At 38.8% G+C, this 72,089-nt stretch overlaps 1 protein-coding gene and 1 pseudogene across 1 annotated transcript; both read right to left on the reverse strand.

Annotated features, from left to right (window-relative positions):
- Positions 1–18,898: 18,898 nt before the first annotated feature.
- On the reverse strand, positions 18,899–49,379 carry LOC131241024 (SCY1-like protein 2 B). The gene is made up of 14 exons (XM_058239640.1): positions 48,683–49,379; positions 46,247–46,351; positions 45,222–45,332; positions 42,893–43,075; positions 29,676–29,802; positions 27,303–27,364; positions 27,095–27,181; positions 26,274–26,360; positions 24,859–24,972; positions 24,554–24,682; positions 21,779–21,841; positions 20,567–20,728; positions 20,087–20,205; positions 18,899–19,992 (listed from the first exon to the last, which is right to left on the reverse strand). Exons 1-14 carry the CDS (start codon positions 49,169–49,171, stop codon positions 18,981–18,983), a joined length of 2,850 nt encoding a protein of 949 aa, XP_058095623.1. The 5' UTR covers positions 49,172–49,379; the 3' UTR covers positions 18,899–18,980.
- Positions 26,464–26,583, reverse strand: LOC131241548 (5S ribosomal RNA; annotated as a pseudogene).
- Positions 49,380–72,089: the final 22,710 nt, after the last annotated feature.

The raw sequence follows: 72,089 nt of genomic DNA on the forward strand, positions 1-72,089 counted from the left end.
AAATATTAGCACGTAATGGATTGGCATGTAATTGAAATAACAAACTAATGTAATAACAAAAATATTAGCACGTAATTGAAATATAATAAACAATGTAATAAGTCCTATATTGAAATATAATAAAAATGAAGTTCTTTCTAGTTTTCCCCGCTCAATTTCATGTTTGCCTTGCTCAATTTCATGTTTGCCCCGGTGAATTTCTAGTTTGACCACGAAGTGATTCAAATTGACCATGAACTGAATGAAATGGATTTTCAACCAATGACCCGATGGAATCTTGGAAAATAACTAGGTTGATTGGCTAAATTAGCTTCTCCTATCCCAAAATCATATGTAGTAAGTTAAGTAAATCATTCTAGTTTAGAAGATATGCTTGTTAAATGAATAGACAAAGAAATGAATTAAAAGATAGAAAAATATTTTTATATACTTATATATACATATTTACATAATTATGTATTATAGAAAAATGTAAGGGGGAAAACGTTCTCAATGTAAAACATAAAAATAATCAAAAAATGAAAGAAGTGCATAGCATTACAGTTATGGCTACGGTTATAATACGTAGCCATAGGCCCCGCTGTGACCCGGTCGACCCCAACTCGCTGGTTCCTTTTTTTTCTTTTTTTCTTTTCTTTCTTTCTTCCCTGTTGTGATCCCCACCAATTTTTGTGGGTCCCATTATGAGGTATGTGTTATATCCAAACTGTCCATCTATTTGGCGAACTCGTATTAAGGCTTGAGATGAAAAATAAGATAGATCTAGCAATCAACTGGACCACACTGGAAAAGGCAGTGGGGAATTGAACGTCTACCATTGCAACCCTTTTAGGGGTTACACAAGTTTTGGATCATTATGAAATTTGTTTTTCCTATTCATTCAGGTCTTTGTGACCTTATGAATGAACTTAGACGGGGTGGATTTCTCACAAACATCACAGTGGGCTCCACCTGAGTTTCTAATGGTTGACGCTCATTCAAAATTGTTTCCTGTAATGTGGTACAATTGAGATTTGGATATACCTAATTTTGGTCTCATCCCATAAAATGATCTGGAAAAATATATGGACGGCATGGATGAAAAGTATACAATATGGTGGGGTCCACGGACCAGCGACCGTCCGCATTAGCTGGTGGCAGGGGGAGTACCGAATCCGTTTCCGTCAAAATGAGGGGTATTTTCGTTCTGAAATTCCGACTCCGTACGAGGAGGTCCAAGTGCGTATTCTAAGTTTGTATTGCTTCGTAAAAACCGCTGGATAAAAGGTGGGGTCCACAGTCGTAAATTTCTCCTTTGCTACTCACCTGCATAAATCTTCACTTGGAGCCCAAGAAACAGAAGGGTGTGAGGCCCACCATAATTTCTATATCACATCCAATCTAGCCTTTTATTGGGGTAGCTAATTTTAGGACATGATTTTAAGTACGATGTAAATCTAGGCTACATGGCCTTAAAAAAATTAGTAATTTTCTCTTTCTTACTCTGCACGTAGTTATAACTTTTTTACATTAAGTGCAATTACATCAATAGCTTTTACACTGTGCTGGCGTGTCTAACAGGCTTAGTGCTGTTTTTGTGGGCTGGGGGCTGATAATCCATCTAGGGGTGATTCAACGGCTGTGCCATTTTGATGACTAAGCGCATCCACCCTTCATCGGACGGTTGATATGGCTCCACCAATTTTCGTATTTATAGTTTATTTATACGTTGTCAAATGCGATCTATGCTGCACGTGCCAACCTTATATTTGTTTTCATAATCAGATCCATTCATTAGGTGGGGTCCACTTTGAACATTGTCTGCCCGAAAAGTCAGGAAAATCAACTTAACAAGTGAGCCACAAGCATCTGACGAAATGGACTGCTGCAGAAGCAAAAGAACCGACGGATCTAGTTTCAACGAACACACGTGTGCCAACCAACTTTCTCACCCTACCATGTTCGCAGCAAGCCCCACCTGCCTAACAGCCCTGATCTCACGCACGCATGCCACGTCACCCCATGTCCCACAAATGACTGCTTGAACCTAGTCATGACCGAATAGTACATTGCATGATTTTGATCATGAGCGGTTGATAACGGTCATATATTGGCAGGCACCGTAGATCATGGTACAGCACGATATTCCCCACTAACACGTAGCTTTGTAGAAAATCAGTACCATTAAAACTGTAGGTCCCACCATGAATTTCATCTGGGAGAAATATCAGTCCCTTAATCTCATCAAGTGGACCACATGCTTGGAATCAATGGAAAACCGAAAGTCTGACTCGACGTACGTGTGGCCCACATAAGAAGGTTAGGATCAAGCTAATTTTCTATAGAGTAATTTAGATAGTGGGGCCTACCGTTTTCATGGTTCTTATGTCCTACACATACTGCATTTTGTCAGGAAAGTCGGCACCTTACGACAAGTTGCAATACGGTTACATGTATGAATCTACTTTGAATAGATGATGAGTTACCCAAAAGGGAGGGTGGTAGAGAAAGGAATGGCGGAGCGTGGGAGTACTGAGATGGAATATAACTGAAATGAGATACCTTGATTTTTTAGGTTTGGATAAGAGTATCGTCTTTTCTATTGAGGTATACCCTACCTACGCTGCAACCGCACATGATTCCCATAATAGGAACTACATGAGGTGTCTTTTTTTCTTTTTGGTAAACTCATCTCACACGTAAGATTGATGGGTACATGTGCAATATCGTAGCCTTTCATCTGGCATTCCCCACTAAGTGGATGCCATGCCTCATTGTCCCGAAGTATGGATTTTGGACGCTGATTTCAATAATCATGTTTGGCACCCAAACTCTGTATTTCAAATCCATTAACAATTGAAAACCCTCTAGCTTGTTTGGCCGCAGCAGGATTAAATGGTATGGAATTACATTAGATGGAATTAGCGCCATTATTGCACAATTATTATATGTCTAGAATAACATGGTACTTTGATCACTCAATTCTAGATTTGGGGTCAAATTCTTCCTCTTGATAAAACATTGTATTAAGCAAAAATCACATTTGGTGAACCATCAATGGAGCAAAATCACAACTAACGCGAGTCACTTACACATATATAACTTGACTATCATGTATAAAAGGGCACATATGGATGAACGACGTGAATATAACGCATGCATTAATGTGAGGCCCACCGATGCAATAGATTCTGAAATTCACCAAAAATTTCACAGAAGATCAAATATAATTTCATCTTATATAATCTCATTCCTTCCTGACATCTCCAAATGCATTTAGTCCCATGCAAAATCCATCTGACATTTAGAAATGACTAAAGTGATTGAATCAATTCATATATCATATCATCCAAACCCAATAGTAGATAATGGAGGATTTCTGATGGATTTTCTACATATCTCATATTGTTGATGCATGTGTTTATTTATGTGCCCTTTACACGTGATATTCAAATTGCATGTGTATTGGGATCGTGATTAGCACTAGTAAAATCTGATTCATTATTATTACTCCATGGTCTCAAAATACCATGGTACTTCTAGATGTAGAATTATTGTGCAACAATAGTGTTAATTCTATTTAATGCAATTCCATACCATTTAATCCGACGTTTCAAACAAGTTTACCGCTTTAGAATCCAAGGAAATTTTTATGAAGCATATTTTTACATTTTTAGTCATCTTCACTTCTATAATTGTTCTCTTTCTTTATTTTATAATGACAAATCCAATTCTTAGCATAAAAACTTCTTGGGAGTTTTTCCGATATTCATGTTTTTTTTTCAACAATATTATCAAAAGATTTTCATAGAAAATAAAGTATAAAAATATATTTATTATAAACTAATAAATAATTTTCAAGATATATAATTATAAAATGAAATATTTAAACGTTTAAGCATTTTTAATTAAAAATGAAATAATTTTGCAATTAAATAGTTGAAAACTGCCGAGATTTACAAGTTTTATAAATCTTGATATTACTATCATGAAATTTAGATTTGAAAAGTCTTAGTCTTGGGACCCGGCAATAGCTAAGCATATGTCACAATGCTCTCCTTTTAAGTCAAAATCAAAGTACATCAGGCTGCCCGACACAAATGAGAAAAATGCAAAATCTAATTTTGAAGATCCAAATCTATGCTACCAAACGACCACTTAGGTGGGCCAAACTTGTATAAAAGATATGACCACTTTAAAGAAATTGGCAAATGGTCCAAATTCTCTATACGTCCACCGTGAACCTGATGTGGGGTCCCCCTGATCCATGAGATATAGCAACTAAATGGTGGAGATCGGGTGATGAGTGGTTAGATCTGGTTAGATCTTGTATATGAGCTCCATTCCACGGGTGTATGCGATCTATACACATTCAAGAGCTTTAAGAACGGGCTTTGGTGGGTCCTCGGATCTAGAGGTTGGTGAATCCCTTACCATGGAACCCATGGTGATGTATGCATGTGTCTTATATCCATGCCATCCGTCCATGGAGCCGAACGTGATATATGTGTCCTATATTAATCTGTTTTGTTGTATATATCATTTTAACATATGAGCCCACAAATGCAGTAAATTCAAATGTAAGGTGGACCATGCTAAGGCAAACGGTAATCATTGATCATTAAAAACTTACTGGGCACCAAAGTTTTGGATCGAGCTGAAATTTATGAGGTCCTTTTAGCCCGGTATTTGTGACTTTGTCAATAAGTTAGATGGAAAATAAACATTACAGTATCTCCCGTTAAGTTTTTAATAGAGGGCATTCGCCCTTCGATCACCATTGTTTCCTGTAATGGGTCTACTTGCCAGTTGAATCGTTGCATTTTCTGGGATCATACCCTAAATTGATATGGCAAAACAGATAGATGCCATTGGTACAACGTATAAGACACAAACATCATGATGGGCACCACAGCCAGGATCCACCGAAGCCGGCTGCGAGTTATTAGCTCTCTCTCTCTCTCTCTCTCTCTCTCTCTCTCTCTCTCTCTCTATATATATATATATATATATATATATATATATATAAAGCTAGGGGCAAAAAGTAAGGATTAAGGGCCCTCCTCTCTTATCTCACATCCTTTTCTGTTACTGTCCTTGGGCCTTTTGAGGTGCATGATTGAGTTACTTACATTTACACCCATTAATTTTAATTACGTCACCTCAAATGACTTTTCATTTGGGAACTGAAATAGTACACTCTACTTCAGTGCTTGTTTTTTTCTTTTCTTTTCTTTTTTTAATGATGGTTTTAACATAAAGTACTGTCCAATGGTAGGGCTCAATGTTTGTACCTCCTGATTTCGGTGGGTGCGGATTGGGCACCTAGGTAGAGACGGACGGTCCTGTTAGGGGATCTTTAGGGCCCACCGTGATGTATATATTTTATCCATGCCGTCCATCCATTTCGAGAGATCATTTTAGAGCACGAGCCTAAAAAGAAGGTAGATTGAAGGCTCAAGTAGACCACACCACAGGAAGAAGTGAGAATTGAACTCCTACCGTTGGAAACTTCCTAGGGCCTACCATTATGTTTATTTGTTATCCAACCTGTTAATAAGGTCACATGGACCTGTATGAAGGGAAACATAAACATCAACCTGATCCAAAACTTCTGTGCCCCTCAAGAAGTTTTCAATGGAAAGCTTTCAATCCCACTTCTTCCTGTGGTGTGGTCCTTATCAGCCGTCAATCTACATCAATTTGGATCCCGTGACATAAAGTAATCTTTTAAAATGGATAGACGGCGTAGATGAAACATATACATCACGGTGGTCCCACAGATCCCCTTATAGGACCGTGCGTCTCTAGCTAGGCCATGGTGGGGGTAGTACCCAATCCGCGCCCGTCCGTTATGGGTATGTGCAAGTGGGGCCTCTTGGTTCAGTGATATAGGGTGGTGGTGGTGTGATGGGTCCTACCGTGGATGGTTTATGCACCAAAAATATCTATAATTCGAATTTTTATTTTTATTTATAAAAAAAAAAAAAAAAAAGACACTTCGGTGCTCTTGCAGAATGTGATGGATGATAGGCAGGTACTTAGAAATTGCACAAGTGGCATACAAGCAGTCAAATCAGACCATCCAAATTATGTTACCCAAAGCAGACGTATCATTAACCAAACATTATGCTTATTTGATTATCTATTTTGATGATTGGTGGAAATTTATTGGATCGTTAGAAAAGAAAACTATCAACGGTCCTATTTCCACAAACAAGTGCCCATGAATCAGAGGTTTGGATTTTTCAACTGATCTGATCTTGGGTCTGTGGCTTAGAAACAGTGGGTTGCACAATCTAGTCGGTTCAATTGAGTTAATATATGCCAAGTGTATAATTTCTAAGTGCCCGTATATCAACTATTATGCAGAGCCTGAGTATCATATAACTCCTAAATTGGAATATATCATCCATCCGGTCTTGGGCATTGTTTTGGTTGAATGTGGACCGTTGCTGTACTTATAAGTCACTGAATCCAGGGGCCCAACTTGCACAAAGCAAAACTCTCATTCTAGCACGATGCACTACCCTATGAATTTGTAAGGGTTGATGCTTGCATATACGTTTGAGCAGAGAAAAAAGAATTATATATATATATATATATATACCTCCCTCCCCTATTGCTAAATGCTAAGAACCCCCTCTGTTCAGCGTTGCCAAATATTTTACTTTTTCCCTTTGCACTTTTGGACAGTCTTTTTACATGTACCACCCTCACTTTTTGCTATATGTCAGCAACCTCCTCGATCTTCATGGCATTTGAATGGTTTTGACCCACTATTTGGATGGTTTTGATCAAATGCAATGGATGGTCCACCATTGATGGTCTAGATCATGTGGCCCTGTTGGTACCCATATAACAAGTAGTTTAGATCTCACCCAAATTGAAATTTTCTCTTACCTTTCTAAGGTCGACAACGAAAATATCATTTCATGTGATCAACTATCCAATCATAGTCATTAACAGTCAACTCTCATAGGAGTTAAACACAAGGTTTTTTATACCTATATGAGAAAAGAAAATATTTATTTGACAATATTGGAATGGAGGATTTTTCAGCCCCATAGCTTTGATACGAATCATGGATGTGGCACTAATAAATGGCCTTTACACTCACACTATAGAGATGATGACATGTATAATCCATTGCAAAAATAGACTAGTGTTGGATTTCTTACTAATATACATTATGAATATAAATGGGACATAAATGATAAAGATGATGCTTAGAACAATACCCACCATCCAGCATGTATTTGTCGTTGTCGTCATCATCATCTTAACCTCATCCCAACAACATGGGGTCAGCTGCACCATCTAATTCTGTCATTCTATTCCATCAAGAACTACATCCTTAATTACATTACAGGTCATTAAGTCTTTTTGTACTACTCCACGATGTCATTTTGGGTCTTTCCCTTACCTTCAGATTGAATCAATTTGTTTTTTACTAACATAGTTCTTGGTTTTCATTGGACATGATCAAACCATCTAAGTCTATTTTCCCTCATGTTATTATCATTGGTGTTACACCAAATGTTTTCCTAAGTGCATCAAGATCTAATTCCATCATTCTCTTGTCACCAATCATATTAGCATCTTCATTTCAACTACACTCATCTTATAAATATTTTGTTCTCTAACTATTGGTATTTTGTCTTGTAAAGCATAGCTAGTATTATAGTTATTACATAAAATTTCCCTCATTTTTATCAACATGCAGTGATAGCATAACAATCCTAAGGCACATCTCCATTTTTCCACACCGATTGAATTCTATGAGTAACGTCATTCTCAATCTATCCATTCTCGTGAATTATCAGCCTAAGATATTGAAAATGGTCATTTCAAGGTATTTTTGCTCAACAATTGAAATAATTCCCCCACAGTTCCAGTCCTATTGTGCTAAATTGCATTCCAGACCGTGCAACATGTACTAAAATGGTGATTTTTCAGACGAGTAATCATTACACTGATACAAGTAGACCATCATCCACATGTGGAGAACATGAGGCAACAAACAAAAAACATTAAAACAATGTACATGTGCACGAAAGGATGCTACAGCGAAGTTAGGCAACAAAGAACTCAAAAGCTCTGGAGAAAAAAAGGGTTTTTTTATTCAACTCAAAAGCACCGGAAAAAAAAAAAAAAAAAATTTATTTAAAATGGACCATGTCGTCCGAATAATGTCTTCTGACAAATGGCCCATGTTACATGAGAATAGCAATTTTGGATCAATTCACCTAATAGAATACTAGACACCATTTATAATGTAAAAGCCCTTAAAGAGTCTATTTGCGAGCTCCTAAAACACCAAACGATACCATTTATTATGTAAAGAGGGTTTTCTTTCAACATAAAAGTTGTATTGTTTGAATTACAAAAAAGAAGGCAAATTCCACAATAATTTACTTTTCTATAACTAGGTTTCTAGCACAAGAAAATAGGTACTCTTGCAAGAGGAATATGAGATTTTCACTTGCAATCTAAATATGATTCAAATTGTAATATGTACTTCAATAATTCTCATGGAAATTGTTCTGCTAAAATAGCTTCCATTTTCATAGAATATGCCTTGCAATGAGCGGACCCCCTTAAGGTGAGGTTTCACCCTTCAAGCTTTCCTCCATTTCAATGATTAGATTAGTTTGCTTTCATGTATCTTCCATATTTGACTTATTATTTATGTTTAGTTTATATGAATGATTGAGCTTCATTTAATTATATAAGTGTATTAGAATGATCGTAGAATGAGATTCAAATTATTTTCTACATGGTAAGATTGAGATACTTTTTAGAGTAGAAATTGACTCTCTGATTTAGTTAAGCAAACAATCTTATTCGTGTATTGTTGATACATTTGTGAATTGATGTAAATGATAATTGTTTGTAATTAGAAAATTGAATTAATTGTGATTTAGTCTATCATTTATTTGTGTTAATGGATTGTACTAAAAATTTACTATTATCTGTTGATGAATATTATAATAGGGATTCTTCTAACTAGCGGCCGATTGTGAATAAAATAAATGTTACGTGGTTGTAGACTTACCATATCGTAGATTATTTGTACCAATGTGGTTTGTGGATTGTATTATTTTGTTGTATCCTTGAAGGACTTGGTGCCAATGTGGCTTATTGAGAGGACTCTTGTTGTTGGAAGTATATCTAGACTTGTGACGGTAATGTCTACATGTCGAATCATGAATAACCACTAGTTATAGAGATTCTTGTAAATGAAATGCCTTGCATTCTTTATCTTATAATCACTATTTATAATTATTTGAGTGTTTTAAAATCTTACTTGTTTACGTCTCATGAGCCAAGGAAGGTGGAATTGGATACTATACCCGAGTTGTTGGCCTATGCTGAGTCACGCGCGCCCCCCATAGTGACCTTTGAGCTTCTCTAATATTCTGTTTATAAATTTGACTAATAATAGTTGGGTTAATAATGCATACATGCATGCGGGCGTTATCGGGCGCTTGGTCGACTGTTTGAAAGACTAATGTATTGTTCGAATAACCCTTTTTGCATTTTGAATTAGTCGACTATTTGAAAGACCCGATATCATGTATGAATGAACTTCTCTGATAGTGACCAATGAGACTATTTATTCAGCTGGATGTGCATCCTCAGGCTGATTGCATTCATGCATCCAATATATATTTGTGGAGAATTGATTGTATCTCATCATGTTATACTTTGATTTCTAGATGGATATGTAGTTGGTGTTGTACTTGCGAGTGGTGATTATAATTTAGATATTATATTTTTTAAAATTGTTACTTGAAAATGTGAGTTGTATCTTCTTCTGAATTACATGTGCTATCCTCCTATATGTCACTTGTGAAACATAAATTGTTTATTCTTGTATTTTACTTATGAAGTTTACGTCGGATAATGTATTCTCCTGAGTATATTGAGTTATTAGTTTATATAAATCTTATGGGCAGCCGTTTGTATATGTTGAGATATATTTTAGCCATTCCCTTAGCGTGTGGTTTGTTTTGCTTCCATTGCGATTGCTCACTTACATTTATTAAACAATAAAATAAAATAATAAAATAAAATGAAATTACTGTGAAATGTGGGCTATCCTTGTAAGTTAACTCTCAGAATTTTAGAAAACGAGTACGAAACTCAGGTTACGAAATCCGGGGCGTTACATTGGTACTGAGTAAACTCTGTGGGGCCCACAGTGATTTGTGTATTTTATCCACTCCGTCCATCCATTTTATTAGATAATTTTATATCTTTAGCCCAAAAATGAAGTATGTCCAAAGCTCAAGTGAACCACACCACAGGAAATAATGTGAATTGAACTTTTACCATTAAAAAATTCTTGTGGGCCACAAAAGTTTTTGATCAAACTAATATTTGTATTTTCCCTTAATCCATATCCATGTGATCTTATGTACATGTTGGATGACAAATAAACATCACTATGTGCCCTAGGAAGGTTTCAACGGTGGAAATTATTATTCCCATTGTTTCCTGCTTTATGATCCACTTGAGCTTTGGATATGCTCCTATTTTGCCCTCCACCCGTAAAATGATAATGAAAAATGGATGGATGACGTGCTAAAGTATATACATTCGCAGTAGGCCTAACAGAGTTTACTAAGTACAATGAAAGCATACTAACTGATTGATTATAATCAATATATGTAATAGACTATTAAATAATGCTTGACTGTAACATGACTTGATGACATATCTTATAAGCTAAGGTTGAATTGCATAATACGATTCATGTAACTAACCTAAATTAATTGAAATAAAGCTTTGATATTGACAATGTAAATTTAAATGCCTCCCCATATTATTATATTATTATGAGTGTACTTATGTCATTTATTTTTTACCTAACTCAATGCACCCTTTGCTGCTCACCTGCATAAATCTTCACTTGGAGCCCAAGAAACAAAAGGGTGTGAGGCCCACCACAATGTCTATATCACATCCAATCTAGCCTTTCATTGGGGTAGCTAATTTTAGGACATGATTTTAAGTACGATGTAAATCTAGGCTACATGGCCTTAAAAAAATTAATAATTAAGATGTTTGTATTAAAATATTTTCTCTTTCTTACTCTGCACGTAGTTATAACTTTTTTACATTAAGTGCAATTACATCAATAGCTTTTACACTGTGCTGGCGTGTCTAACAGGCTTAGTGCTGTTTTTGTGGGCTGGGGGCTGATAATCCATCTAGGGGTGATTGAACGGCTGTGCCATTTTGATGACTAAGCGCATCCACCCTTCATCGGACGGTAGATATGGCTCCACCAATTTTCGTATTTATAGTTTATTTATACGTCGTCAAATGCGATCTATGCTGCACGTGCCAACCTTATATTTGTTTTCATAATCAGATCCATTCATTAGGTGGGGTCCCCTTTGAACATTGTCTGCCCGAAAAGTCAGGGAAATCAACTTAACAAGTGAGCTACAAGCATCTGACGAAATGGACTGCTGCAGAAGCAAAAGAACCGACGGATCTAGTTTCAACGAACGCACGTGTGCCAACCAACTTTCTCACCCTACCATGTTCGCAGCAAGCCCCACCTGCCTAACAGCCCTGATCTCACGCACGCATGCCACGTCACCCCATGTCCCACAAATGACTGCTTGAACCTAGTCATGACCGAATAGTACATTGCATGATTTTGATCATGAGCGGTTGATAACGGTCATATACTGGCAAGGCACCGTAGCTTATGGTACAGCACGATATTCCCCACTAACACGTAGCTTTGTAGAAAATCAGTGCCATTAAAACTGTAGGTCCCACCATGAATTTCATCTGGGAGAAACATCAGTCCCTTAATCTCATCAAGTGGGCCACAATCAATGGACAACCGAAAGTCTGACTCGACTTACGTGTGGCCCACATAAGAAGGTTAGGATCAAGCTAATTTTCTAAAGAGTAATTTAGATAGAGGGGCCTACCGTTTTCATGGTTCTTATGTCCTACACATACTGCATTTTGTCAGGAAAGTCGGCACCTTACGACAAGTTGCGATACGGTTACATGTATGAATCTACTTTGAATAGATGATGAGTTACCCAGAAGAGACGGTGGTAGGGAAAGGAATGACGGAGCGAGGTTGGAGTACTGAGATGGAATATAACTGAAATGAGATACCTTGATTTTTTAGGTTTGGATAAGAGTATTGTCTTTTCTATTGAGGTATACCCTACCTACGCTGCAACCGCACATGATTCCCATAATAGGAACTACATGAGGTGTCTTTTTTTCTTTTTGGTAAACTCATCTCACACGTAAGATTGATGGGTACATGTGCAATATCGTAGCCTTTCATCTGGCATTCCCCACTAAGTGGATGCCATGCCCTGAACAATAAGATCAGTATAAGAATATTAGGGGTTGTCCCGAAGTATGGATTTTGGATGGCTAGGAATTGAAATTCAAGATTTTTAAAATCATGTTTGGCACCCAAACTCTGTATTTCAAATCCATTAACAATTGAAAACCCTCTAAGTTGTTTGGTCACGGGATTAAATGGTATGGAATTACATTAGATGAAATTAGCGCCAGTATTGCACAATTATTATATGTCTAGAATACCATGGTACTTTTGACAACACAATTCTAAATTTGGGATCAAATTCTTCCTCTTGATAAAACATTGTATTAAGTGAAAATTGCATTTGGTGAACCATCAATGGACCAAATTCACAAGTAACACGAGTCGCTTATACATGTATATAACTCGAATGTCAGTATATAACTCGAATGTCATGGGTAAAGGGCACATATAAATAAATGGTGTGAATAAAACACATGCATTAATGTGAGGCCCACAAATGTAGTAGATTTCGAAATTCACCAAAAATTTCAAATTAGATCAAATGCAATTCCAATATATATAATCTTATTCCTTCCTGACAACTCCAAATACATTTAGTCCCATGCAAATTCCATCTGACGTTTAGAAATGACTAAAGTGATTGAATCAATTCCTGTATCATATTATCCAAACCCAATAGTAGATAATGGAGGATTTCTAATGGATTTTCTACATATCCCATATTGTTGATGCATGTGTTTATTTATGTGCCATTTACACGTGATATTCAAGTTGCATGTGTATGGGACCGTGATTGGCACTATTAGTAAAATCCGATTCATTATTATAACTTTATGGTCTCAAAATACCATGGTATTTCTAGATCTGGAATTATTGTGCAATAATAGTGTTAATTCCATTTAATGCAATTCCATACCATTTAATCCGACATTTCAAACAGGCTTACCGCTTTAGAATCCAAGGAAATTTTTATGAAGCATATTTTTTCATTTTTAGTCATCTTCACTTCTATAATTGTTCTCTTTCTTTATTTTACAATGACAAATCCAATTCTTAGCATAAAAACTTCTTGGGAGTTTTTACGTTATTCATGTTTTTTTTTTCAACAATATTATCAAAAGATTTTCATAGAAAATAAAGTATAAAAATATATTTATTATAAACTAATAAATAATTTTCAAGATATATAATTATAAAATGAAATATTTAAACTTTTAAGCATTTTTTAAAATTAAGAATGAAATAATTTTGCAATTAAATAGTTGAAAACTACCGAGATTTACAAGTTTTATAAATCTTGATATTACTATCATGAAATTTAGATTTGAAAAGTCCTCGTCTTGGGACCCGGCAATATCTAAGCATATGTCACAATGCTCTCCATAAGGCCCCTTTAAGTCAAAATCAAAGTACATCAGGCTGCTCAACTCAAATGAGAAAAATGCAAAATCTAATTTTGAAGATCCAAATCTATGCTGCCAAACGACCACTTAGGTGGGCCAAACTTGTATAAAAGAAATGACCACTTTAAAGAAATTGGCAAATGGTCCAAATTCTCTGTACGTCCACCGTGAACGTGTGATGTGGGGTCCCCCTGATCCATGAGATATAGCAACTAAATGGTGGAGACCGTGTGATGAGTGGTTAGATCTGGTTAGATCTTGTATATGAGCTCCATTCCCCGTGTGTATGCGATCTATACACATTCAAGAGCTTTAAGAACGGGCTTTGGTGGGTCCTCGGATCTAGAGGTTGGTGAATCCCTTACCATGGAACCCATAGTGATGCATGTGTCTTATATCCATGCCATCCGTCCATGGAGCCGACCGTGATATATGTGTCCTATATTCATGCTATTAATCTGTTTTGTTGTATATATCATTTTAATATATGAGCCCACAAATGCAGTAAATTCAAATGTAAGGTGGACCAAGCTAAGGCAAACGGTAATCATTGATCATTAAAAAACTTATTGGGCACCAAAGTTTTGGATCGAGCAGAAATTCATGAGGTCCCTTTAGCCTGGTATTTGTGACTTTTTCAACAAGTTAGATGGAAAATAAACATTACGGTGTCTCCCATTAAGTTTTTAATAGAGGGCATTTGCCCTTCGATCACCATTGTTTCCTATAATGTGGTCTACTTGCCATTTGAATCGTTGCATTATCTGGGATCATACCCTAAATTGATATGGCAAAACAGATAGATGCCATTGGTATAACGTATAAGACACCTACATCATGATAGGCACCACAGCCAGGATCCAACGAAGCCGGCTGCGAGTTATTAGCGCGCTCTCTCACTCTCTCTCTCTATATATATAGGGGCAAAAAGTAAGGATTAAGGGCCCTCCTCTCTTATCTCACATCCTTTTCTGTTACTGTCCTTGGGCCTTTTGAGGTGCATGATTGAGTTACTTACATTTACACCCATTAATTTTAATTACGTCACCTCAAATGACTTTTCATTTGGGAACTGAAATAGTACACTCTACTTCAGAGCTCTGTTTTTTACTTTTCTCTACTTTATTATTATTATTTTTTTATTTTTTAATGATGGTTTTAACATAAAGGACTGTCCAATGGTAGGGCTCAATGTTTGTACAGTACCCTCCTGATTTCGGTGGGTGCGGATTGGGCACCTAGGTAGAGACGGACGGTCCTGTTATGGGATCTTTAGGGCCCACCGTGATGTATATATTTTATCCATGCTGTCCATCCATTTCCAGAGATCATTTTAGAGCATGAGCTAAAAAGGAGGCAGATTGAAGCTCAAGTAGACCACACCACAGGCAGTGAGAATTGAACTCCTACCGTTGGAAACTTCCTAGGGCCTGCCATTATGTTTATTTGTCATCCAACCCGTTCATAAGCTCACATGGACGTGTATGAAGGGAAACATAAATATCAACTTGATCCAAAACTTCTGTGCCCCTCAAGAAGTTTTCAACGGAAAGCTTTCAATCCCACTGCTTCCTGTGGTGTGGTCCTTATGAGCCTTCAATCTGCATCATTTTGAAGCCTTAACATAAAATAATCTTTTAAAATGGATAGACGGCGTAGATGAAACATATACATCACGGTGGGCCCACAGATCCCCTTACAGGACCGTGCGTCTCTAGCTAGGCCATGGTGGGGGTAGTACCCAATCCGCGCCCGTCCGTTTTGGGTATGTGCAAGTGGGGCCTCTTGGTTCACTGATCTAGGGTGGTGGTGGTGTGATGGGTCCTACCGTAGATGGTTTATGCACCAAAAATACCTATAATTCGAATTTTTTTATTTTTTTTAAAAAAAGACACTTCGGTGCTCTTGCAGAATGTGATGGATGATAGGCAGGTACTTAGAAATTGCACAAGTGGCATACAAGCAGTCAAATCAGACCATCCAAATTATGATACCCAAAGCAGACGTATCATCAACCAAACATTATGCTTATTTGATTATCTATTTTGATGATTGGTGGAAATTTATTGCATGGTTAGAAAAGAAAACTATCAACGGTCCTATTTCCACAAACAAGTGCCCATGAATCAGAGGTTTGGATTTTTCAACTGACCTGATCTTGGGTTTGTGGCTTAGAAACAGTGGGTTGCACAGTCTAGTCGGTTCATTTGAGTAAATATATGCCAAGTGTATAATTTCTGAGTGCCCGTATATCAACTATCATGCAGAGTCTGAGTATCATATAACTCCTAAATTGGAATATATCATCCATCAGGTCTCGGGCTTTGTTTTGGTTGAATGTGGACCGTTGCTGTACTTACAAGTCACTGAATCCAGGGGCCCAACTTGCACAAAGCAAAACTCTCATTCTAGCATGATGCACTACCGTCTATGAATTTGTTAGGGTTGATGCTTGCATATACGTTTGAGCAGAGAAAAAAGAATTATTTTATATATATATATATATATATATATATGCACCTCCCTCCCCTATTGCTAAATGCTAAGAACCTCTGTTCAGCGTTGCCAAATATTTTACTTTTTCCCTTCGCACGTTTGGTCAGTCTTTTTACATGTACCACCCTCACTTTTTGCTATATGTCAGCAACCTCCTCGATCTTCATGGTATTTGAATGGTTTTGACCCACTATTTGGACGGTTTTGATCAAATGCAATGGATGGTCCACCACTGATGGTCTAGATCATGTGGCCCTGTTGGTACCCATATAACAAGTAGTTTAGATCTCACCCAAATTGAAAATTTCTCCTATCTTTCTAAGGTTGACGACGAAAATATCATATCATGTGATCAACTATCCAATCATAGTCATTAACAGTCAACTCTCATAGGAGTTAAACACAAGGGTTTTTATACCTATATGGAGAAAAGAAAATATTTATTTGACAATATTGGAATGGAGGATTTTTCAGCCCCATAGCTTTGATATGAATCATGGATGAGGCACTAATAAATGGCCTTTACACTCACACTATAGAGATGATACGATAGGATATGTATAATCCATTGCAAAAATAGACAAGTGTTGGATTTCTTACTAATATACATTATGAATATAAATGGGACATAAATGATAAAGATGATGCTTAGAACAATACCCACCATCCAGCATGTATTTGTCGTTGTCGTCATCATCATCTTAACCTTATCCCAACAACATGGGGTCAGCTGCACCATCTAATTCTGTCATTCTATTCCATCAAGAACTACATCCTTAATTACATTACAGGTCATTAAGTCTTTTTGTACTACTCCCTGATGTCATTTTGGGTCTTTCCCTTACCTTCAGATTGAATCAATTTGTTTTTTACTAACATAGTTCTTGGTTTTCATTGGACATGATCAAACCATCTAAGTCTATTTTCCCTCGTGTTATTATCATTGGTGTTACACCAAAAGTTTCCCTAAGTGCATCAAGATCTAATTCCATCATTCTCTTGTCACCAATCGTATTAGCATCTTCATTTCAACTACACTCATCTTATAAATATTTTGTTCTTTAACCATTGGTATTTTGTCTTGTAAAGCATAGCTAGTATTATAGTTATTACATAAAATTTCCCTCATTTTTATCAACATGCAGTGATAGCATAAAAATCCTAGGGCACATCTCCATTTTTCCATGCTGATTGAATTGTATGAGTAACATCATTCTCAATCTATCCATTCTCATGAATTATCAGCCGAAGATATTGAAAATGGTCATTTCAAGGTATTTTTGCTCAACAATTGAACTAATTCCCCCACAGTTCCAGTCCTATTGTACTAAATTGCATTCCAGACCGTGCAACATGTACTAAAATGGTGATTTTGTAGACGAGTAATCATTACAATGATACAAGTAGACCATCATCCACATGTGGAGAACATGAGGCAACAAACAAAAAACATTAAAACAATGTACATGTGCACGAAAGGATGCTACAGCAAAGTTAGGCAACAAAGAACTCGAAAGCTCTGGAGAAAAAAGGGTTTTTTTATTCAACTCAAAAGCACTGGAAAAAAAAAAATTTATTTAAAATGGACCATGTCGCGGAATAATGTCCTCTGACAAATGGCCCATGTACCATGAGAATAGCAATTTTGGATCAAATCACCTAATAGAATACTAGACACCATTTTTAATGTAAAAGCCCTTAAAAAGTCTATTCACGAGCTCCTAAAACATCAAGACGATACCATTTATTATGTAAAAGAGGGTTTTCTTTCAACATAAAAGTTGTATTGTTTGAATTACATAAAAGATGGCAAATTCCACAATAATTTACTTTTCTATAACTAGGTTTCTAGCACAAGAAAATAGATACTCTTGCAAGAGGAATATGAGATTTTCACTTGCAATCTAAATATGACTCAAATTGTAATATGTATTTCAATAATTCTCATGGAAATTGTTTTGCTAAAATAGCTTCCATTTTCATAGAATATGCCTTGCAATGGGCGGACCCCCTACTGTTTTTTTTTTTTTTTTAAATCATAAAATTTTCCATACACATCCCTTCGTTTCCTCTTCAATCTAAACATAAGCCCATAATTCCATGGAATTTGTTTCCCATCGCAGAGATAAAGAGAATCACTTTCTGGATATTTTCTTTCCACCCTGCACTTGACCAATAACAAAACCAAGACAGAAACGAAAATGCTTGCATCGTTCACAGGCCAGGCCTAGGTCGGCATGGACCAGATGTTTAACCGGGGAACTAGGTCTGTCGGGCAGCCTATTCAATTCCAGGCATCTCCAGCATGGCATTTTCGTAGAACATCTCCACCTACAGATCTCATCTTTTCAGCATTTGCTCCGCCAATGGAGAAGAGAAATGGACATTTCATACACAAGTCGAAAATTTCTTTATTGCATCCAGACTCACTTCAGGAGCTGGAACTGCTCTCAAAAGAATACACTAACCTGATGAAAGTATTCAAAGATTTGACGGAAAAAAGAAAAAGAAAAAGAAAAAGAAAAAAGAGAAAAGGAGGGGGGGGGGGGGGGGGTGTGATTGTGGTCAAGGTGCTCAAAATAGCTACAACAAGCAATCTGCACTCGATAAACTATCATATTTATCAAACAGTCCTGGAGAGCAGTGGATCTTCCCGGAGAATGAAATCAGTCAATAATTTCTCCACAATGCCGGTTTGCCTATATAATCTACAGGGGTTGATCTGGTACCGTTTTTCAACCAGAACAAGCAGCTACCCACTACAGCAAATCCAAAATGGGCGGCTGCCCAGATGGCGCTTTCGCATTACCAGAACGCAATGTTCCTTGACTTCTACCCCGTCCTCTCCCTGCAGCAGTTTGCGGAGGTGGGGCAAGTTTCGGCATGGTATGCCCGCTCTTGGAAGATGCAAATATGGATCCAATGTCGGTTGCTCTTGCCTCGGTGTTGCTCGGGGCCGCCAAGTTCCTGATACCCAACGCAGCATTCATCTGATTTTGTTTAGCACGCCCAATAGAACTGGCATTGGAGCCCATGCCATTCGGATTGCTAATACTTGACATAGAGGTCCCCTGATACTGTTTGGATACTCCAATAGGATTGTTGGTCGTTGCGAAACCTAGGCTGGACTGGTTACTCATCATGTTCAAACCTGAGTTTCCATAGTTTTGCATGGAGAGCCCGATCGGCTTGTTGTTCATTGCATGGCCTATGCTGTCCTGGCTATTCTTGTTTGGCCCTGAGTTCGTGATACCGCTGTTCGTAGTGGACCCCAAAACGCCGACTGAGTTACTCTGTCGTGGAGGCCAATCAGCAAAAGGATCTATCTCATCAAAAGTAGCACCGGAAGACCCTTGAGAGCCATCCATCAGCTTCTCATTACCACCCACTTGAGGGACCAAACCAGAGGATGAGGTTGGAGGAGGCCACTCTATATCAACAGCAGGACATGACAACGCAGTTTGTTGGCTGGGCACAGATACAGAGGACTGGAACTGCAAGGGTGCATCTTGGGTGGGCTGTGAAATCGGTGCCATTGCCTGCATGGACAACAAGTTTGGCTCCGAAGATCGGATGTTGGTTGTGGGTGGTCCCCTCCTTGTCGGACCCCAATCTTCATCCCATGATGAGCTGCTCTTTGTCGAAGAAGATACAGTTCCGCCTGCTTTCTGTAAGGGTTCAGTCTGAAGCCCATTAGCCATTGAATGTGTGATTTTAACTTCTGGGGTTCCAGACTCACTAACAGTCACACCTCGTTTCTCTTCTATCTTCCTGCAAGATTGGAAGAAGACGACCAAAAACAGAACTGCTTTTGTTAAAAGCATAAAAAGAAAAAGACTGTCTGAAAAAGATTAGTGTGTAGTACCTAAGGATGTCTTTCACAAAAAGCATGTATTTGGCAAACTGCTGAACATTCAGTTGCTGTGCAATAAGCAGCGGCATAAGTAGAGGAAGGCAATGCTCAGCTGTGAATTCTACGCCATACTGGAAGCATGGACATGGAAATGGTATTAGTTATTATTCAAGGTTATATCAAAATGTTTGGCAAAAAGATTTAGGGAGAGTTTGGAGGCACTATAAAATTGAATTGCAATAACATTAGTCTTACGAAGTGGAAGTGAGCAAATTGCAATTTCCATAGCAATATTTGAGGGATCGGGCTCCAAATTGCAATTTCTTACCTTCAAGTTGGACTTGAAAGGGATGTGACTGCAATTTGAGTGCTCTTATTGAATACTCAGAAACAGCATAATAAATCGGTCATTTTCCCCTCTTGCTAAAACAGAATTTTCACTTATCCAGTTCAGCTATGCATCCAAGCAGAATGTTAGTGAGGAACAGTTACCTGCTTGAGGATTGAGTTTGCAACCCCGAGAGTACACATTAACGTAGGTGCAGAACGGTCCACGGCAGTGCAACGTTGCAGTGTTTGCAAGATTTCCAGAACAGCAAGCTTATCAAGTGAGTGAACCAAATCACTCAGACAAAGCAGTGCATTCACTCGTACCTGTCAAGGACTCAAATGGTGCATGAATAGATAAAACAAATCAGATAAATGTACCTGGCGCATGCCAACATGCACTACCATAGCAAAAAATAAATAAAATTGTATCCATCTAAAGAAAGTTGGAACCAAAACCAAATGGAGAAATACTAGTTGTGATATACAGATATGGACATGGGTCCAGGCACACTGAACAAAAACAGATATAGAAAGAGAGCTGTTGTACTTGTAAAGCGGATTCTATAGCATGGACATCGGCCTAGATGAGGCTACATTGGAAGAAAAGAAACATGCTGACCAAAGTGTTGATTGTGTTCATATATAACCTCAAAATACAAATCTATCTGAACCTAAAATAGAAATTCACAGCATCTTCTCCTCTTCTTTTCTTCTTTTTTTTTTTTTTTTTTGTGAATATTATTTCACCCCCTAAAAGTTATACTTCCATCCCTACAGATTGCTCATGATAAGTTTCATCTATGTGTGGTGTGTGCCTTGAACAATACCTCCAATGGCCATATTATACTTCTGGGGGTTGGGAATTACCAACTTCAGGAGTGAAAATATCAACTCCCTTTTATAAGTATCAAGTAGTAGAGTCAAAATGCCTCAATCGGAGAATATGCTGAATTCTAGTGGTGCCTCTGTGGAAGTTAATGGTGAAGCAAAAACAACTTGTTACTAATGGACAGGCCTCAAAGCAAAGACTACATGATCTTCTGTTTAAGCAATTGGAGCAGCACTGTACATAGTACCCAGAAAAGGATTCAAGCAGCCAACCCCAATTAGTTGGGATAAAGCATAGATGATGATGATGATGATGATGGTGATGACAACAACCCAGGAAAGTAGCCAGTAGATACACCACACACAACTTTTCGTTCAATTGCTATTCAGCTTTTCCCACCATTGATAACAACAAACAACCAGCTCCCTACTCATGATGTTTATCTTGTCTTCTATCACTGAACTAATATCACCGGAAAGAGAATATTACGAGTACACACAATATATGAAGATAAAACCAGAGTATAACAAATATCTTCTACGTACTGCTGCAATTGTAGTTTTAAGAGCCAGCCCATGAACTCGAGGCAAAATAGCTTGCTTCACTAGCTGCAAAAGAAGAAGAAGATGAAGAAGAGAAGTTAAGATCTCTTATATCATGATCTAATTAAGCCTATATAACATACAAATTTAAAGATCCAGCGTCATAACAAAACCAACAGTGGGAATCAACAAGAAGAAACTAGAAATGCAAATTTTGAAACTGCTAACAAGATAGTTTCAGGGTCACAATTATCACTCGTATATCTAACATTAGATAAGAATTCCAGAAGGACGGACCAGGAGAAGGGTTTCTAAGAAAAGATCTCAAAAAGAAAAGACGCTGAGGTTGCTATAAATGCTTTCATTTGTAGGTGAGGGCCTTCATGATGGCTTTGACATGTGGCCTCAATCAACACTGTTCAGATATCATCTATAAAGGCGTATATTTGTAGGCAAAGGCCTTCATGATGACTTTGACATGTAACTCTAATGCCGTCCAGATATCCCATCATGCGGCCAATGCCACCTTCATTGCCACATCAAAATCAGCCATTAGATTAACCGATTTTCTCAACCCAGCACTAAATGTTGCGTGCTTGTCACCATAAATATCCGCATGTTGGAGGTGTTGTCAAGCATGTAGCCACTATGCTTTCGCATGATGGTCCTTGTGTGGAGATGGGTCTTGGAGCAAGGACATGTTGCCCACACCTCCGGGTGGCACCCATATGACGCTGCGAATGATCCTGCACATACGCAGAGGCACAGATGACCCCTGGCTAGTTGCGCAACATGTTGCTCTGTCAAAAACTATTACTAGGTAATACACTAATATGTATCAGATGTTGGATTAATTATTAACATTAATCATCATAGATCAATGCTATTCATCATCATATATTACCATACATTCAAGAAAAATCACAGCAAGTTGAGAGAAATAAATGGTGACCAATTCATTATTTCCAGGAAGTGCAGGACAATTAACCACTTGCTCTAAAAGCTCGAACTGTTAGAGTATGGCGAATTAATCCCTTTATCTCATAGCCCAGGCCCCACATCGCATGGGTTAGGACCTCGGCCGAACCCCCCTCGTGAGCCCCCAAATCACATGAGTACCGCCTCACATGGGCCGCCCACCCCGAGTGTGTCCCCACATCCCATAGACTACCCCACTCGAGCCCGGTGTGAGATGCGCATTAATTACCCCCGATGAGGAGTCTCGAACACAAGACCTCCCCCATGGGCCCCAAATCACATGGATCACCCACCCCGAGTGTATCCTCGCATATTACAAGCTACCCTACTCGAACCCGGTGTGAAAATGCCCCTACATTAGGGATACTACAAATCAATGTTGACTTAGGTCACTTAGGTCTCCTTTTTTAACCAATATCTAATTGAAATCATCAAAGAGATGTTATCTTTATGGAATAGAATAATAACAAAGGGAGACTGCCCCCAAACACTGGGATAGTCTAATAAAACCTTCCCACCCTCCACCACAGGGCCCAAAAGAAATCATAGCAACTTTCTAATCTTAACTTCATGGAGTCCACGCACGCACGCACGCACACACACCCACCCATAGTATCACACTAAGTTATCTCTCAAATGAGCGCAAGAATATGTGAGCACGATATCATTAAGCGAGTTACGGTCATTTATAGTTATGACAGGATTAAGTGATATTTTGATCTTTTTTATGTTTTAGTGAAAAGAGATGGTTAAGATTAGATTGTTAGGATTATATTAAAGTTTCCTTTTCTTTAAATTATGTTTTAGTGAAAGAGATTGTTAGGATTACATTAGTCTCTGTTTCTTTAAGAATAAGTATACAAGCATGTAAAGACTCTTTTATAAACAGCCATTGTGGAATAAAAATGTTATTTTCTTGGGTTATAACATGAATTGCTTCCCTTTTGGCATGTATTGCCTACAGTAGAAAAGGAGCAGGGAATATTGTGATTACTACCTTAGCAGCTACCAGCTAATAGGCTGTTGGATATCAATCCATGGTCCTTAATTTTTACTTTTGTTGCATTGTGAATTTTTATTTTATTTTATTTTTTATTTAAATTTTATTTTTAAAAAATACATATCCAAGTCAAGATTCTTCTTTTTTTAAATTTGGTTGCATCACATTCAAATGTGCAGCATGTCATATTGGGCGTTCATCGAGTAGGATCTTTAAGAATGGTTACCTGGACCGCTGGACCTCATCAGTTCCAGGCTCAATACCTCAATTTTGGTACACAGATCCAAACCCAACCGCCCTAGGCAAGTCAGTATATAGCCTGACCCAAACATGACCAATTGGCAACCCTTACGCCATAAACGATGGCCTGATTTGTGATCAGATGGAAGCAAGAATATGATGGACCCAGTTTGGAGGATAAAATTCCTCAATCACCTAACTTTCCTAGTCCGCAACCAAAGCATCCTCTTAAGTGAATTATCCTGCCAAGCCAAGGCAAATTCCATGAATGCTAACACCAAACTACCATTGTCCAAGTGATTCTTAATATCAATGCTTGTCCTACCTATCCACTTATGCTGATCAATTGGTTGTACTAACTCCTCTTTCTTAATAATATTCTCATAAATTATATAAAAAAAAATGATTTGATAATATCTCAAACAGTCAAACAAAGATACCTCATTCAGTGTTTGGTAATTGTGGTAAACATAACTATTCCAAACTTTGGAGAATCACTGCTTGAAAGTAATGAATTACTATTGCAAGTTACGATCACAACCAGTGGGAGAATGGATGACCTGCGTGTCAAGTTGCTTCACAAAGGGGACGGTTCTTCGCAAAACCTCTTCTTGGATACGAGGATCAACATCATCATAAGCCCGAACAAGCAACGGAAGGGCATGTGCAATCAAGTGTTCCTGACTGGTCTACAATAATTGAAAAGCACAAGATTGTGACCCAGCATTTATTAAAAAGATAATAAAAGTAAAAAGATCAATTCCAGCATTGAAAATAAGGATGGGAAGCATTTGCTGTCCTAGAGACAAACAAATAAACTACCATTGCAAACAAACACTGGTTCAAGCTATGAGATTCCAGTCACCTTATTAATAATCAAATCTGCATGCTTCACTAGCAGCAATAGTGTCTCGCCTGCTGCAGAATTCAATACAGGAATCAATGCCGGCATTGTTGAAAGCTCAAAATCATTTTTATCCTGCAATAAACCATGACACGTTAAATGCACTAGTCCAGGATGTCTAACCTCATTTCCCATTGATGCACGAGACATCAGGCGTCATCAAGCATAAGGATCAACACTCTCTATTCAGCAAGTCAAGGAATAAAGGTAGAGAAAATTTTAGATAAAGCTTATACATAGTTTATGCCTTTTAAGTGTGCCTAGATGCATATATAACCCCATCTAATCCAGACCTTTTGATTTTATTTTTCTTTTGAAAGATGAGATTATATTAATCAGAAAAAGTAAAAAAATATATACAGAAACATAAGAACAAAACAGAAAGAGAAGAAAACCCAACAAGACTCGAACAGGAGAGTTCCCAGAAAACCCAACAATCCAGTCCTGATAACTTATTAATTCCCCTAATTTCTTATCTATCCTTTCTTCTACCTATTTATATATTATTTTAAATGTCAAATATTGGTGAACAAAATGTTGGTTCAAGTTGGGCAGTTAAGAATGTCAGTATGTCAAGAATGTCGGTACCTACAAGACCAGCCCTGCTTTATGGGACAGAATGCTGGGCAGTTATGGAACAAAATGTCTTCTCACCCCCAAAGTGCTCTCTCTCTCTCTCTCTCTCTCTGAACCCAATATACATTGTTTAATTATATCACTCAAATGTATTTAAAATATGTAAAATTAGTTTTCTATTAACTTGAGAAAGTTTCCATTTCTTTATTTTTTTATAATTTTTTCCTATTTTTCTGTTTTTTTTTTTTTTTTTTTGAAAAAAGAAAATTTTAAAACAAGTATGCGGCCGCATATGCAATTGTGCGATTGCACATGTGCACAGGCATATGCGATTTGACAGCATTGGAAAAGCCCAAAAGGACACGGGTGAAGGTAGCAAGGTTGATGGTCTAACTGAAGTTATGGCCCTTGATAGTGGAATGGTGGAAAAGGATTCATGTATCCGATCCTATTTAGTTGCGATTAGGCATAGATGATGATGAAATATTGGTGTGCAGGTTTACTAGCAAACCAGGATTCTCAGGGACAGTTATGTTCAAGATTGTCCATTTCCAGCATGGCACACCGGCACCCCCATCTACCTCCAAATGTGCCAATCAAATAATTCACATCATGCTGATTGCGTAGCAATTTCCTGTTGCAGGACGAATTAATATATTCCAGCTTTCATATGATAATGTGTCAACTTAGAATTAAAGCAACCATAAAAATAATCCATAGCAGTACACAAGGATTTCTACTGCCAAATTCTACACTTTTCTGTTTCCTAAGTGCACACAAGGATTGAAACATAAACTAACCTGGGATTCTGCAATAGTAAGAACCATGGGTAAAATCATTGGCTGCATAACCACATTCCGGAGCTCTGCACAAAGAGGTGGAAGTACCTGCATAGAAAAATAAGATTTAAAAGAAGAAGAAGAAGCTGAGACAGCAACTAATATACCATCTCTGACCACAGACATTTTTCCCCTTTTGAAGATTAAGGGAGGACTGCAACACAAGGACCTCCAAGGGGATCACCCATCTTAGTGCTACTCTCACCCAAGCATGCTTTAACTGCGGAGTTCTGATGGGACCAGTTGCATTCATGCTGGTATGAATGCACCCTCTGACCAACGACATTATATCAAGTAAACAGCAGTAGGTCCAGATGAGAGATGCAGTTAGGGTACTCTCGAGTAATAAACAGCTCTGTATGGAAACCAAGATACTCCAAGATCCATCTGTTTTAGTGAGAACTGTGCCAGAATTTTTAGAAGAAATACAATTGTCTTTATCAGCTGAGAGATGTGGTAGGGAAGCAAAGCTCTATGGAAACCAAGATACTCTATTTATTACTGGAGAATACCCTAACCATTTCCAAAGAATAATGCTCCACTGATGAATGAAAAACACCAAAAGCACCAGCAAGAGTGAACAATATCTTTTTCTTTTTCTTTTTCTTTCTTTCTTTCTTTTCTTTCTTTTCTTTCCTTTTCTTCTTTTTTCCCCTGATCAATGAATCAGCTATTCTTCTTTCTTCTTCTTCTTCTTCTTCTTCTTCTTCTTCTTTTTTATTATTATTATCAATACATGACTAAATCTTTGATAATAGAAGACAGCAAAAAAAAAACCTTACCTTATAACGCAGTACACGAGCATCAAAGTCTTTCCACATATCTGATAATGCTTTTAGAAACTCAGATTTCTGCATATTATCCCGTTCCTGCATACAGATACAATAATTTCCTTAAGAATTTCTAATTACACCATCTTTGCTGTCAACTTACCATTCTTCAGACATGTCTAGCATGTAAATATGGAAGTAAGCGAAAATGTACACATACAAGCATATGGTCCAGGAAGCGAAGAGCACGCAACCTAGTATCATCCCTAAAAAATGGAGAACCTGAAAAGCAAATGACATAATTTAGAGACATAAGAATCTCTTTGAGAAATTGAGTCAATTGACTATGCAGAAGGTAATCCTAATCATGAACAATTAAGCAGAAAATCTGTCTATATATCTACACCTGAAAACCTTATTACTAAGGTATCACAAAGTTCAACGAACTGCACTGATATATTGCCAAGGTATCACAAAGTTCAACGAACTGCACTGATATATTGTCACAGTTGCACTTACAATGGAATCGAAAATTCACAACAAAGCATGTGCACAGAAACTGGAAAATAGACGCATGGAACAGAATTATGTAAGCCTGTGATGACCAAAAATGCAGTTTCAGATACAAGAGTCAATGCAAGAAGCATATGACCAGTTGTAACTCACTCATAAATCAGTGCCCAGACTACACCAAGAAACAAAGCATCAAGCATGTCTTCCTGGGCTCTTAGTACAGGGATCGTTTTTGCTGCCTCAGTGCTCCACACTGAAGAAGATGAACCACCATTTGCTCCCTGGGGTTATTGAATGAAATGCAACCCATGTCAAGGAGGCAAATAGCCACTGACAACTCATATGTTGCAACCTTAGTTACACTGGTGTTAGAGCCCGTCCGTTAGCTATATCTGATTAGTATATGCCATCTTCCACCTCTTCCTTCATCATAATCTAATGTAGGTTTTCCTCGTCATTCAATAAATGCATTCAAACATATTCCCTATATCAGAATGCCTCATATGGCTACCTTTTGTGATGGCGATGGTTCCTCTGAAAAAGATGCATCATCTCTTTAAGGGCAATGGTTTTGGTGTCTCTTGAGTCTTGACTATATGAAACCGATCAAGGCGTGGGTTTTGGTGTCTCCATGTGAATGCAATGATGAGCACCCTCATGATATAGAGCTGGAACTGATAGTCCCAATGGGACAGATCAGTCCATTAAAGGATTTGAAAGTAGCTAATATGAAATCATTAATCACTTGGGAAGAAGGACAAGAATGTGATGGGGACATCATGCGCACGCACACGCCCCCCACCCTACGCACGTACTGAAGGAGGAGGAAGGATCTTGATCGACGACGACATTTATGGAGGACTTCTTACTTAGGGGGCCGTGCTATAGAGCATTGGAGTGGACCTGATCCTCATAGGAATTCCACCATTGGATCTCATGATCATAGCCCACTACCCTAGATAATCTAGGATTTTGAGTTTTGGTTATTATCGTTATTATAAACATCATGAACGATTTTGATTGTGTTGATTAGTTGTTATTTTTGTTACTTCATTTCTAAATAATAATGTGCGCACATGGCACGGCTTTTAGGGTTTAGGGTTTTCTTATAAATAGGCAACACCATGTAGGTTTCTTTTCATTGAAGTTTATGAATAAAATTCTGCGTTTTTTCTTCTCTATTCTTCGGAGTTGAAGAGGCTAATTGGGTGCGAAACTCTCCCTACCTCGAACGGCTAACTACCGTGGTGCGAAGCCACAACCATCCCAAATCGTCCCCACCTCCTACACCCCACATCCATCATCTCCCACAGCTTTTCCATTTTCATGTTTATCTTTTCTTTGCACCCAAATTCTCCTTCACAGCAGATTTTTAGATTCTAGCCCACTAGGGGGCTGAAACTTCGGCGAAGCACCACGCACACACCGGACCGCGGATCGACGTGAAATTTGACGTGAGGGTGGACCTCCCCTGGCAGACCAACCCCTAGCTGGCCATTTCCAGTTTCGTGGGCCCCACACACGTGCGTCTGGGCTGGGCTGCTATCCACATGTGTGAACTGTCTCAGGTTATTCTCTCTCCCCTATTTCACTTATCTCTCGCCTTAAATCCCTAACTACCCTAGATAATCCTAAATTCCAAGTTCTTTCCCACTTTTGCAAACCCTAGACTTTCCCCGAATTGAAACATGGTGAATCTCTTGAATTGGGGAACAATCCTTTGCAAGAGTGGATGAATCTACACTCCTTCGGGCATTGTTTGGTTTATAATTTTATTTGATCCAGCCCTAACGTGTGTAGGCTTGGACCCCTGTAGATTCCCTTAGTTGAATGTTTGATCGTATATGGGACGTAGAATTTTGTGATTGTTTAAAATTGGTGTGATCTAAAGCTTGAAATCTTGTATGTCATATTTAATTTCATGTCCTGCATCAGAATGAGTATGGTTCCACACCTCTAATAGCAATATCATAAACACTACAAATGGTAAGAAAAACAAGAACAAGGATATCTCACACCTCATTAGCAGCAAAGTTACACGCACAAGCGCGCGCGCATTAAACCTGCATTTTGTTTTTACCTGTGAAATCCAATGCAGTTGGTCTGGAAGTTTCATCCACAGATAGCATCCGTTGCAAGTCAGAAACTAAGTCTGATGGAATGCTTGAGAAGGCCTCGTGTGTCAAGTATGTCAAACTATTCATGTACTGCGATAAATCATAAAAGAGCAAAATCTTGTCAAGAGAAAACCATAAACGAAGGTAACAAATCCATGCTGCATCACTGGAAAGGCACAAGAACCCAAGATCAGAAAGAATTCAGTCCTTTCTGTCTACTTCCTTACATAACATACAGACACAATGCACGCATGCATGCCCTCAAACATAAACAACCATGCTCCAACAAAAATTGGTAGATGGTCATAGTAGTCAAAATGTGAAACTGAACAAGAAATGCAGCGTTACAACAAAAAAGAAGGGGTGAAAAATAAAAGAAATGAGAAAGCTAGCAATGCAGCCCATATAAATCCACCTGGTTTTCCTGTGTTGGGAAAACCAGAAAACAAAGTGTAATGATAAACTATATACACCTGATCCATGACTCAACAACTGTCCAATACACCATTCCTGAAGCTCTCCGTCCAATTAGTATGTTCTTCGGAGCAAAATACTGAGCACATTTTATAAACAATTTCTTCAAACAGGCTCCTCAAGCTTGGTTTAAAGTCCAGTTCATTTGTGATTGCCATCAGGTTCAATCACTGAGAGCATGACTCAACAATGTTTCTTTTTTTTCTTTTTTTCCACAGCCCTTGTCAGTTTATTCTGTTGTCATATGTGGATTTTGCTTGTCAGTAGGGAGTGAGGACATCCCGCTCATCTTCAGTACATCAAGAAGCAACTTCATCTGTAGTCTGAGAAGGGAAAGATCTTGACCTTCCATGCTACTTTCTAGGCCTTGAGGTTGTTTGCCCATGGATATGCTCAACATCAGTTATGCTTTGGAAATCAACTTTCTAGCTCAATTGATTGAAAATTGGACCCTTAAGTCTTTGACACACCTAGAGCATAAAATTAAGCTTAATCCGACCACAGAGGAGCTATTACTAGATCAAACTGTCACCACCAGCTTGCTGCAGCCTAGTGTATTTTACAATATCCCGTCACAGCATTATGTGAGGCCAGCAATCAATTCATTTCGTCACTCAATCAATTTACCACATTATTTCTCTTTGCATCATTTGATACCTGTAAGGCACATTTCACCGTGCTTTACTGCATTACAACTTCAGTCGTGAGCCTTTGTCATTGCCAATTAGTTTGGCAAAGCCATTGATGATCCCTTGACTGTCTTTCTTTCTTTCTTTCTTTTATTTTTTGAAGATTATCCATTGACTTTCTTGACTTGTTGAAAAATTCTGATCTTTTCGTTCTTTCTTTTTTATCTTTTGTGCGTGCGTGCGTGCGTGCGTGCGTGTGAGAGAGAGAGAGAGAGAGCTCCCCTTGGCAGTGTTCTTCTGCCAGAGGGAGTTCTCTTGGGTCGACAATTCATGAGAGGAGAGATTGAGAAGGATGTTGCTCATAGAACTAAAGCAGGGTGGATGAAGTAGAGATGTTGATCTGAATACCAATCTAATTGAAGGGAAATTTTTATAGGATAGCTATAAGACCAGCCATATGGGTGGCGACCCAGCAGTAGCAACCCAGGCCTTAAGGGCTAAAGTCTTGGGCCCCTAAACTTGGCCCAAATGCCGGGCCTGAGCTAAAAATCTAGGCCCATTGTCCAGGCTAGGCTGGGCCAGGGCCAATAACAAATAGCCTGGCCATTAGGCTATAGTAGGTAGTTGATGTGGCGTAGTGAAGAGACTAGTATTGATACTTTGGCATATTGCTATGGATAATATATAAGCACTTCTAAATTATTTAGATTCTATTTATGATTTTAACAAGATTCCATAATGGGCCATTGAGGGTAGGTGTTTGATAAGTGGCCCAATTGGCCACAGTGGTAACAAGTGCTCGGCCTTGTCCGACCAATGGGTGCTACATGTTGAGGTATAGATGGACAGCTCCCCATATCACGGTTTGCAATTGCATGAGGTTGAGGACATCCTCCTACTGGTTTTTTCTTATTGTGCCAGCACTAAATCCTGCATGGGACCCATCATGGGGAGCTGAGTTGAAGGATAAGGCCAAGTACGGACTCTTGCAAGTTGCATTTCCGCCCCACCTGCCAACTTAACCACTTCATCCACGATCCCAACCGTGTGCATCTGAACTCGGTCATGAATCGTCGATGTAACTCACCTATAAATTGTGCTACCTTCTGCGATTCGGTTTCTGACAGGTCATTCCTGGTGGAAAGCTTCCATTCTTTCCAAAAGATAATGAATCCCTGGATCACCGTCCACAGGACTTTGGTCCATTCCTTCGTTATTTGTCATCGGTCCGAGAGGAGTCCTCGCTCTGATACCAATTGACGCAGGGATGGACGTGATGAGATCGATCACCGTCTTCCTCAAGGGGATATTTACTCTGAATCCACGGAGCTTCTCTAGACTCCTCACAGAGATTCCTCGAATCCAAGAGGGAAAATAGGAAAATAGAAATAAATTCTAAGAAATTCAAATTTTAATTGATTGATAATAAAAACGAATTTACAACCCTTTAAATAGTGATACCAAACCTAGGAAGAAGTTTCAAAATCCACTACAACTCCCTAAAATTCGTGACTTACCATAAATAGTGAACTTACTATTTATAGACGGTCATGATTTCTACTAGAGTTGATGGTTTTCGGCCAAAAATAGTAAGTGTCCAATTTGGCCCGACTCCTAAAGCTCAAAGGATGAAGAGTTATGATCAAACTAAAACTTACTCTAAATAGTAAAAACGAAGTTAAAAAGGATTTTCAACTGTCGATCTGATGGAATATCACAAATTCGGCATGCGCAACCCAGCGTAGCAGGGTTGGGTGGTTAAAGTAGCTTCTCCTAACCCAAAATCATATATGGTACGTCGAATAACTCATTCCGATTTGCGAGATATGCCTATTTTAGGGTTCTCACAGTCTTGATCACTTCCGCCTCAGATCGGGCCTTCTCTGGTCCATCTTGGACATGAAAGTGTCAGCGACCGGCTCTACATCAGTTATGGCATGAGTTTGACATGGCTGCCAACCTAACGCAACCTCCTCCTTCATCTGGGTTGGGGACCAACAATGAGACTGCAATACTCCCACAAGTGCAATGTAATAGACTATACTGTGGGTTAATTACAATCAAACGACATCTAATAGTCTATTACATAGGTTGATTACAATCAATGAGTTCATCTTAGAATCAGCCATAACTCACTCATGTTAGAATTACACAACCTTGGGCTCCTCAATGGGTTTTTGAAGTGATCAATCTCATGTCATTCTCACAAATGTTTGGTACTGAAAGGTAGTCAACAAAACAATTGAAAGAAATACTACCTGCTACTATGGGGGAACTTAATCAACAAGTCACTAACCCTAACAACGAATTAAATGATAAACTAACAAAAATAAAGACTCAGGGGATGTTTGGCACCTCTACAAGATCTTATTTACTTACTTCTAAAGACCCGGGGGGGTGTGTGTTCAAATCCCCTGGTATGTTTGGCACCATAAAGTAACTGGGGGTCAAATCCGGGGGGTTTCAAACGTTTGAAATTCAAGGTGAAAGCTTGGATTACATCTAAAATCATTCCAAGAGTTGCATGTGTAACATGTGTGTCACTGGACTATTAATCTATTTGGCACATGGCCCACTGATGATATCCCAAAACAATTAGATTATCAAGTGCATCAATCTAATTGCTTTAATACGATGATATGCGCCATCCAAATATTGTCCATGTAAATCAAAGGTTAAAAATCGTTGGTTAGTCACTCGGATGTGATCTTGTGCTTGTGGCCCATCCGAGACTTGGAATTTCATCATTTTCGAGCAAAAGTATATATTTCAGCGGGCTTATTACAACCATTGTGCCAAGCATTACATACGCACACTAATTAGAGATATTAAAGTTGATTTAATAATTAAATTCAAACCCCTATAAATATACTATGCATAGCTACCTCTAGATTACAAGGGATTCTGAATCCAAGGTGCCAAACACAATAGGAGGATTTCAAATCCAGAGGGTTCCAAATCCACGCTCCCAAACAGGCCCTAAGCTTTTTATCGAAATTAAATTGTTTGGTAATGGTCTAATTTAACATCTACTATTTTCGAGATAAAAGCTTTTACCTCTTACCTCTCTAGGGAAGGAAAGTTTACTTATTCATCAAAAGTTTATTATACTAAAGCGAGTTCTCTTTCTCATCTCTTCGCATGATGGATGGTCCATATCAAAGGTCGCCCCACATAATGGACGGCCCATATCAAAAGTGGGGCACACACAATGGATGGTCCACTCAAACATGGGCTCCACGTGATGGGTTGCGGGCATTGAAGGTGGGGCCCATGTGATGGACAATTAACATTGATGGTGGTCCCGCATTATGGATGGCCCACCACCCACAGCAAGGTGGGCCCCACATAATGGACGGTCCACATTAAAGGTCAGCCCTTAACAATGAATGACCCACATCCTAGGCAGAACTCGCATGTGGAAAGCCAACTTTGAATGGCCCACTTCAAAGTTGGGCCCCACATAATGGACAGTGCACATTAAAGGCCGACCCCTAACAATGAATGACTCACATCCAAGGTGGGTCCTACGTGATGGATGGCCCGCTACAAAGTTGGGCTCCGCATGATTGATGGTCCACCTTAAAGGCGTCCCACATGATTGACTACCCTTAAAAAAAAGCTCTTATTTGAATGTTTTACCAAACGTACTTATTTCAAATAAGAACTCTTTTCGGTTCTAAAAAAGTGATTTCGCCAACCGAGCTTAGGACTTGTTTGTTTCGTCAATTAACCCGGAATGTAAGGTAAAAGTATCATCATTATGATTTTACAACTGTCAAAACAAACATGGGAATTGTCGGTCAAATGCAGATATATTCAAGAGACAAGGAATTTGTAATCAATGCACTTTTACATGGCATTATTGTGAAAATCTCAAATCCAAACATCAAAATTGGCGTATTTTGGTAATTGATTTGACATTAATATAATGCAAAAAATGTCATCATTACGATTTTACTGCCAATAAACCAAAAACGGGATCCACGATCAAATGGAGATGTTGTCAGGAGACGATTAATTGTAATAACTGCACATTTCCTTTATAATACTCTGGTAATTAGTGAAACAAACAGGCCCTTATTGTAAACAAGAGCTAGAACAAAAGCTCCTAATTCTTTAGCTCTTATTAGGGTAGCTTTTATTGGATTAGATAAGAGTTTCCAAATGAATCCTAAAAGCCTAAAACCTTTTGGACTTGTTATGCGGACCCACAGAATGACATCTCTGTGTGAGGGTTCACTAGTTGATCAGACCCTCTGTGGGCCCCAATAGATGTATCAAACCATCATCAGGAGCCCACAAATCTAACCAGACAGATTGTGGGGCCAAGACAACAGATCAATCAGATTGTTGGGACTGGTTCTTTGATTGGACAGATCACGGGGCCCATTCCTAGTCTGCTACGCTTTCATGTGGGACCACCTCTTGGGCTGTATCACAAGGACACAAATTAACAAGAGTCTGCTACGCTTTCATGGGACCTACTCTTGGGCTGCATCACGAGGACATAAATTAACAAGACACATGCACTTGTCTTAGGATTAGTTCAGTCATTGTCAGAGATATTCATGCACATCTACAGGCAATTTAGCCATTGTTCTTTTCTAATAATACATCCAGATCATTTTAAGGGCAGTTAGTCATTGTTTCATTGGGAGTGGCCTCACTCCTGTTCTGATCAGACAACTAGTCATCTATTTTCTCTTTGGCTCCTTGAGCACTCTTGTTCTTTCCTTTTCACTTGATAAAAACATTGTTGCTTTTCAAAACAATATCGCATGTTCAGATATTGCTTAGACCAAATGTCAAACAAAATAAATTAATTCCCTCTGCTCACTTCAGAGAAGATGGCAAACTGATATCCATGATTAATCAATTTGATTTACTGCTCAAAAAAAATAAAAATAAAAAATTGTCAATTTGATTTGCATAATAAAAAGCATAAAGAACTCTTGGATTTAGTACTTGCATATAAAACGACTGGTTCACAAAAGGTCAAAATTTGATTTCAATTCCACCAAACATGAGGTGGAAATGCTGAGAGCCAATGGATTTTATTTTTTTTTTTAAAAGAACAGAATTGCCATACATCGTTATGATTATAAAGGAGCCAATGCACTCAAACCAATGTTTCTTTGATCAATGAGGTGAAATAAGAAATAGAAGTTTTTCTTTTCCTTTTTGGAAGAGCAACAGAAATTTATTAGGAAGCCGGCAGAAAAGAAAACAGGCAAAGCCTGCTACAACCCGAAAAACGCAATACAAAATACAGGAAAAATAGGATATTTTGTAACTAAATAAAGAAAAATAGGATGTTTTGTAACTAAATAAAGAAAAGAATAGAGAAGAAAAGAACAGAGAAAAATAGGATGTTTTGTAACTAAATAAAAGAATAGAATAGAATAGAATGTCAACTTGGAAAACTAGGTCCATAGCATAATGAAAAGCAAAAAGCAAAATGCTTGTGGCATAAGAAAAGGAAGTAAACTGAATCCATGGAATGCCAAAATGGTTATGTAACAGTAACAGTGATAACCATTACACGTCCTTACAGGGCCGAAACCACCAGCCATTACAGAAAAAAATGGCCTGTCACTGGCCAGTAACCGCCCCATAACAGAGCCGAAATAGTTTTTTTTTTTTTTTTTTCAAAGAAAAAAGAAAAAAGGCCATAACAGCCCTTATGGCCCATATTGTAACGGTAACAGCAGTGGCCGTTATGGCTACTATTACCATTATGGAACACCTTGACTGCAGCATTCGTCTACAGTAATGAACATGCAAAAGATTTTTTAGAGAGCAATTGAAAACCAAGTGAATATTCTTCATAAAGAAAAAGAAAAAATAAAAATATAAAAATCATCCAACTCAAAAACTGTTGTCCAATCAAAAATCCCCCAAGTGGAGATCGTGCAACACTTAGCTCCATGCCCCTTTTGTGGACAAGTCAGCCTACCACCCAAGTCTAGCCCTACTAGGAAAGTTGGAATAGATGAGATAGCAAGAGAGACCTAGAGACAGGAAAACTCGTATTGCACTAGAGAACTAAAGAGCTTATAACTTCTGAGGTGAAGAGCCCTCCTTATGTCTAGAAACCTTCTAACTACTTTACATCAATGACTAGGACAAATCTATGTAGCGATCACCCAACAGCTAGGAACATAACCCTTCCACATGATTCTATAATACAGCTGCTACAAGAACCCCTAGGAACATAACCCTTCCACATGATTCTATAATACAACTTCTACAAGAACCCAAAAGAGAACTCTACAACATTTTGGAGATCTTTACACTGCTTTACATATTTCTAGCATACACTGTAGGTCACCACCCACTAATTACAGCCTCTGTGTACAAGAAGAGACAAGGTTAGATAGTCCCTGGAATAGCTTCTCGCAAATGCCTAGTCCATGACTAGCTCCCCCGCCTACTCCATTAATGCCCTCGTCGCCCTCCTAGTGATGCATTGTCCTTAAGGCCGCTACCTTCATGGTCGTTGTAAATCAACCGCAATGCTAAGATTGTCCCAAGCTTGGTAAACCCCATGCGCACAATGCTCACCACCCTAAGGAAGGGAATTGGAATTGCCATTACTCCCTTAGGAATTCCACGTTTAACATGACATTGAAGTTATCCAGTGGAATAATGGATAACTCATTCGTCGACCCACCAAGACCTAGCCCCAAATCCTTTACCACGCCTAGAATGGGTTTGGCATTGAGAAGAGGCAGTATTGGGCTAGGCAGGGTGACCCTATAGGACAAGGGCATAAGCCCTTAAAGTGGGCCTGAGCATCGGTCCCTGCATAGATATGAAAGTTGGTATCGTAATGGCTGATATGACCATATTGGCCGGATACGATACGCAATACAGCACTAGATATGAAAATCGGTATCGTATCGGCCAATATGGCCATATTGTATCCATATTGGCCAGATACGATACGCAATACAGCACTGTATCAGCCCGTTATGAAAAATTTTTCCCATGTCGGGCCATATCGGTACTGATATTTCTATGTCGTATTGGTTCAACCTATATAGCTATAAAAAGTCTTCAACTGGTTCTTTTTTCTTTTTTCCTTTTCTTTTTTTTTTCTCATTTCTTCTCGCTCCGATTTTTTCCGTTGAGGGAGTGTTTCAAAGCCATTTTCAACCAGATTTAGGTCAGATTCAAAGATCAAAAACAGTTTTTTTTGCATCAAATTGAAGGATCAAAGCTCCCAAGCCTGATTTTGCAAAAATAAAAAATAATTATTTATTTATTTATTTTTGTTGTTCTTTCGAACTAGAATCCCATTGTATAAACCATTTCGATCAAATCGTGGTTGATTTTATCTCGATTTGGGGATTTTTCTTTTTTTCTTTAATTTTTAATTTTCGCAAGAATTTTCTGAAATTTTCAGAAAAAAAAAAATTTTAATTAGTGTTTTTGTCGATTCTTGTTATGATGCTTGAGTATTAAAAGACTATGGATTGATTGATTTGGACTCGACTGAGGAGAGGGAGGGGGGGGTTCTTTTTTATTTTTTATTTACGCATGAATTTTATATATATATATATATATTGAAGTTCTTTTTTGTACTAGTTGTTGTTATAATGCTTGAGTCTTCTAATACTATGGATCTAATGATTTCACACATGCTTTAATTAAAAAAATTATTTTCTGCATTTTTTTCTATTTCCTGGTTGATTTTTTGGGCATTTTCTAATTTTTCTGAAAATAATTTTAGAGAAATCATATGATTATAAATTATAGATATAGGTTAATATATATTTGTTTTGAACATAGTCTACCATTAACAACTAGATTTAAATTGTTTTCTTATATTCGAGTCATTTTATCCATTTTTAGGCATTTTATTGAATTTTTTTCTTCCAAAATTTCTATGGGGGAATAGATTTATGTTATTTAAACATATATCTAAGTTCTTTTAAAAAACACTTACATTAACGGCCGTCACAGCCTCCATAACGGCCGTCACGGTCTCTTTTTTATTGAATTAAAAAATAATAATAAATGAAAAACCTTTATATGCCTTGTAACGAACCGTTACAGGCTTTACGAGGGGCGTAATGGGCCATTACGGGGCATTTACGGATCATTTTTCCGTAACAGCCATTACAGTCGTTACAACCCCGTAACATATAACGGTTGACACCATTACCTTTGCGTAACGGCCGTTACGGCACACCATACATTTAAGGTAAGTATTTCTACATGTGTGAGTTCTCCAAGCACACACTTGACATTGCCAAACTTGTACTTAAAATAACTACCCTGACAGTTAATACTTCAATAGTTGTTAGATAATTGTATTGGCAATATATGATATCAATTTATAACATATATCTAGAATTTATACCCTAGAAAATCAGCACCACACTTTACAATATAGGTCAACTCGTCATAACAGTATTCTTACATAAGAATGGTCTGATACACCGTTGAATACATGGTCAAAACACATTTAAAAAAGATAGATTCTTGGAATCTCATTTTTTTTCCTATTTTTCTAATATTCTTTCATACTTTTTTACTTTTAAAAAAAATTTGACCAATACGGGCCAATACGGTCTCGATACTAATACATGACGTTGTATCATTTTTTTCGGGGCCAATAAGCATGTCAATATTGACATTCAAAACCATGGGGCCTAGGCATGAAATCTAGGCTTGGTGTCCAAGCTAGACCAAGCCCAGTCCAATCATAAAGTGGGCCAGCGTTATACAAAAAGAATGGACAGTTTAAAGGCACTTCTGAGTGTTTCCTATTCAATGTACATGTGTAGCTAAAAGCAATCGATCTTAGATTTGGATTATCTCTCAATGAGTCAATGATCAAAACCATTTCTATGATGGGACTCGTCATGGATGGAGGGGAGAGCCTCGAAAATTATTTTATATTTGACTATTTTAGGCCTTTGATCATTTCACTCATTTCATGGCCCGTCCTGGACTCAGGCCAGGACCTTCTTAGTGGCTAGGTCAAAGGCTTAGGGGACTACAGTGGAGCCCAACTCCGGCCTAGCCCTAGCCCAGCTTATTTTCAACCCGACTTGTGAGTTAAACACCTTAAAACTACTTGAATCCTTCACCACCGTCAAACCTAGTCATTTTAACTATTCACTTGCAACAAAGTTATTAGTCAGGCTCTCGCGTTCACCATGGCTGATCTATATGTTGGCTTGGTCGCCTTTTCCACTTTACCCTTCAACACATTTAGCAACCGATTACCCCCATCCTTGGCTCCTCGTATTCCTCACTAAGACTGAGTTCATGGGCTTCCTCTACAAACAATCCCCCACCCTATGACACCATCACAAATGAAGCAACTCAAGCTCTTGTCCTGGCTCTTACGCTTGTCCTTCGTGGCATTAAGTGCTTAAATCGACCTAATTTATAACTCATTGCCTTCGTCCACCTTTCTCTCATATTCACTAAAAGGGCAATAAGGCCCTACCTCTTCAAGCACTCCCTAGCTAGATAAGGCTCATCACAAGTCACAATTGATCTCTCGTGGGTTGAACATGTCCCATTTGACATACCACTCTTTGCATTCTTGTCATCCTATCCTTGCTGGATCCCTCCTTGTGGCTAAAGCCCTTTAATTCTCCCCCATCATTGCCTTGACCATCCTTAGGGGTTTTTGGCTTGGAAGAGTTGCACTGTGGGAACTCCATTAGTTGTCTTATACTACTAGCATAGTTGAAGCAAAGGTTTTACAGTTGTCCATCCCGACAGTTGACGGGTAGTTCCTTATCAGGCATGTCAGGAATCTCTAGCATATGCATCGAGAATTCCTTAACATGAATGTAAATACATCAGTATGCTTTAACCGCTTCAAGTTTGGTCATTCCAGGTACTTGCATTCTTGGGATAGAAGTACTTCTTAATCTCCCACTTAAAGCGTTCCCAAGTATCGATAATGCTTGTTACCATGCTCCATGTCCACATGTCACCACCACCACCAAAGAGTCATTGTGCTTGTAAGGTACATCTAGGGGTAGCAATAGGTCATACTAGAGCCTTCGTTAGGGTTAGCTATGGCCCGAACCTAGCCATCTATGCCTCAATCGTGGCCCTTGCCCTTGCCCTAGCCCTACAATGTCTGGCTAAGCCAAGGCTAGCCTATAATGAAATGAGTAAAATGATCAAGGGTTTAAAATAGTCCAATCTAAGAATTTTAGGGGTATCCCATCCATCCACGACCAGTCCCATCATATAAATGGTTTTAATCATTGAAACATATTTTTTTTATGCAAGAGTGCCTTTAAACTACACGTTCATTGAATCCAAACCGCTCACATCCTTAACCATCTATTCCTATTGAATAATAGTTGCCTACTTGATTGTTAGAATTCAAACCGAGCCAAAGGACCAAGCCAGGCCATTCATTATTAACCTAGGCCCAGCCTAGCCCTCAGGGCAAGTTCAAGGACAAAGGCCCTAACCCTACTGGGCTGCCCACCCCACTGCCACCTTAGGTACATCACAACAGTCCGCACTTTGACCTTCTCGTCATCATGAGAGACATCCTTGAAGTATTCCTCCAATTGCACAGAAAATTATCTAGCTCCCTAGCAACCTTTAATTGATTGGAAGTACTAAAGTTTGGTGTTTGCACCTTGGATACTCCCCCTAGTACCCATACTCCCATCATCCATGGCGCTTTTCCTTAAGGCCTAATCTCCCCCAATTTCTTCAACTTGCTCCTGCAGCATGATGAGCACCTTTGGCACCTTAGCCTAGAAGGCCTCCCTCTCCCGATGTTGAGTGTTAGCCAATTTATTAACGGCACCCAGAATCTCCTCATTGAGTTCCTCAACTCCATCATCAAAGACCTTCATGTTGTTGCCCATCGATCCAAACCAACCCTACTCATCAAAGATGATAAAGCCAGCTGTGCAAGCTATGCCTTTGTTACTAACATCATGTAAGGGACTTCTCACTCCTGAGCATGGTGTGCCGTAATGGCCATAAAGGCCGTTACGTAAAGGTAATGATGGCAACCATTACACATTACGGGGTTATAACAGCTGTTATGGAAGAAAAAAATGACCCATAACAGCCCGTTATGCCCCTCGTAGCAGTCCATTACAGGGTAATACAGGTTTTTCAGGTTCTTTTTTTTTTTTTTTTTTTTTTTTTTGAGAGAGAGAGAGAGACCATAACAGCTGTTACAGCCCATATCGTAAAGGTAACAGTGGTGGCTGTTACGGTTATCGTTACGGAATACCTTGCTCCTAGGCCTACTTGGACCACCATCATTCTCACATACTTGGTCAGTTTTTTTATCGCCTCCAAAGGCATGGTGTCCTTCTTAGCCTTCAAGTGTTTCAAATCCCTAGATGACCTTGATGTGATACTAGTTCTTACAGCCCATTTGCTTCCCTGCATGTAGAATTCATCGGTTCCACGTGTGGGCAGTAAATTGGGACCTCTTTTAAGATGCCTCTTCTGGCCGTGTGGCACTCAACACACAATCCCTATTGAGGACAAGTCAACCTGCCACCCAAGTGTAGCCAGGCTTATTGAAAGAGAAGAACAGGAGAGAAATTTCAAAGCAAGAGAACTTGTAGAGAACTAAAGAACTCAGGAGCTTTCAACTTCTGAGATGTCTCCAAAATGAGAAGCCGTCCTTATATAGAAGTAAGAACATTCTAGTTGGGTCCTTACTCATGCCTCGGTGGTAGACTGACAAGAGTTTCAACATGAGGTCATGGGTTCGAGTACCGATTGTGGTGAAATCCCACTGTGCTGTGAGTGCGTGTGTAAACAAAAAAAAAAAAAGTCAGGAACATGTTAAAAGCCTTCTAGATAATTCTGCACAACTCTTGCTACAAAAACCCAGTGAAGAACTCTAAACCATTCCAGATATCTCTCCACTACTCTGCATACTTTCTGTACAGAAAGAGCCGAAATTGGCCAATTCCCTAGAATAGCCTTGTCCAAATGTCCATCTGTGACAAGCTGCCCAAATTGCCAATGCAATCCCTAGATACTAAAAGCAAAGGTATTAATAAATGCCATCTTTGGCAAAAGATGCACTTTCGAGTAATAGAACATACCATTTTGACATTGTTGTGACAATCCAAGAGAGGTTTGCGTGCGGTAAGATGATAAGCAAGACATCCAAAACTGAACATGTCTGAAGAACATCCAGCTGCATATGGTTTACTCCGAACCAATTCAGGGGCAGTGTAATTTAGAGAAGGTTGAAGAGGCAGCACAGAATCCTCAACATCATACTCCTGCAATATTCAAATCCAAACAGGAAAGTATTGATCAAATTAGATCCACTACTTGCAGTCATTTTCATTTAGCAATAGAAATTGACAAAATGCGGGTTTGTGCATACAAATAAAGTGATCCGGTTCCAAGCAGTAAAGTATTAGTCAAATCAGATCCATTGATTGCTTTCATTTGCATTCATGCACACCTGTCTGTGAGTGCAAAATGAAGTGACTCAGTTTTCCCTGGGAGCAGACCAATTTCCCCAGGGTGGGAGCACTGAACCACTTAATATGAGCAAGTATTCCAAATTATAATTATATATAATAGAAGGAATCAAGCGCAACCGGATGGACCACAAGTTAACATCCACCCAGCAAATAACTTCCAACCTTTCATGTGTGCCGCATCCAACATGTCCAACAGGTTGGCCCCATCATGAGGATCACCTTGTGCAAAAATCAGCGACAACCACTAATCAGGTGGATCACAAACACATGACAGGTTGCAAGTTCTTCGTAGGGTGGATGGTAACTTGTGATCCAACCAGTTGAACTTGAGACCTCTATATAGATATAGATACAAATACACACATGCGTGTACGCACGTGCACGCACGGAGAGTTTTAACTACCATAATATATCAATTTCAACATCAATGAGATATTTACAATTATGATGGCAGAGATGGTGTTAGATCTATTTTTTATTCAAATCCTATATCTATTTCCAAATATGCACCCAGTAAGTATACAAATACTTGATATCTACAAGTGCAATGTTGGAAAATAAAATGTTGAACACATTTTCATCACAGGATAAAAAAATAATAATTGAGATGCTAAGAATTCTCAGACCCGCATCCAAGAGACCACTTCCTACCTGCATTGAAAATGATCATGTTTGTAAGTAGCTACTGAGTCCTACTCTAAAGTATCGACTCTCTCTCTCACCCTTCAATGGCTACTTGCTAGGTTGTGACCATAGGGCTTAAAATCCTACTCTCTCCATGCCTTTTTTAGTCTTTTGACCTCTAAATTTGGTGTTAAAGCACAGAGATTTAAAAATTCTTCAGTTGATCATCAATTCTTACTGTAACAGTTTCGTTACATATTTTAAGTATTTTTACTGAACATCATGGAAATAATCATATTCACCACAAATTGTCCAGAATTAAAATATCTATTATTATAAGCACAAATAGTATGAATGTAATATAATAAACAACATACTATTGTGAGTAAATTAAATGCAAATTGTAATTGTTGAGGAATTGGCAAACAATGGTTAAACACATGAAAATTTTGAGGAAAGAAATAACTAAATAGGCCCCAATGGAATACAAATCAAGCATGATTTGGTGGATTAGGACCCATTCTGTATAAATATAACAAAAGGTAAAAGTAAAAAATGAAACACAAATGTGATGGTTTAACCCCTTTACTAATTTCCCCCAAAATGGTCCACTCTGCTTGAGTTAGTTGAACCACTCAAACCTTGTGTATTGATCTCCAATATAGGCCAAGATCTAGTCAAAAAACAGGTTTCTACTTCTAGGCTTTGTCTATGCTTGGAATGAAGAATAGGCAAAAAGGAGAAAATATGGACAAAAATTGAAAAAGGACATTTTATACATATTGGCAAAACAGGGACATATCAGTACGTGTACACCGCATCTAGGCTGATATGGCCACCAATTTTTGAGGTAGCTCGCCCCCATGTCGAGTGTGCCACAAACCGTTACGGATACAATACACCCATATTGGCCAATACAACATGGATATTTGGAACCTTGGACACAATGCTTTTCATATGCCAATGAGATGAAGGAAAATATAAATTTGCCAAGAAAAATGGTTCACATGGACAAAACCATACAAAAGAATCTGAATACAGTTATCATCAAATCAATGAGGCTAACTCGTTTATGAATGGGAAGGAAAACATGGAGTTGCCAAATAAATGGGGCCCAAAATAGATGAAACCATACGAAATGAATCTGAGTCCAGTTATCATCAAATCAAAGGGGCCAACTTATTGTTTTGCTGGTCACTTAATTGATCCAAAAATTTACTGCGTAGAAAGCGAATGCTTAAAAATCAAATTCACTCACCAAATAATGAAAAGGCGCGTAGAAAGCAAATGCTTAAAAATAAAATTCACTCACCGAATAATGAAAAGGCTGCACAGTATTCAAATCACTTGTGGCCTGACCTGCAGAAATTGCAAAACCAAACCCACCAAGCTTCCAAGCTCCGCTAGAAGTAATGTAGACTGTCTGGAACAGCAAGATCTGGTCAGTGATACAGTAGTCCTTGAAATTTTGATAAAAGAGTTTTGCTAACATCCCCACCTTTATGCGGACATTAGCAACATCCCCAAACAATTTGAATGACAAATGGGACACCCAATGATTGATCGGGACGGTTCATTCAATAGTACCAATTGGATCAAGCCATGGTGCAAAAATCACACTAATCGGATGATCCATTCCTGACCCTTTGAATGGGGCCAATTTCTTACAACCATTCATTGTTTATGAACCATAGATCACATGGTTACAATCATCAAACCAAAGTGCCACCTTGGAATCATAAGCAATACAAAATGGATCTAGTAGATGTTTCAAGATGATGACTGGAGCTATTTTGTTTCTCCACTCAATCTCGGTTGTCCGTTTTCCATTCTATCGATCGGATGCTTAGGATCATCTGATTGGCGTGATTTTTACACCGTAGCTTGCTCATGGTTGTATGAATGAATAAACAATACAGATCAATGATGGGCCACCCCATGTGCCATTTAAAAGCTTTGAGGATGTAGCTAATGTCCCCATTATGGTGGGAACACTAGCAAAACACATGATAAAAATAATCAGTACATCAACTTTAAACAAATGGAAGAACTAATCACCAACTAATTGGGTTAAAATGCATTTCAGGCTATTCTTTTCTGTCCCATATCATTGAAATGCATGCCCATCATTGGAATTCTCTTACTACTACATTTAAGAGAAATAGCATGCAATCAAATTTAACCAGAAACAACTATGAAAGAATCAAAACTAGGAGACGATTATTAAAATTTAAATTCCTTCAAACACCTATAAAAGAATATGAGCACTAACTTCAATTTATTATACATCATCAAGATAAGTCCAACATAAACATGATGTAAGATGAGAATGATTACCTCAGGTGATATTGCCCGGTGAATAAGATGCGCATTGTTATGGAGAAAATCTAAAGTTTCTGCAACCTGGAGCAAACCATGTTTGACCTCCAATAACCCCATTTCCTGAGGGGGGGAAAAAAGGTAAGAAATCTTTCAAAAGGTGATTTAGAAACATGGATCATAGTTCCTCTTCCAAAAATGTCAAACATATTCAGAAGCTAAAACAAAGATGAGTTTAACTGGTAGAAGGGCATCAATGCATAATAATTTGTGCAAGTAATTAAACAACCACAAGACCAACTCATATTCAATAAAGAAATCTATTTTACAGCATCACGGGAATTCAAAACAAAAGATTTAATCAGAAAAAGGCAGGTTCTATGTTGCAACAAAAGTGTGAGATACTGAAAGTCTAACATTCATGTTGCAATACGTGTATGCAATAAATATTAATAATTGCAAATAAATGCAAGCTCGGCTGGTAAATTTTTGCTACGTTCTTTCTTTCCATCTTCTCCCAACTATCAATTTTTCTCTTCCCATTCTCATATTGCACACTGTACCCAGCACAGGAAGTTGCATGACCCTAATTTTTTTGCCATGAACTTGACTTCCTCGTGGCCAAGTAACTCTTTCCAAAGAACCGCACAGCATATACAAGCCAATCACCCATAAAACTCTTCCAGATGCATAGATTCATAGAATAAAGACCTTCCAACCCTGATAGAATGGTCATGTTCATGATTGTAAGGCAGAGATGACCCTTTCTTCAAACCTACGGGGTTGTTATTCCTCAATCTGTGGTTAGGATTTTCATTATTTCATTATTCTCGATAGTTGTGAAATTTCCAAATTCCAAACAGCTCTCACTAACTGTTTGATCCTGCAGATTGCAGATGATATTTCCTGAGATCTCCTAGTTCTTTCTTGCATCAACATGGTTATTTTCTTTTTTGCAGTTATAATCTTTGACTCAGAATTCCACAGGTAGAACTTGCTCTGATGCCCATTTGATGCAGGTGATAGAAATTGCATTGCTGGATCAAGTAATATGCACAAGGGATCCATAAAATATCCAACAGTCCAATGTACTGTTACAGATAACAGATATTATAACAATGTCACCATAAAATAGCAGCTGCATAGAAAGAACTGCCGAAGCAAACACCAAATGCACACAAACACTTCCAATAATCATATGGAGAGTAGAATAACCAATTCATCAGTAAGTTAGTATTCTCAAAACACTCCAAGAAAGAGCTCCAAAGCTCAGTCTTCAACAACAACAACAACAAAAGAAAAGAAAAAAAAAACAATGGGAAAAAAAAATCTTAACAAAGTGATGTATGATAAACCCTGAACCCTAAGCAATCTCAACCATACATCCAATCTAATCATAATAATTCATTACAATAAAAAAATACAAAAAAAAAAAGTTTTTTTTTTAGAGAACAATAACATAAAAGTTGAACCTTATTTCTTCTAATTGTGACAAAAATACCCCTAAACAAGACAGCTTTTCACAATTGTTTTCACGGCAGCAAATCATATCCATAATTTCCTCATGCAGTGCTCACTTCTTCATGGAAATCGTACGGTCATCCAGTAGGCTTTACAACACTACCAAACTAATAATGTTCTGGTACTGTTTACCGCCAAAATAGTCAAAATATTGAGTGATGAATATGATTATCTTGTGTTTGATTTTTCTTAAATTCATTCTCCCTGGCTTCCCATTGGATCCACAGTGGACCAATTGTCGACAATCACATGTTTGACTCTCTCAAGACCTTAGTTGATTCCATTCTCAAAAGTCAAGGCGATTACATGAGTCATTACTCATTAGTCGATTCATCTTCATTTACAATTTATCACACCAATTTGGTCCAATTCTCCAAGGCTGTGTTTGGATACTCAAGTGAATTGAATTGCAATACTTTCAGTTCAATAAAGTGGAAATTGAAATTAGAATAGTTTCTGGTCCAACTGGAAACACATGGACTTGCAATCAGGAGTTTAAGTAATCCAGTTATCAATTATAAATTGGTGCCACCTCCAATGTGGTCATTTCTTCTACGGCAGATAGAGTTATCACAATTCAGTTCAATTGAGCATCCAAACGCACCCCAAGCAATTATCATTCGCAAGGTTAAAGGAGAAACAAAATCACAATAAGATAGCTAGGTTTCTCTACAATATCTAAAGCGATCTGCACAGTGACAAATGCAATTCAAAGAAAAGCTCGATTCAGAGTTGAAACAATCTGAATTGTCATTTGGGAGCTGCTCCCTCAATGCGATTTGTGAATGGAGTGATGCTGGCCGCGCTCAGGTCATTTCTACTCTATCTAATTGTGTTACTGCAATTCAACACAGTTGAGCATCCAAATACGCCCTAAACTGATCTACACCGCCGGATCTACAAATCAAAGAAAGAAATCTGGAGATCACGTACCATCCCTTTGAGCTCCTTGGGCAACTTGGCGATGTTATCGACGGAACCCAGAGTATTGGCGACAGACGCAAAGAGCGGTTCGGTTACCATCGCCATCGCATTCTTGTTCTCATCAAGGGCCTGCACGACGTGTACGACACCAGGGTGTCTAAGGCGGACGAGCTTTGAAGCATCGGCGCGGATGATGTCGAAGAAGGCGTCCTCGGTGGCCTTGGAGAGGCCAGCGCGGGAGCGGGCCTCGGAGAGGACGCGCTTGTCGAGGATCCAGACGCAGACGAGGGGGTACTGAGAAGTGGTGGTCCCGCGGGGCTTGGCGGAGTAGAGCTTCCATGCGAGTGCGGGACCACCGGATCCGATCTGGTCCAGCAGTTCGTAGTCCTGCAGGGGTTTGGGGCCGGTGACTTCTTGTACGGTCGTTTGGACCGTCTTCTCGATCACAGCGGCCGTCTTGGCCAGCGCCTGGGTTAGGGTTTTCATATTCAAGGCCATTGGAAGATAGATATATACAGCGAGAGAGAAGGGGTTTTCTCTTGGGTTTTCTCTTCTTTTGAGGGAGAGATCGGAGATGAGCTTTTTCTGCGTCGTCTCTCCACCTGTCTTCTCTTCTCCTCTCTCTCTTTCTCTCGAAAGTATTCTTTGGCTCCGTTGCACGGAGAAACGTGAATTCTTTTCGCGTCTGTCGCGACGCAACGCCCAACGTATGTCGCCGCCTACTGGGACTCACATGATGAAATGGTGAACCGTCCATATTGTTTTCACTACGTAAATAAGCTCAACTCATACAGTCACGCTTCGTTTATGATCCTAACCTTCGATTTTTACGGTCAAAATCGAACTATCTAAATTTTGCCTACTCAGTTCTAAATCCACCCACGCATATAGACATGTTTGAATTCATCACTTTTATATGTTTCATAGATAAAATGCACAGTTCTGATCATTGGATAACTCATCATGTTGTCCACAATGGACGACGACATACGCTGGGTTTCCAAATCGCGACTGAGAGAAAACGAACTTGAGACATGCTATGCCTAGTGACGAATTAGTTAGAAGCAGACCATTGAGGCGAGAATGTGGACAACATACTCGGTTTTTCAGATTTTAATACTCTGGTCCTGCAGACTGTGGTGGCTAACATGCAATCACCGGTAATTTGTACATATAAAACTCAAAATAAACCGTTTAAATGGTGGAAAACTCTTTGGATATATCATCGTATCGATAGAACCATTTGCTTGTCGAGCTTTGACTATATTTCATCTCAACCGTCGAGAATTTCTACCAATCAGACCGAGTTATGAGATTGGACCGGTGTACGAGCCACGTATTTCTTAATGCCGGCGTTTCAACCGTCACACTCTTATATGATCCAGACCGTTTGTTGGATCGATCTCAGCACAGAGGAAGCATGACCCGATGATATCTCAGACTCGTCCTCAGCACCAAATTTCAAGTGGATGGCCGCTGCACTTCTCTTGTGAACCGTATGTTTTCCGTGACACTTAAATTTTGGGATCGCCATAGCTGGGTGATTTTTGGTGAAGTGTTTATCCATGGTGAACCCATCAGATCAACGGTCTGGATCACTGAATTATAGAAATAAATTAGAAAAACTGAAAGCCAGAGTATAGGATTCAAATCCTTTGCTCGAGACTTATAACTCGTCATTAATTAAGAAATTAATAGCCTGTTGCCTGATGAAATACAAGCCCCTGCCCCCACGGCCACGGGAGCGGATTAGGTGTTGCCTGTGTAACACCTTAGTCGGTGTTGCCCTTACCGTGTGGGGCCCACATTGATGCATTTTTTGTATATCTATGCCGCCCATCTGTTTTCTCAGCTCATTTGGGACGTTATCCCAAACTTAAGAAAATTCAAATCTCCGGTGGACCACACCACTAGGAAAAATAAAAAATAAAATTTGTGGCGTATGATAGTTAAAATCCTTTTATAGGACACATAAGTTTTTTTTTTACCGAGATGATCTTTGTATTTTACCTTCATCAAGGTTGTTTTTGAATTTATCAATGGGTTGGATGCAAAATAAACATTAAGGATTTGCTAAAAGTAGACCCACGAAAGTTTTTTATGGTGGGCATTCAATCACCAATGTTTCATGTGGTGTGGTCCACCTGAGCTTTAGATATGTTCATGTGTGGATGTTGGATCCCGGTGCAAAATTGACTTGTGCATCCATGTGTGCTTTTTTTTAAGGGCTTTGTGATATAATAAAAATAGTTTTATGTTTAACCAAAATCACCATTAGCCATTTACTTCATCTCTACAGTCAGCTAAATTCTACACAAGCCCTAGGAGAGATGATTCAAAAATTCTCAACCTTAAGATAATTTTTTAGTCTGTAATTAAAAATTCAAGGTAAAGAACCATGGTTACAAACATTAGAAGTGTTAGGCACTCTCTTTACTCATATAGTCAAATGTTCTCTACTTCATAAGATTTCCCTATTCTTAAGGGTTAAGAATCGACTCTCATGCAAAGATGATACAAATGTGTGTAAAATGTCATGTTGAATACAAGCTTATGGCAAGCTTATATTTAGGATGGATAAATCCACCCTAACTCCTACACTTGACAAAATAAATAATCAATCAACACAATTTTCTAATGGCCATGATCTGGTCAGTAAGCCACAAAGCATAGGTTTATACTAACCGAGTGCAACATGCAATATTATGCAAAAATAATGAATTTGACAAGCAAGGGGATTGAGAAGTAAGTGTTACACAATACTAATGTTGACAGTTAGATGAAACAGATTGAAGATTGATTAGTCGGATGGACAATCATGTTGCAAGAATTAGATCTAATGTCTTGGATTGAGATATTAATGGCTTGGGTAGATGTAAGTTGGGCTAGGCTAAACTTGGCCTAGGCTAGACACTTTTCCATGGGCCTTTCATCTCCTTAGTGGAGGAATGGACTAGCTGGGCTAAGGCTTAAGGGGTGAGTGAGGCGGATTGGATTTTTTTATGATGGTTGAAATGTGAAGGGAATAAAGGTATCTATAGTATCTCAACCTGAGTTTAATGTAATTCATGTAAAGCTTGAGGCTACAAAGGGATTAGATGGCTAAGATTTGAGATTGCCACGTGGCAAAACCTGATAGGTTACATTGGATTGCATGAGGTGTAATTTTAGATTTTAGGAAAGGACACCTATTTGGGTGATTTAAGCAATAAATGCACAAGGATGAGCCTCTCTGCCAAAACAGGAGACATGCCACTTGGCAAGCTACATTGCCGGTTCTCTTGCTTTGGTGGGTGAGATCTCCTGTACATAAAGTTGTACATGAGTTAAGCTGAGTTGATCTTAGCACAGCTTGGCTTGGCTTGGCCAGTAGCTAACCCAGCTTGAACTCGGCTCAATTTGGTCCTCGAGCTTGGCCAGCCAGCTCAACGCAGTTTGATTAGGAGCTGGGGCCAATTCAAGCCAAGTTTAAGCCGATATGATAGTTTTTTGAACACATGGAGTATATGTTCAACCTCTCACATAATGCAAAACAGCAACCGCAGTTTACAACTCATTTTAAGGCATGAATACAAAAGAAGGCATATTCAAGTCTAAGGTGGAAAACACCAAAAACAGTGGCAATTGAACATTTATCATTAAAAACTTCCTTAAGTCCATTGTAATATTTATTTGACATCCAACATGTTAATTAGGTCTTAGGGATGAAGGGAAAACACATATCAGGTTTACCCAAAACATTTGTAGCCTCAAAAGGGTTTTAATGGTGGACATTCAGTTACCACTAAATCTTATGGTGTAGTCTACCTGAGTTTTAGCTTTGCCTCATTTTGTTGGATTATGCCCTAAAATGTTTTGGAAAATGAATGGATGATGTGGATAAAACATACGCATCATGATCAGGCATAAAGCTTTTCTAATAGCACACAACACCAACTTAATGTCGTGTGTGCTATATACTATGCGATCTTAGTGCCCCAATCTCGGAGATGGTATGGTTTAGTTCCGAGAGAAGAAGACGACAGGCTTATTGAATAGGACGCGTTCACTGATTATCCAAAAGACTAGCTGGGTCAAAGCTCTGTACATCCTATCATGATGCATGTGTTCTATCCACACGGTCCATCCATTTTTTTCAGCTCATTTTATAGAATAAGCCCCCAAAAAAGGCAAATCCAAATTTTAGGTGGACCACACTTACACGAAACAATGGGGATTGGATGCCTGCCATTGAAAACTTTTGGGGACATAATTTTTGGACCAAGCTAATGTTTGTTCTTTCCTTGCATCCATGCCTATGTGACCTTATCAATAGGTTGGATGGAAAATAAACATTAAAGCAGGTCATAAGAATTATTTAACTATATTCATTCGATCAACACCATTTTCCTATAGTCTAGTCCTTGTGAAATTTGAAATTCCGCGCCCTAAAATGATCTTGAAATATGAATGGGTGGTGTGAATGAAACACATACATCATGATATGTCTACAAGCCTTTGACACCGGCTAGCTACCTGGCTGGTGCTGGGTCAATGCCAAACCATGTACAAATACAACTGCTCATTTATCGCGCTCCGTAGCTGGAACCGCACATGTGGGACGCAGCATCAGTTACCGCGCTCCGAAGCTAAGTGGGCCCACCGTGATATTGTGAGACATACACCCCATTCATCAATTTCACTAGATTATGTTTGTACATTGTCTCAAAAGAATGCGGATCCTCTGCCTCCCAGAGGCAGGAACTCCCTGCCTCCAGCGTTTTCATTGGTCAACGTCATTGTAAGTGCTACGTCATTAATTTTTTAAATATATTAAAAAATACATTTAATAAGAACGGTAACGGAGACTTTAAACCGAAGCGGTTTGCGCACCGAGTACCTCAGTACGGCAAACGGAATGAGTAAAGTCTGTGGAGCCCACCGTTATTACAAAGTGACGAGGTTTACTAGACAAAGTGACGAGGTTTACTAGACAAAGTGACGAGGTTGTAGTACAAAGTGACGAGGTTGTAGTACAAAGTGACGAGGTTTACTAGACAAAGTGACGAAGTTGTAGTACAAAGTGACGAGGTTTACTAGACAAAGTGACGAGGTGATAGTACAAAGTGACGAAGTTTACTAGACAAAGTGACGAGGTTGTAGTACAAAGTGACGGGATTCAGTAGACAAAGTGACTGGTTTGTAGTACAAAGTGATGGGGTATAATAGACAAAGTGACGAGGTTGCATTACAAAGTAACGGGGTTCAGTAGACAAAGTGATGAGGTTGCAGTACAAAGTGACGGGGTTCACTAGATAAAGTAACGAGATTGCAGCACACAGTGACGGGGTACAATAGACAAAGTGACGAGGTTGTAGCATAAAGTGACAGGGTACATTAGGCAAAGTGACGATGTTGCAGTACAAAGTGATGGCGTTCAGTAGACAAAGTGACGGGGTTGCAGTACAAAGTGATGAAGTTCACAAAGTGACGGGGTTGCAGTACAAAGTGATGAAGTTCAGTAGATAAAGCGAAGGGGTTGTAGTACAAAGTAACGAAGTTCACTAGACAAAGTGACGAGGTTGCAGTGCAAAGTGATGGGGTTCAGTAGACAAAGTGACGGGGTTACAGTACAAAGTGACGGGGTTTAGTAGACAAAGTGACGAAGTTTGGATTGGATTCAGTCGTAATAAATAGTGAGCGTACTTCTCTACTGTTTTCTATGGTGGGGTCTACTCGAGTTTTGGATCCGATTCATTCTTTGGCTCATGCCCTAAAATGATCTCTCCAAATGGATGAACGGTGTGAATACAAAACATACATTATAGTGGGACCCATATAAATGGGTGACATCACTTCCCCAACATGATATATGTGTTTCATTCATTCCGTTAATCTATTTTTACTTATAATTTTAGGGGTTGATCCCAAAAATGAGAGGGAAATAAATCTCATATGGACCACACCATAAGAAAACAATGGTGATTGGATATCCATCATTAAAGTCCTCCTAAGGCCCACCGTACTGTTTATTTGACATCCAATCTATTGGTTTGGTTATAAAGACTCAGGTGAAGGGAAAAAAATCAAAGATCAGCTTGATCCAAAACTTTTATGGTCCCCAAAATTTTTTTAATGGTCAACGTTCATTCAACACTGTTTCATGTAATGTGGTCCACTTGAGATTGGGTTATACCTCACTTTTGGTCTCAGACCATAAATGATCTAAAAAAATAGATGGACGGCATGGATGAAACACATACATCATGGTGGGTCCACATAACACCAAGTGGTAGGGGAGTAGCCAATACGTTTCCAATGGAAACCGTGGACACGAATTCACTGGGGAAAGCCTTTTGCATGAAGTTCTAGCGCTGGGATGTATGGTGGGGTCCATCGTGATGTTTATAAGAATTTCAATCCATTCGTTCATTTTTAGAGCTCATTTTAAGACATGTGACCAAAAATTAGGATGATCCAAAACTCAACTGGGCCCTACAAGATGAAACAGTGGAGAAAGAAATTCCTACCGTTAAAACTTTCCTGGGCCTCTTGATGTTTATATGCCATCTAAACTATTTATAAAGTCATTTTTACTGAGATGAAGTGAAAACACCAAAATATTAGACTGATGCAAAACTTTTGTGGCCATATAAATATTTCAACGGTGGACACTAAATCCCCACTGTTTCCTCTCGTGTGGCCCATTTGAGTTTTGTATATTCATTAGTTTTGGTATGATGTTCTAAAATGATATCTAAAAATGGATGAATGGGTTGAATATATCACAAATGTCGCAGTGGTCCTATCCGGAATCCTTACGCAGGATCTCACTGCAAAAGGCTTTGGCAGGAAATATGTGTCTAACATGAAATCAGATTGCATACCGAGTCTTATTGTACTGAGTAAACTCTATTGGGCCCACTGTGAATTCATGTGGTTTATCCACGCCGTCCATCCATATTTTCAGATCATTTTAGGAGTTGAGCCCAAAACTAAAGCATTTCAAAAGCTCGAGTAGACCATACAAAAGGAAGTTGTGGAAGTATTGATTTTCACCATTGAAGTGTTTCTAAGCGTCCAATGATTTTTATTTTTCATCCAAATTGTTCATACGATCACAAAGACATGGATGAATGGAAAAAACAAATATCATCTTGATATAAAACTTCCATGGGCCCCAAAAACTTTTCAGCTGTAGAATTCAATTCACACTATTTCAGGTGGTGTGGTGCACTTATCTTTGGATATGATTAATTTTTGTTGTAAAACCCTAAAATTAGATGATAAAAGAAATGAATTGAGTTGATACAATGCACGAATGACAATGACGGTGGGCTTCATAGGCTTTACTCATTTAGCTTACCGTACTGAGTTTCTTAGCACGCAAACCGCTTCCGTTTAACGTCTCCGTTATAGTTTCTATTAAATGTACCTTTTCTAATATATTTGAAAAAATTGATGAGGTGGCACTTACAGTTACGTTGACCAATGAAAACGCTGGGGGCAGGGAATTCCTGCCTCCTGGAGGCAGAGGATCCGCACTCGTCTCAAAAATAGGCAGATCGAATGCTCAAAGGAAGCTCATGTTGAGAAAAAGTAGGTAGGGAATCTCTACTTATGAACCTCCTTAGGTCGATCGTGATGTTTATACATCATTCAAACCGTTCAGAATATCATTTTACTGAAATGAACTGAAGAAACAAAAATATTAGCGATCATGTTTCAGCTGTGGACGTTCAATCCTCACGATGGAGGAGTTGACTCGTCACAAACATCAAGGTGGCCCCACCTAGCTTATAAGAGCAGGAATTTCATGGGCCGGTGTGTCTTGGGGCGTGTTTGGTCCATGGAATTGAAAGATATTGATTTGTATTAGATGGGATTAGCATCAAATTCAACGGTGTTGTAGACAACCAATTTTTGCTATCATAAGACACCAGATTAAGCAAAATCATGTTTGGCGGACCATGGAATTGCAATCAATGGACCGAATTCAAAATAGATGGCATTCACTTGTACACACATATAACTAGCACGTCAAGTGTAAATGGTGTATGTGGATGGATGGCATGGATAAACGTATGCATCAATGTGGGGCCCACATGTGTAGTCGGTTTCAAAATCTATGAAAATCCTACATGGGACCAAATGCAACTCCACGGGAGCAAATGCAATTCTATCCCACGTAATCCCATCTAATACTCTTCGCCAAAAGTCAAAGCCATAGTAGATTCACGCAGGGATAGAAGGAAGCGGATTGGCTGGTGTCCCACACCACCGACCTCACTTGCATGCCGATGTAATCAAGTTATGTCGGCTCCATCATGAGGTATGTGTTATATCAAAATCATCCATACATTTCATGAGATCATTGTAAGGCTTTAAATAAAAAAATAAGATGATGAAAGGATTAAGTAGACCACACTGCATAAAGCAGTGGGAGATTAGAGGTCTACCATTGAAACCTTCATGGTTCACAAAAGTACGGATCAATATGATATTTGTTTTTTCGCTTCATCAATGTTTGTGTGAGCTTATGAACAAATTTTATGGAAAATAAATACCATGGTAGGCCCTACAAGTGACTTAACAGTGGGAATCACTGTCCCAGTTCTATTTGTGGTGTAGTCAACTTGATCTTTGGATATGAATCATTTTTGGGCTATATGCTCATCTCTAAAAATGAATGAATAGTGTGGATGGTTATTGTTAGCTGACTTTGAATTCCTTTCCACCGCTCTAACATTAAAGGGCTCCGGGACCCGGCCAATATGCTTCCTAGAGTGGTGTGTCCCATACTGACCTCAAGTTTTGTGGCCACACCATGATGTATTTGTTATATCTACATCGCTTTTCTGATATCGTTTTATGGCATGGGCTCAAAAATTGAGGTAGATGAAAAGCTGTAGGCCATAATAATGCCCACAGTTGAAACCTTCTAAGACCACTATGATGTTTGTTTGCCATCCAACTTGTTTGTAAAGCTACACCAAAATATCAACTTGTTCAAAACTTTCGCGGCACTTGATAAGTTTTGAAGTGTATGCTTCAATCCCCACCGCTTACTATGGTATGGTACACTTGAACTTTCGATTTGCCTATTTGTAGGAGTCAACACACCTCTGAGGTTGCAGGTGTGCACACGGTGCAGTCTGCTACCGAACCAAGTGGTTGAACTTTCATGAGATCTGGCCTGTCCAACAGATACATTGTGTCATGTTCACCTTGGAACTCAAAAGTCAAGACCATTCAGAACTCAGGCAAGCCACACCTTAGGAAAAAGTTGGGCAGAACGCCCGGCCTACAATTATTTTTGTATAGGGCCCACCATGGTGTTCCTTATCATCCAATCCATTCATCTGATGTGCCTCATCAGGATGAAAGAATTACCCAAAACTCAAGTGGACCATACCACATTAATTTAGAGGATTTTAGGTACAATCTAATGGGGAGGCCCAGCTGAGTGTCCAATCAGCTATTTTTTGGATCATGGCCAACAAGGGGGCGTGCACCTGATGGACGGATGGATTTCATGCACCTTAAGCTATTTCCTCTTTTACAGACTATTGAACTCGGTACATATTTAGTCACGTACAAGCTACGTGGATTGCGTCCTACCCAGTCTCTAGCCACAAACAGACAGTTCTGTGGGTGGGCCCACCGTGATGTATCTGTTTATCCATGCCATTCATCCTTTTTCTCGGATCATTTTAAGATGTGAGTACGAAAATGAGGTAGATCAAACGTTCAAGTGGACCACAGAGAAGCAAAGCACGGATGAGAAACAAGGCACTTGAGACTAACTAATAGCTAAACCAGATTATACAGAAGACGAGTACCGAGACTAGCTAAAGAAGCCTACAGAAACAAGGCACGTAAGGAGCCCAATCCCTTAAGAGCACCGTAACTCTAAAAAGACACCCGCCTTGGATGCACTAATGTTTCGAAAATAACGGTTGTTCCTCTCGGCTCAAATGACCCAAAGCATCTTATAAAACAGGTGCTAAGCTGCAGACTTGACAAAAACTAATCTAATTGGTTTTGCTGAGTCAACCAAAACGGCTAACTTGAAATCTCTCACATAACCTAAAGGATTCATAAGTTAATGGTTTCAACACCAGGATTGGAATTTTATTAAGGGCTAATATGTGTTGTCGGGCGTCCTTCCTAAACCATGGTGAACGTACAATATGAGATAAGAATGGAGACACTGGCTATAGTAGGGGACCCTCCAGTGCCAAAATTAGAACATGCGTTTGGGGTCTAAGTAGAACCTAAAGTTTCTAGGAGTGATTTGTGTCTACCTTTACTCATGGCAGGGGTGCACATATATAGGTTCCCCAATGGCAGTGTTTTGGATGGCAATGAATCTGCCACTTCATAACGTTTCATATTAAGATTCCAACTCTGAGGATGTTGCGGCTATCTCCTCGAGATTCTCAGTGAAAATCTAGGAGAGGAGCCTTCTAGTAGATCTGCAAGCGGTCGGTAATTGATCAGGTCAACCTTGGCCTTGAGCTCAGACGGGTTGAGGTCGACCTCGAGGTTTGGAGAGACCGAGCTCGACCTTGAGGTCGGATGGGCCAAAGCCGACCTTGAGGTCAGACAAGCTGTGGTCAACGTCAAGGTCGAACAAGTTGAGGTCGAGCTTGAGGTTTGGAGAGACTGACCTTGACCTCGAAGTTAGATGGTCCTTGTTGATCGGGCCGTGCAGAGGGTAGAGTACGGGGACGATAATTGATCAGGTCAACCTTGGCCTTGAGCTTAGACGGGTTGAGGTCGACCTTGAGGTCTGGAGAGACCAAGCTCGACCTTGAGGTTGGATGGGCCAAAGCTGACCTTGAGGTTGGACAAGCTGAGGTCGACGTCGGGGTCGAACAGGTTGAGGTCGAGCTTGAGGTTTGGAGAGACTGACCTTGACCTCGAAGTCGGATGGTTCTTGTTGATCGGGTCGTGCAGAGGATAGAGTACGGGCATAAATGAGTTGAGGTACGTTTCGACTTCCTAGGGTTTTGCTATATGGGTCAGTCCAATTTTACCCACAACAATATGGATATGTGAAAAGGATAAAAAATGAAATATTGTTTTCCATGAAACTCATAGTTTTCATTATTTTTTCTTTCTTTATAAGAGATGTCATTTTTCACATTCCACCTTTATTGAAAAATAAATTTATGTACTCCCACCTCCACCTTTAAGAAAGTCATTTTTATATCATGAAAGGAAAATTTGGTTTCTCAAAGGTTAGGCTTAATTGTGCCACCATCCATGTTCAATTACCTTACATGTACCCCATGTGTTAATGTGCCAAATGAGCCATTGTTCATCTTTAATTATGGCCCACGTATGGTACTATATGCCACATGTGTCACTATCAATCTTCTCTTGTACCCCACACATGCAAAGTACTCCGCATGTACTAATGTGCCACGTGTTGTCATCTACCTTTTTTGGTGTCTATACATGCTAATGTGCCACATGTACCACTATTCATCTTCTTTTGCACTTCACATGTGCCATCATCCATCTTCAAACGCTCCAAATGCCACATATTCCAATGGTGTCAATGTGCTCAATTGCTGCCATCTAGCTTCCGCCCAAGTGTCAAATGTACTAATGTGTGTCTTCTACCATGTGTCATCTTCAAGTACCTTACATGCACTACATGTGCTATAATTCAACTTAAGCGCCCATGTATATATATATATATATATATATATACACACATATATATATATATATGCTACATGTGTCACTCTCCATCTTTAAGTATCCCATGTGTGCACATGTACTGATTTGACATATGCTAGTGACCACTTGAAATTTTATTTCGAAATTTTTTTTTTTTTTGTTTTGTTTTACTAAGCCACATATTTAAACATGGATCCTAAAAAATAAAAATAAATAAATAAATAAATAAAAACTTATAAAAAAAAGAACAACAATGCTTCTTTCTCCGTAATTTTATGAAAGCAATGTTTCCAAGAAATATTATTTCATTTTCTATGCTTTCCATGAATCCAAATAGGCTCATAACGACTTGTTTGTATTTGTGGAAAATAAGTATAAAAAAAATACATTTTCTAAAAAATGTCATTAGAAAGGGAAAAAAAAAAAGAGTGAGTGAAGAGATGCTTCACTTATTTGTTTTTCAACAAGATTTTTTTAAATGATTTTTTTTTTTTTCATTGCAAGTAAAACGAAAATTTATTCAAGGAGAAAGTGACGCATGTGCAATAAGGATAAATTGCTGCATATGTTCACATTGTTACATGTGACACATTGGTACAAGTGAGACATTAATACATGTGGGATACTTGAAGATGGATGGCGGTAGATGTTACACACATGACATGTTGACATGTGTTGTTCACGTGGAGTTTTGGGATTTTCAAAGTGCATCAAAAGATAAATGTCTTGAAAACTCTAAAATTTAATTTCATGGCTCTACAATTTTTTATTTAGATATTTCAAGTTTCTAAAAAGATAAACTTGTTAAATGTACCTAATTCAATCGTTGATGAATTGTTGGTTACGTCGATGTTGCTCTTTCAATCAAAAGGTCTCTCCCCCAATTTATCCCATGCGAAGGAAAGAATAAGAGCTACGCATTAGCACTTATAGTAGGACCAAGAAAAACAAATAAAATCCAAGCTATGGATCCCACATGTGTGAAACGTGTAATGTGATGGAATGCTGAAAGAGATGAGAATCTCTCCGCTCTCTCTTTACACTACGTGGGTGATGCTCGAGGGGCAAAGATGTTCAAAATTCTATTTCAATCATATAAGTGTAATTTATATGCGGAATTGCAAGGACCGTGCTATGCATTGGATATGGAGATCAGATGAACTATATAGCGTACCTTGTTGAGACGCTATCGTTATAGGCTTGATGCAATAGTCTTCCTCTCTTTACACTCTTAGAGAAGCAGTGAAATGAGAATTATAGCTTTTGTTTATGCATAGGATTGAGACCCAACCCTGTTTATATAGTTTAGAGGGTTGAGGAGTTTGAAACTCATCAAAACTCCTCTTTCTAAGGCTCCACACGAATTTGGCAATCCCAATCCTACTAGAATATTGTTTGTGTGTCACAGTTCTAATGCACCACCCTTTACACAATTTTAGATGCATCACAACTGAGTGGGATTCACTGGTACTTCTGATCATATTATCCAACACTTAGGACAATCCAGACCGTTGATCAATAAGGCCCACCTTATAAAATTCTTACAATAAGGAGACATTATAGTTTTAGAAGATGTCAATTATGGCATTTTTCCACCTTAATGTCAGAAGAAACGTTGAAAAATGATGGAGATGTTTAAAAATGTGAACACTCGGCAATGGTGATTGTATTCAAGCAATGGTGATGCAAATTAACTAATACAAGGGACTGATATTTAAACATACAAAAACAGATTGCATGAAATCGGCAATAGGGATTTGCATGAAATCTGTTGAAGCATTTGGATTGCATGAAATATGGAGATTTTCATGAAATCTGGGGATTGCATGAAATCTGGCGCTGCATCTTGTCTGATTTCAAATTTCAAACACCACCTTCCCATCTTATCTGATTTCAAATTTCAAACACCACCTTCTTTATCTTATCGATCCTGATTTGATGCCATCCAACGTAGATTTATCCTGCTGGGTCTGAGTTGTCCTAATACTCTCCCTCAAATGGTGTCAGGGTTGGAGGCAGAGTTTGGTTAGAAAGTAACTAAGATGTCCCTTGGACATTGGTTTACTGAAGAGGTCTACTACTTGATCATTAGTGGAGATGTGTTGAGTGATGAGAAAGCCAACTGCAACTCGTTCGTGCACAAAATGATAATCCAACTCAATATGTTTACTACGAGCATGAAACACTGAATTAATTGTCATATGAAGAGCACTAAGGTTGTCGCAGTAGAGGATCGAAGGAGAGGCAAGTGGAATATGAAGATCTTTTAGAATAAATGTCATCCAAGTGAGTTCGGCTGCAGTGTTGGCCATGACACGATACTCTGCTTCGGTGCTAGATCGAGATGTGGTATGTTGTTTCTTTGCACACCAGGAGATGAGATTTCCTCCAAGAAACGTGTAATATCCAGTGGTGGAGCGCCTTATGGTGGGACAGCCCGCCCAATCTGCATCTGAGAAAAAACATATATCAAGTGTAGTATTGGAAGTAAAGTGTAAGCCTATGTCAATAGTCCCTTTGACGTATCTTAAGATACGGCAAACCATTTTTAAATATACGATGATAGGAGCATGCATGAATTGAGATACATAGTTAACACTGTATGAAAGATCTGGACGTGTGAGTGTTAGATACTGTAAAGCACCGACAAGTCCTCGTAGATAACTTGGATCTTCCAATAAGATGTCATTAGATGAGGTCTTGGTCTTTGCTTCAAGTGGAGTGCTCAGGGGCTTACAGTCGACCATGCTGGCTGGTTCAAGAATGGTAAGGGCATAGTGTGACTAGGACAGGTGAAGGCTAGCAGGTGTTTGAGAGATCTCGATCCCAAGGAAGTGATGAACTGGTCCCAAGTCCTTCATCGCAAATTCGGAACTCAAAAGCTAAATGAAGGTTGTAATGAGAGCAGTAGAGGATCCTGTGAGAAGTATATCATTTACATAAAGAAGAAGAATTAGTGAACCAAAATCAGAATGAAAAATAAATAAGGATGGGTCTGCTAGGCTGCAAAAGAAACCATATTTAAGAAGAAAAGCACTAAACCGATCAAACCAAGCACGAGGTGCTTGTTTGGGACCATAGAGAGCCTTTTGAAGCTTACAAACATGTGTTGGACATTGAGGGTCAATCAATCCTGGAGGTTGTTCCATGTAGATATCTTCCAAAAGTAAACCATGCAGGAAAGCATTTTTTACGTCAAGTTGACGTATGGACCATTTCTGAACAACTGTTATAGTGATGACCAAGAAGATAGTTCCAGGTTTTATTATTGGAGAAAAGGTCTCGGTGTAGTCCAACACATCAACTTGATGATACCCCTTTGCTATAACATGAGCTTTGAGACGATCTAGTGAGCCATCTGATTTGAGTTTTGGCTTGAGCACCCATTTAGAGCCAATAACATGCATGTTAGAAGTGCAAGGAACAAGTTGTCAAGTCTAATTTTTATAAAGAGCCTCAAGTTCCTCATCCATTGCAGCCTTCCAGCTAGGGTGAGCTAAGGCAGATTGAATATTATGAGGTTCACGAGGGATATTGGCTAAGGATGTGGAGGAAGTCAAGGTATATTTTGGATTGGGTTTAACAATTCCTCTATGTGAGCGAGTAACCATGGAATGTGAAAGGGGTGCTTGTGCTTGTGGAGGTTGAATTATTTCAATTTGGGGTTGTGAGATTGTTTGAGAGGGCTCAGACTCAGGTTGTGAAAAATGTGTGGGTTGCTCATGCATCTCAGACTCGAGTTGGAGTGACTCGTGCTCAAGGGGTGCCAACTGCATCTTGAACTCAGGTTCAGACCTGAGCTGCTGGGTCCCATGTTGACTCGTATTTTCAGTTGGAGAGAGAGAACGTGCAGAAGACTTTGAATCTGGAGGGGATATTGACACTGCCGGTAAAGGACTCAAACATGATGGTGTAAGGGTTGACAACTGAGTCTTTACAACAGGATTGAAGTCAATAAGAGGTAACCATGAATCAAAGATGCTAATGACATGTGATGTAGGAGGAGTAATGCTTTGATTCTGAGTACGTTTATAAGGAAAAAATAACTCATCAAAAACCACATGGCAGGAGATAAAAATTTTTTTGCTAAAGGGATGAAAACACTTGTATCCTTTATGTTTATCACTATAGCTAATAAAAATGCAAAGTACAGTTTTTGGATCAAACTTGTGTCGCCGTGTATCCCAGGTGTAAGGAAAACATTTAGACCCAAAGACATGAAGTGAAGAATAATCAGGATGAGTGTCATGCAGTGTAAAGTATGGAGTTTCAAAATTAAGAGCAGACGAAGGCAACCGATTAATAAGGTAGACAACGGTAGTGAAAGCTTCGACCCATAAAAATAAAGGGGCACCACTGTGAAATAACATAGTCATACCTAGTTCCCGTATTATCTTATGTCACCTTTCAACCATACCTGTTTGCTCTACGGTATATGGGCATGATACTTGATGAATGATACCTGTGGAAAGAAAATGAGATGATAGCTTGGAGTTTATGAATTCTCCTCCTCCATCAGAGTGAAAAATCTTGATTTGTTTATTGAATTGTCTGGTAACATATTGTTCAAAGACTAAATAAGCATTTGCAAAATCAGATTTATGTTGTAAGGGAATGATCCAAGTATACTTAGAAAAGTCATCTACCAAACATGCATAATATCTGAATTTTTCAATTGATAAAATAGGAGCAGGTCCCCACAAGTCACAATGAATTTTTTCAAAAATACCAGAACTAGAATGTTCAGAACAGGAAAACGGTAATCTACTAAGCTTTCCTAATTGACAACTATCACAAATGTGTTCAGGTTTTACAGCGCCTATAACATCAATTAATCATTTATTCTTTAATAACTATAAAGTAGAAAACTGAGGATGTCCTAAGCGTTGATGCCAAAAGTCAGTTGAGCCGGATTTGAATCGATGAGAAAAATAGAGCTCTGGCGAAGTGGGAAGAACATAGAGATCACCCTTGCGCCTCCCTGTGATCACCGGTTGTCCGGTTTGTCGTTCCTTAACACAAAAGTCAATATTAGAGAATTCACAATTAACAGGAAACTGAGTTGTTAACTGACTTATAGAGAGCAATTTTTTTTTTAAAAGTTAGGAACTAGTAGGACATCGCGAAGAGGTAAGATATTATTTTTTTGCTTAATGCTAGAATCTCCAATACCAAGAATTGGTAGAGAAGATCCATCACCAATAAGAACTGAATCTGCACCAACATAGTTGCGAATATTGGTTAACATACCTGGCTTACTTGTCATATGGTTAGAGGCTTTTATGTCTGAGGTCCATTCTGTTTTAGTGATGGTATTATCCAAGATGAGAGCTGCAAGAGCTTGTGGTATGTCATCATGTTGAGTTGGTTTTTTGGGCACCCACCAACATATTTTTGCAATATGTCCCACCGTGCCATAGTACTGGCATTTTTCTTCACGGTAAAGCTCTTGTTCTGCAGGGGTCATATGCGGTGTTCTCTAGGTGGTGGAGGACGTCTTTGTTGAGAGCCCGAAGTGGGGCTAGCAGAATAAGCATGGTTTCGTTCTTTTGGTTGTTGTGCCTGAAATCCTCTCCCAGTTGATATGAAGTTTTGTTTGTTGCCATGATATCCTGAGGAGGATTGCTGGAAATGTTGTTGTTGTTGCCCATAAAATGTCATTTGAGGAGTGAACGAGTTTGGAACATTTGTACGATTAGAGAACTAATTGCATCACTAATCAACACTTTGGAGTTGTGAGACCAGCTCAGCATATGAAGACCTTGGTGGCTTTAGCATGGTAGTGGTGAAAGTTTCATATTGAGGGCCAAGGCTAGTGAGAATGGAGAAAACTTTTTCTTTGTCTGGGACAGGTTTCCCGATAGCTGCAAGACTATCACATAAACCCTTGAAGGTGCGAATATGTTCTCCAATGGGTTTGTCATCTTCTTTGCGAAGATATGTTACCTGTTGTCTGAGAGTGAATTCACGTTCTTGTGAATCTTCTGCATATGCATTCTTGAGTGCATCCTAGACAGCATGCGCTATGTTTAAGCCAACAACGAGGCCAAGTGTTTCTTCAGAGAGTGTTCCAATTATCCACCCACGAAGAAGACGATCCGCCTTTCGCCAGGCAATGTATGCTTCTGTTAATCTTGGTGCAGAACTTTATGTATTTGTGATGTTATTTGAATCTGGTATGGTGTATTTGGTGGGGGCAGGATCTTTATTAGTGAGGTGGCCGACCAGTTCTTGACTTTCTGCAAGAGCGAAGGCTTGTTCACGCCATAAGAGATAATTTGTAGGACTGAGTTTGAGGGTAATGAAGTTACCAACATTGAGAGATAGTGAAGTCATGGTTGCAAGGAGCTGTTGGGTTGTGCCGTGTGGTCACACAGGGCTTTGATACCAAGAAGAAAAGTTGAAAAACGATGGAGATATTTAAAAATGTGAACACTCAGCAATGGTGTTGTATTCAAGCAATGGTGATGCAAATTAACTAATATAGAGGACTAATATTTAAACACATACAAAAACAGATTGCATGAAATCAACAATGGGGATTTGCATGAAATCTGGGGATTGCATGAAATCTGGGCGCAACATCCAGATTGCATGAAATATGGGGATTTTCATGAAATTTGGGGATTGCATGAAATCTGTTGATTGCAAGAATTCTGGCGCTGCATCTTGTCTGATTTCAAATTTCAAACACCGCCTTCCTTATCTTGTCGATCCCGATTTGACGCCATCCAACGTAGATTTGTCCTGCTGGGTCTGAGTTGTGCTAATAATGTCTTCCATATCCCTCACCATATTTGAAGTATGTCATCTGTTGTACTCTATTTTTTTTTATCGTCCTTGAAATAACCAGTGAGAAAAGGACGCATGTCATTGCATGAGAAATTTATAGTGTGCGAAAGATTTTTAGAGATATTTGGAGTACTTTTTACGAAAGTACATCTGGCGCTGAGTCAGATCCTACAAGACATGGCCGAAAAGTCCAAGAGGCGGAAAGTGGTAAAGTGGAAAGAGCGATTAGAGGGATATTAAGAGACATAAACATATGGAAGACCAAACTTGACAACGATTCAGTTGCCATAAGCATTGAAATAAATAAGAGAAATGTATGAAGAGAAGTTTCAACAAAGATCTATAAATAACAAGAAGTTCAGCAAATCAAGATGTCTCGGACCAACTAAACAAGCCAACCACTTTATCTTTCGTTATCATAGCTTTAGTTTTATCTTAGGAATAACGATAATCTTTAATTATAATCTAAGACTACGCTCTTATATTGAACTATTTCCGTTTCAATATAAACAATTCATCGTTAAAAAAAGCTCCTTGCAGTCTTTTCCTATGGTTGATTGTAAGTATTCCTTTTATGTGTGATTATTTCTGATTGTCTGGTATAGCAAAAGTCACTTCATACGGAAGGCAAAGTACAACCCATTTTTGGAGGAAGAACCCCACCCTTTGACAGTCGCATGATCATCTTATCATAATCTTAGGCAAGTAGCAGAATATGCAACCGATCTTCTCAGGTTTCAGTCGTCTATGCGTGAATTCAACATATCTACCTATCTTAGCACTTGGAATCGAAGTTGTTCGGTTTGAATTGAGCCACATAATCGGTTCTAGCATGCCTACACACACACAACACACGTGATAAAAAAACAAACCAAAATCCAACATCATCCTGCCTTGTTCCATATACTTATATTTGATCTAATCCTCCCATTATTATGCCATCCACCATAAATATAATGCCCATATAAATCAAGTGGTAGTTTCCTAAATCTAAATCATTATATCACTATCAAGTGCAATCAAAATTATTTAGCGGTTTAAAAAAGTTTAACGGCTAAAAGCATTATTAAATCATTTAAAATCTTTAGTGTTGAAACCAACAAAAAAAATCACTCCGTAAACTTTTGATCTTAAAGATTTAAGTCATAAGTTTCTAGAAAACCAATGAATTCCTTTGTTGGTCAATGCATCTATGAATTTAATGGATGTGCCCAACTATTCTGCTGTTGTTGCCCCCATGATGACTTTCTTGTTAGATTTTAACCTTGAAAACGCAATGGAAATGAAAGTTTTTTTTTTTAATCTCAATTAATTAATCTTAATCCTAGGGGTTTGTGGCGATCGCCTCATATTTTAACAATCATAAACTTAAAGAATGGCTCAAATTTTGCTTCAATATAATTGCATAATAGTGATGATTTTTTTCTGAAGATATGGTCGATGTCAATCCTCCTCTTTGATCTATTATAGATGGAAGGATTTGAAAGAAGCTGCCTTCTATACCTTTGGCAAGGGCTAAGAAAACACACATTGTTCACTAAGTATACCACATATATACCACAAGTGTGAATGAGAAAAATGGAAGAAGAATATGGGGGAAGATGGAGCCACACACACATGCGCGCACACTCTCTATTGTCATTTCTATTTTTGGCAACTTTAGCCTCTGGGAGAAATTTTGTTATTTCGAGTATTTCTAATCAAATTAGGTTTAAGGGTCATTTTGTTGGACACGGTGGTGGATTTGTACAAATCCAAAACCGTGTTAGAATCTTCTGAGCCAGTTTCGCATAACGTGTAAGAACCATGTGAGCTAGTTGTGCTGTTAGATTTTTTCCAAGTTTAAAGTATTAGTTGGGATAAGATAATGGTAGATATTTTTCTGGATTTTTTCTATCTTTAGCTGCCCCTAGGAAGCATCTAGATGGGAGTTTTTTTGTCTTTTCACATAAGGCGAAAAGCGTATAAATGACACCAGTGTAATCGCTTCCACAGCAATTCAAAATTCAGCAGTTCAATTCTCTTCTTTTTTTAGTTTTTTGTTTTGTATTCTATGGTGGCTACAGCCACACGTCAACAAGAAGTGGGGTTTAAACCCAACGAACAGGTATCAGAGCCATCAGGTGTGGTGGGCCCATAACTCACACGTCCCAGGTTCTTTTTCTAGAAGAAGTTTCCAACAATTTTTCAGCCAAAAATAGAATTTTTTTAGAAAAATCTGTCCAAGAAAAAAAAAATCAGATTTCAAGAATAAATCTGTTAAAAAAATTAGACTTTAGCTAAGAATCCACCGTTTCAGCCAAGAATCTGTATAAGAATCCACCGTTTCACAAAAAAAAAAAAAAAACAGATTTTAGCAGTTTAAATCAGATTTCACAGTTTTTTTTTTTCCAGCAAAAAAAATCTGTTTTAAAAAAAAAAATACATTCAGATTTCTATTTCATCCCTCTCCCTTCATTTTCAAAAAATAAAATAAAATCTGCCATTCTTTTTTTTTTTTTCCAAAAAAAAAGAGAAAAAGATGGCCAGCACAATCCAGTCGCGGGTTCCTAAGTTGTTAAAGGACAACTATGAAAAATGGTGCATCCAAATGAAGGCGTTGTTCGGGTCGCAAGAACTATGGGAAATCGTCACCGATGAGTATGTAGAACCCACTATGGAGGAAGAAGCCGCCTTCACCAACGAAGAAAAGACCGCTCTAAAAAATCAAAGGAAGAGAGACAACAAGGCTTTGTTTCTTCTCTATCAAGGGTTGGATGAATCAACCTTTGAAAAGATTACCGAAGCAATATCAAGCAAGCAAGCATGGGATACCCTTGGCACCATTTTCCAGGGTGTAGATCGAGTGAAGCGGGTCTGCCTTCAAACATTAAGAGCGGAGTTCGAAGTGACTCACAAGAAGGAAGTGAGAATATTACTGATTATTTTTCGCGATTACTTGTAACTGTCAATAATCTAAAAAGAAATTGCGAGAAGATTGAAGATGTCCGAGTTATTGAAAAGATACTTCGATCCCTCACAACCAAGTTTGAGCATGTGGTTGTAGCGATTGAAGAATCAAAAGATATTGAAAAACTCTCCATTGAAGAGCTGATAAAGTCGTTGCAAGTTCATGAGCAACGAATGCAGAAGAATGCCAGTTCGATGCCGATGGAACAACCTTTGGAGTCAAGATTGACTCTGAATGATAATAATGGAGGACGTGAAAGTTCACAACGTGGTGGACATATTGCTAGCAATCACGCAAGAGACAGAGAGCGCGAATACCAACAAAGCCATGGCCAAAACCAGTAGAAAAATATCAATTTCTGTGGAAGAGGAAATGACAAAGGTAGATCTATGCATGGACGGGGAAGTATAAAGAATATTCAGTGCTATAATTACAATAAGCTTGACCACTATGCATCTGATTGTTGGAGCAAGCCGGTGAATCAAGACGAGCGATTCAACGATGTCGAAGCATCAGGCCATGAACAAGAAAGCTCCACACTTCTCCTTACACAAGAGAAAGGTAGTGATCAGTAGGATGTATGGTATCTCGACACGGGTGCAAGCAATTACATGTGCGGTGACAAGAAACTCTTTGTGGAACTCACAAAAGGAATTCATAGCAATGTAACGTTTGGAGACTCATAAAAAATGCCGGTGAAAGGTAAAGGCAAAATCAAAATATTTCAGAAGAATGATGTTCTAAACTATATCTCCAATGTGTAGTACATGCCCAACATGAAAAATTATATACTAAGTCTCAGACAACTCCTCGAAAAAAGGTATGTCATACACATGGAGAACTCTTCTCTTTCCATAAGAGATATGCATGGACGTTTGATTGTGAAAGTCCTAATGATGAATAATCGTATGTTTCCTCTCCATATAAACACAATGCTTGAGAAGTATTTTTATGAAAAAGCAAAGAATGATTGTTGGATGTGGCATCTTCACTTTAGCTATCTAAATTTCAGTGGCCTGAAACTTCTGTCCTCATCAAGCATGGTGCATGGCTTGCCTGCTATTGAAGCTCCATAAAATGTGTGTGAAGTGTGCACACTTGGGAAACAACAAAGGAATTCCTTTCCGAGTGGAGTATTTCAAAGAGCAAGAGAACCGTTACAGTTGGTTCACACTGACATCTGTGGACCATTAGAGCCAATCTCTCTTGGAGGTAATAAATACTTTATTACCTTCATTGATGATTTCAGTAGAAAATTGTGAGTGTATGTAATCAAAGAGAAGTCTTCTGCTTTTACTATTTAAAAAAATTTTAAGGCCCTCGTTGAAAAAGAAAGTGGTCTTAAAATCAAAACCCTTAGATCTGACAGAGGTGGGGAGTACACCTCAAACGTTTTTCAAGAATATTGCAGGGAACATGGCATTAAGTAACAACATACTACAGTATACATGCCACAACAAAATGAAATTACAGAACAGAAGAACCGCACTATCCTCGATATGATAAGGACCATGATGAAGGAGAAAAGTCTGCCAAAGAATTTCTGGGCAGAGGCAGTTGCATGTACTGCCTATCTGCTTAATAGGTGTCTGACCAAAAGTATCAGATTCAAGACACCGCAAGAAGCATGGAGTGGATACAAGCCAAGGTGGCGCACCTTAAGATCTTTAAGAGTGTCACATATGCTCAAGTTCCAGAAGCGAGAAGAAAAAAACTTGATGATCGTGGCGAGAAGTGCATCTTCATTGGCTACAGGGCATACAAGCTCTACAACCCACTAACTAATAAGCTGGTGGTGAGTAGAGATGTGGTATTTTGTGACGAAGAAACATGGAAATGGAACGAGAGAAATTCGGCCAAAGAAAAGCAGGTCGAGGTCAAAGAATACGAAGAAGAGAGACATGAGAATTAAGAGCAGACACCCACATCACCCCCTTCGGATCGTAGAAGTCCAGGAGTACATTCCATCTCTCCTGGAAGTACTTCATCAAATTAGAATTC

The sequence above is a fragment of the Magnolia sinica genome, chromosome 3, assembly GCF_029962835.1.
Source record: "Magnolia sinica isolate HGM2019 chromosome 3, MsV1, whole genome shotgun sequence".
In the NCBI taxonomy this organism is placed as follows: domain Eukaryota; kingdom Viridiplantae; phylum Streptophyta; class Magnoliopsida; order Magnoliales; family Magnoliaceae; genus Magnolia; species Magnolia sinica.

Coding starts and splice junctions, on each gene's coding strand:
- LOC131241024 (XM_058239640.1), bottom strand. CDS start 49,171: ATGGCCTTGAATATGAAAACCCTAACCCAGGCGCTGGCCAAGACGGCC. Junction 46,352..48,682: donor CCAAGGAGCTCAAAGGGATG/GTACGTGATCTC, acceptor TCCCCCCCTCAG/GAAATGGGGTTATTGGAGGT. Junction 20,729..21,778: donor TTAAAACTACAATTGCAGCA/GTACGTAGAAGA, acceptor AGTCCTTGACAG/GTACGAGTGAATGCACTGCT.